At 43.0% G+C, this 72,089-nt stretch overlaps 1 protein-coding gene and 1 long non-coding RNA gene across 5 annotated transcripts in view; one reads left to right on the top strand and one right to left on the bottom strand.

Moving 5' to 3' along the window:
• Positions 1-7,286: 7,286 nt before the first annotated feature.
• LOC310876474 lies at positions 7,287-28,659 on the bottom strand. The gene is made up of 3 exons (XR_014570726.1): positions 28,606-28,659; positions 11,239-11,505; positions 7,287-9,301 (listed from the first exon to the last, which is right to left on the bottom strand). It is a non-coding gene; the product is annotated as an uncharacterized lncRNA (long non-coding RNA).
• A 9,235-nt stretch (positions 28,660-37,894) lies between these two features.
• Positions 37,895-72,089, top strand: part of kidins220b (kinase D-interacting substrate 220b) — a 123,231-nt gene continuing 89,036 nt past the window's right edge. For all 4 annotated transcript variants that reach the window (XM_083790008.1, XM_083790006.1, XM_083790009.1 and 1 more), the window contains exons 1-5: positions 37,895-38,055; positions 53,234-53,388; positions 55,127-55,225; positions 60,490-60,588; positions 71,499-71,597. In XM_083790008.1, coding sequence (XP_083646134.1) covers positions 53,257-53,388; positions 55,127-55,225; positions 60,490-60,588; positions 71,499-71,597 — 429 coding nt within the window. In that variant the 5' untranslated portion in view covers positions 37,895-38,055; positions 53,234-53,256. The remainder of the gene's footprint in view (positions 38,056-53,233; positions 53,389-55,126; positions 55,226-60,489; positions 60,589-71,498; positions 71,598-72,089) is intronic.

Consider the following 72,089-nt stretch of genomic DNA (forward strand, 5'->3'; position numbering starts at 1 on the left):
GTTGAAGTTGAACTTGAATCTGACACTGAAGTCACTGAAGACAGTGATGATTGGGAGGAGACCAGTGAAGACGATGATGACGAACAACGTGACAAGAGTTTCAGAGACTCAGGTTCCCTGAAGAAGCACCAGCGTGTCCACACTGGAGAAAAACCTTTCCACTGTAAACATTGTGACAGGAGTTTCAGTCAGTCTAGTGCCCTAAATACACACCTCCGTGTCCACATTAGGGAAACACCTTTCCAATGTAAACATTGTAACAAGAGTTTCAGTCAGTCAGGTAACCTGAAGAAGCACCTTTGTGTTCACACTGGAGAAAAACCTTTCCAATGTAAACATTGTGACAAGAGTTTTAGTCGGTTATCTTACCTGAAATCACACCTTTGTGTCCACACTGAAGAAACACCTTTCCAATGTAAACATTGTGACAAGAGTTTCATAGTTTCAAGTCATTTGAAGTCACACCTTCGTGTCCACACTGTAGAAAAATCTTTCCAATGTAAACATTGTGACAAGAGTTTCAGAGATTCATATCATTTGAAGTCACACCTTCATGTCCACACTGGAGAAAAACCTTTTCAATGTAAACATTGTGACAAGAGTTACAGATACTCCGGTGACCTGAAGAGACACCAGCGTGTCCACACTAAAATTCTCAACAGGCCTCGGGCCGACCCTAACTGGGTCGGCCCGAGGCTCGGCCCGATCATAACAATTACCATAATGTTAGGCCCGAAGCCCAATAAAGCCTGACTAAAAAAAATAAACGCTACTAAATGGCCGGTGCAGCGGCGCGCGCCGTGTCTGTGTGAGAGTGAGAACGGAGTTCAAAGAACAAACTATAGCCTACAACGTTTACAAACCATCCACGCACTGCTCACGGCGTGTCTTTCTTCATGTCATGTCTATGAATTGATTGCATTGGGCCTAAATGGAAGTAAGACCATAAGGACTTTTTTGTGCCTTTTGGAATAATTGTTTGACTGTACTCTGTTTTGAGGGGCGCTATAGCCCCTCCTATATTCAGCTATTACTGATTCTGACCGATTCCGGCATTATAGATTAAAAAATGCACTGTGCTGCTCTATTTGTAGATTCATCAAAAGCTTTTGACTGTCCATCATTCCCTTCTGTTGCAGAGATTACACAGTATTGGTTTTGACACAAATGTCTGCAGTTGATTCCAAAGCTACCTGTCTGAAAGACGTCAATGTGTGAAAATGGCAAATACCCAGTCTGAGTTATAAAGGATAAATACTGGGCCCAATCCTTTTTAGTATTTATATAAATAATAAAATCTCATCTTTAAGTAATTGTAGCTGTCATATATATGCAGATGACAGTGATTTATTGTACAGCAGACTATAAAAGTCGCAATAGAAAACCTACAACTTTATTTTAACGTCCTCCAGGATTTATTGGTCTCAGATTGATGTTGAACATCAGCAAAACAAAATTCATGTTGTTTTCCAGAGCCAAAGAAATCTCCTATAATGACATTCGCATATCTCCTATGAATGGAGCTGATATCGAAAGAGTCACAGAGTATAAATATATTGGTATTTGAAATATTGGTATTTGGATTGATGATACTTACTTTTAAACACCATGTAGAGGTCCTTGCTCGTAAATTGCGGCAGAAAATTGGCTTTTTGTATAGAAATAAAGCCAGCTTTCCCGTCATTAGCAGAAAGAGGGTAGTTGAGGCATTGTTCCTGTCTGTCTTGGATTATGGAGACATAATCTATGTAGACATGCAGCAGCATCTACTCTTAAATCCCTACACTCTGTTTACCACTCATTGTTTTGATTTATTACGGTTGATAGCTATGGGACTCACCATTGTATCTTATTTAACAAGGTTGGATGGTCCTCCCTAACAGAGAGACGATAACTACATTGGTACCTGTTTGTGTAGGTACCAAAAGTAACTCTGAACTTTAGCTTCTGTGGCCCCAAAACATGGAATGACCTGCAAACGTCTTTAACTTCATTGGTACCCTTGAGTCATTTTAAAACCTTTGTGAGCATACAAACCCCCACAATATGTAACTGTTATTAGATCGTTTTGAAACTTGTCTTAGCGTTTTATTTGTAAACCTATGTAATTCACATGTATACCCGTTTGTTTTTTCTTTCGCTGATCTTTGATGTATTGTGAGTGATGCTTTTTTTCTATGATATTGTATTACTCGACGACACTGAACATTAGTTTATTTACTCAGTGTAATTTTTGAAAATAAATCAAACTTGACTGATTACGGATTATGCTGCCTTCAAACATTAAAATTCACAGAACAAAACCGACAGAGCCATTGATTATTGCTTCATTCAAACACATTAATAGACAGTTGTAAATGATGAACTGTCGTCACTTTACTATAGGGCACTTAATAACATGTACTAAGGATTTATAGATATTTTAGGAATGTTTTACAAAGCTTATGTTAAACATGAACAAACACATTAACAGACAGTTGTAAATGATGAACTGTCGTCACTTTACTATAGGGCACTTAATAACATGTACTAAGGATTTATAGATATTTTAGGAATGTTTTACAAAGTATATGTTAAACATGAACAAACACATTTCCCAAATATACAAATAGCTTGTATATATTATATAACATCAGTTACAAATGATTTAATAATAATTTACAGATGTATTATACATGGCTTATTCATGAATAGTTTTACTACTTACTAATACCTTATACATTATTTGTAAATTTGTTATAAAGGTTTTAGTAATCATTTACAAATGTAAACAAACAGGTTGTTAATGATTTGTTAATAGTCTACAAACTGCTTATACATGTTTATAAATGCTTTATAATGGGGTCATTACAAATGATTTAATAATCATTTACAGATGTATATAAATGGCTTATTAATGAATAGTTTACTACTTACTAATACCTTATAAATGATTTGTAACCATAGTTATAACGGTTTTAGTAATCATTTACGAATGTCAACAAACGGGTTGTTAATAATTTGTTAATAGTCTACAAACTGCTTATAAACGTTTATAAATGCTTTATAACGGGTCATTATTGTAAAGTGCTACCAACCACTGCTCTACCAGCATGCTGTGAAAGGCCCTGATGACATCCAAGGGTTAAAGAATCACTGGGATTGAAAGCAGAAAGCCACAAGCGGAGTTAAGATATTCCATTTAATCTTTATTTGTTTAAAAACACAATCCATGCCACCTGTTACAACAGAAACGATGGCCAGATGCCAGAGATTAGGGACAAATGAAAGAATACGTGCACGTATATATATATATATATATATATATATATATTTTTTTTTAAATAACATAAAATGACGTCTTGACACAGGGGGTTTTACTGCTTAAAACTAGAGCTGGGACTCGATTAAAAAAAAAAATCTAATTAATCAGAGGCTTTGCGATTAATTAATCTAGATTAATCGCATTTTAATCGCATATCAATATTCAACCCGAGAACAGCGAGAAACCTTTTTTTTAAATGTTTTTTTGGTATGCCAGTGAATCAATGAATAGTGACTACAGGATGCCACTCATTTTCAACATTTTACTGTCATTAATATACCTGTTGTGGAAATAATAATAAAAGTCACCCCATTCTGTGTTGCCTAGAACTGGAGGTCTGAAAAAAAATTAGTAACAGTAACAAGTACATCTCAGTGACATCACAAAGCTGTACTTACTTCATATTGTTACTGTTTTTTGTCAGACCTCCAGTTCTAGGCAACACAAAATGGGGTGATTTTATTATTTCCAGTTTTCAGTACTATAGAAAAGCGCCCAGTGAGAAACGTTCCGCGGTGAAAAAAAAGATGCGATTAATTTATCTGTAGTTAATCGCGATTAATTTTTCTGTAGTTAATTAATCTAAATTAATCGCAATTAGTCCCGGCCCTACTTAAAACGTAACCAAACGTTCCTGGCACAGATTGGGTTTGGTTTTAAATGAGTTAGAATTACATACTTTTTTTGTTGTTCACATATTCCGTAAAAATAATAGATGCAGGAAGAAGATTAATCTTATGCCTGCCCCTATCTACCATTAATCAATATGCTAAATACAAAATAAAATGATCAAATAATTGATGCTCTGTCCAATTGACTACCCACCAACCAGTACATCACAATGATACAACCAATAAAAAGGACAGAATAATGAACACAAAAAAGAGAACAAAGGATACGAAATAAGAAAACGATATTAACATATTAAGATATTAATTCCCATTGAAATGAGGGGTCGCACACTGCCGCCACATTTCATTTTTCTTCCTTTTTGTAAATAAAGCCGTTTGTACTTGTTGGTGACATCATGTATTCACGTGTTAATGCTATAACGTGCTGTTGATTAATTGAATGCATAGGACGGCCAGGACAATTACTTTAACGCTGTTACTGTGTTTTAACTAAATATGTTTTAACTAATATAGTATTCAATCAATCGGTCGATCTCAGACAGTGACTTAGTGTTAGCCGTAGTGTGGGCTGCACATGTGATGGCAGAATGCACTGTTCAGGGCATGGTTGTCATTTTACCGAATTTAATATCCTTTGGTGTTACACTGTCACACTGTCATTAATGTTAATGTTAATTAAACGTAACGTGTGCAAACAATAAATACTGTCTAGTTATTCCTTTTCCTCCTGTTGGCTAGACGTAGACATGGCTGACTTTGTGTCCATGGAGAAGACACATCCCAACAAGATGGTGGAGTCATCTATTCTAATTCTAAACAGTAGGCGTGTAACGCTACATTATTTTTATTTATAATTTTTATCCCACGATTTTGTAACCCATTTTTCACCCCTGTGTCAATTATCTAATGTGATCCTGGGCTCTACACACCCTCCGCCAACCTAGTCCCCATATATGGGGGACATGGGGAGAGCAACGGACTTTAACTCATGCTTCCTTCATGCCTGAGTGTCCAAGTTGCTCCTTTACCCCTGTAACGCTACATTTCAACAGCGATAGGATACATATCATGATGCATGGTTGACGATACGATACGTGGATGAAATTGGTTCATTATCACGATACGATCATACGATTAAATTATTTAAAATTGATACAGTAGGCTAGCTATTTATGTGGATATGGATATAAATAAGTAAGCAGTGATTCTCTGGCAAATACATTTGAACACATATAGACAAACCCGTACCTTGACACAGAGAATACACACATTTATCGATAGACCAAGTGAAGCGATATTGAATGGAAAGGTAATTAAACCCCTCTTTTCCTTTGTTTTTCTTAAAATTGCTGAATACAATGCACAAGTGGACTTAGTATTGATTCAATCAATTATTACATCCTTAACTTTCCATGTGAACGTGCATTTATTGATCCATTTATATTGTCCAAACTATGCAAATCCTCTGCTTTAGAATCCATGACTTGCCACGATGCATGAGACTGACTCCAGTATTCAAATGCTATAAACTTCTAATACTTTGAAAGCCTGAATTGTGTCTATATAATTTAATTATGCAGATCTCTTGGACATTTGGAGGTCCACCGAGCTATTGATTGAACGTTTGCGGTGCTCCTTCAATGTTGGCCAGGAGTGTTTGATGAGTGCTGCCCTGCAGATTTCATCAAAAACTTTGTTTAGGGACACAAGTTTAGTGATAAAGGGTCAGGTACTGACAAAAATATGGCCCTATGACTTTGACTGAAAATTGGTTCAAACTGTACAAGTAAAAGCATTTACTGTACAAGAATTGGGATTTACACCTAAACGTTCTTTAAAGTTTTCTAAGCAAAGCCATTTATACCATAAAAAAAGAAAAAAGTGAAGGGCTAGTCCGCTGTATGCGTCGTCATGTGTGTTCCTAGAGTACTCATGTCAGCAAAGGCTGTTCCACAAACTGTACAAGAAAGGATATTTACGCCTGTATGAATCCGCATGTGTCTTTTTAGACTATGGTTTTGACTAAAACTTTGTTCACAAACTTTACAAGTAAAGGGTTTTTCCCCTGTATGAGTTCTCATGTGCGATTTTAGATGACTTGTGTTAAGACAGCCTTGCCCACAAACTGTACAAGAATAGGGCTTTTCACCAGTATGAGAGTGCATGTGTCTTTTTAGGGTACCCTTTACAGCAAAGCTTGTATCACACACTGTACAGGCAAAGGGCTTTTCCCCTGTATGAGTTATCATGTGTGATTTTAGACGACTTGTGTTAATACAGCCTTTCCCACAAACTGTACAAGAAAAGTGCTTTTCCCCTGTATGAGTTCTCGGCTTTTCCCCTGTATGAGTTCTCATGTGTGACTTTAGATGACTTGTGTTAAGACAGCCTTGCCCACAAACTGTACACAAACAGGGCTTTTCACCAGTATGAGACTTCATGTGTCTTTTTAGAGTACCCTTTACAGCAAAGCTTGTATCACACACTGTACAGGCAAAGGGCTTTTCCCCTGTATGAGTTCTCATGTGTGACTTTAGATGACTTGTGTTAAGACAGCCTTGCCCACAAACTGTACACGAACAGGGCTTTTCACCAGTATGAGACTTCATGTGTCTTTTTAGAGTACCCTTTACAGCAAAGCTTGTATCACACACTGTACAGGCAAAGGGCTTTTCCCCTGTATGAGTTCTCATGTGTGACTTACAGGCAAAGGGCTTTTCCCCTGTATGAGTTATCATGTGTGATTTTAGACGACTTGTGTTAATACAGCCTTTCCCACAAACTGTACAAGAAAAGTGCTTTTCCCCTGTATGAGTTCTCGGCTTTTCCCCTGTATGAGTTCTCATGTGTGACTTTAGATGACTTGTGTTAAGACAGCCTTGCCCACAAACTGTACACAAACAGGGCTTTTCACCAGTATGAGACTTCATGTGTCTTTTTAGAGTACCCTTTACAGCAAAGCTTGTATCACACACTGTACAGGCAAAGGGCTTTTCCCCTGTATGAGTTCTCATGTGTGACTTTAGATGACTTGTGTTAAGACAGCCTTGCCCACAAACTGTACACGAACAGGGCTTTTCACCAGTATGAGACTTCATGTGTCTTTTTAGAGTACCCTTTACAGCAAAGCTTGTATCACACACTGTACAGGCAAAGGGCTTTTCCCCTGTATGAGTTCTCATGTGTGACTTTAGATGACTTGTGTTAAGACAGCCTTGCCCACAAACTGTACACGAACAGGGCTTTTCACCAGTATGAGACTTCATGTGTCTTTTTAGAGTACCCTTTACAGCAAAGCTTGTATCACACACTGTACAGGCAAAGGGCTTTTCCCCTGTATGAGTTCTCATGTGTGACTTTAGATGACTTGTGTTAAGACAGCCTTGCCCACAAACTGTACACGAACAGGGCTTTTCACCAGTATGAGACGTCATGTGTCTTTTTAGAGTACCCTTTACAGCAAAGCTTGTATCACACACTGTACAGGCAAAGGGCTTTTCCCCTGTATGAGTTTTCATGTGTGTTTTTAGAACACTTGCGCTAATACAGCCTTGACCACAAACTGTACAAGAAAGGGGCTTTTCCCCTGTATGAATCATCATGTGTGTTCTTAGAACGCTTGCGGTAACAAGGCCTTTCCCACAAACTGTACAAGCAAAGGGCTTTTCCCCTGTATGAATCATCATGTGTGTTTTTAGAACGCTTGCGCTAACACAGCCTTTCCCACAAACTGTACAAGCAAAGGGCTTTTCACCAGTATGAGACTTCATGTGTGCTTTTAGACTACTCATTGAAACATGGCCTTTACCACAAACTATACAAGCATAGGGCTTTTCTCCTGTATGAGTCATCGTGTGTGTTTTTAAAGTACTGATTTCAGCAAAGCCTTTACTACAAACTGTACAAGAAAAGGGCTTTTCACCAGTATGACACTTCATGTGTGCTTTTAGATTACTCATTGAACCATGGCCTTTACCACAAACTATACAAGTATAGGGCTTTTCTCCTGTATGAGTCCTCATGTGTCTTTTTAGACCACTACTATGACTAAAACGTTGTTCGCAAACTTTACAACTAAAGGGTTTTTCCCCTGTATGTTTCCTCATGTGTGCTTTTAGCTCACTCGTGTGAAGACAGCCTTTCCCACAAACTGTACAAGAATAGGGCTTTTCACCTGTATGAGTCTTCAAGTGTGTTTTTAGAGTACCCTTTACAGCAAAGCATGTACCACACACTGTACAGGCAAAGGGCTTTTCCCCTGTATGGGTCCTCATGTGTGGTTTTAGTTTACCCATTTCAGAAAAGCCTTTACCACAAACTGCACAAGAAAACGGCTTTGCGCCTGTATGAGTCCTCATGTGTTTGTTTAGAGAACCTGATTCAGCAAAAGCTCTACTACAAACTGTACATGTAAATGGCCTTTCCCCTGTATGAATCATTGTGTGTCTCTTCAGCTGTTGCTTCATTTTAAACATTTGGCCACATTCTGTACAACTAAAACTTTTCTCCCCAGAGTGACTCATCATGTGATTCTTAAGGTTTCCCCTTTGCTTAAACATTTTGCCACACTCTGTACAAGCAAAGGGCTTTACCCCTGTGTGAATCATTGTGTGATTATGCAGATGTTCCTTTCTATTAAACTTTTTGCCACACTCTGTACAAGCAAAAGGCCTTTCCCCTGTGTGAATCAGTGTGTGATTTCGCAGATGTCCCTTTTGACTAAATATTTTGCCACACTCTGTACAAGTAAAACTTTTCTTCCCTGTGTGGCTCTTTGTGGAGAGAGTTTTGTTTGATGATGTCAGGTCCTGGGACAGCTCGTGGCTGCTCAAAGACAATCTTTGTTCTTTCACAATATGTGTCTTGTGTGCTTTCAGTGTGTTTAAAGCGGACCGATCATCCATGAACTCCTCCCAGTCCTCGCTATCTTCAGTGACGTCAGATTCATAACAGTGTGAAGAGAGGAGCTGGCCATACCTAGTTGGTTGTGATGTTCCACAATCCTCTACCTCAGCTTGTGTTTTCATGTGTTCGGTTGAGGTGCCGGCCACAGGCTCTGCCTCTGTGTTTTCATCATCATCTTCACTGTCCACTGCTAGTAACGTCATCGTTGACCCACCAGCGTCTTCTGGACTTGCAAGTAGGTCCTCTTGTTCCTCTTTAATCTGTGGACCTTGCGGTTCCTCCTGGACGAGGTGTGGAGGTGTGGGGCTCATCTCCTCATGTTCAGGGGAAACCTCCTCTTTAATCTGTGGAGGTTCCTCCTGGACCAGTTGTGGAGGTCCTGGTTCCTCCTGGAGCAGACTGGGGCTCCTCTCATCATGTTCAGGGAAAACCTCTACAAACACAGGCCGGTGCGGGACATCTAGGGAAACAATACAATGACAGTCCATTAAAGGTTTGAACTTTACATGTATTTGTTTCCTTAGTAATATGAAAAGCTGCTCACTTAATTTCCCCCGATAGCCCCTGGGGACAAAGAAAACTTAGGTTTCGTTTTTGGCTAGGTGGCCCAGCCGTCATCCAATCAGGATAGAGAGGGGCCTTCCGCCAATCATGATCAAGTGGGGGCGGGCCTTGGTGTGTGTGCTGTTGGCCTGTTGTGTGTCCCCCCACTGTAGTGCATGCATGTGCACATCTTGTTACCAGGGCGGACCAGGGTTTTTTCCAAATCACTGAATGCTCCTTTAATGTTTTGATGTTGATGAATATGGATCAGATAAGGTACACAGGCTGACACAGTTAGGACATGCTAACTGTGGTGACTCCATAGAAATGAGTAAACTGCTTAAGAGTTATTTACAGCCAGCCAGGCTTGTGAAAACAATGTCTCTGTTAGAAGCTGTCAAGACCCTAGGGGGTCGCAGGACACTTCTAATCTCAAACTCCAATCCAACAGCTGTGTGTGTTAAGAGAGTTCTCTGCTCTCTGCTCTAAATGAGCCTACAATGAATTTGTGATTAAATCAGTTAGACTTGTTAAGAATACATTCTACCTTTGTGACATTACATGTGTTAAATAAGGTTCTGCATACTTCACATATAGTATAGTATAGTATAAGATATTTAGTTAGTCCTATTGAAATAAACCGTATAGTTAAGTGTGCCACTGTGCCACATGAAGCTACATGCAAATGTGTCCCTCCTACTAAGGAACATCCTGTGAGTATAACGTTTTGATTGGTTCCCATAAAAGCGGAGGTGGCCTGTAGCTGTTTCCGGAGGAGGGTCTCGAAGTTAATATAATGTAATGTTTTGAGACCACTTGTGTTATGGTGTTCAGATAGATTGGCTACGATGTGACTCTTGACTGAGGGCACGGGCACCTTCAGCCTGTGCCTGCCTGCTGCCCTTAGAGTATGCTGCTGCCTTGTGTACTGAGTGAATCCTGTCAATAAACCTGATCGGATTCGTAAGACTGCAACCTGTTGCCTGCCTCCGTTTCTTCCCTCTCACTCCATCGCCGTTACAAGACATGGGTCATTTGACACAAAATATACATCAATGTTTAATTTCATATTTAGCGGAATTCTAAGCTCTTATCATCATACATCATCATGCATCATCTCATACTTGCCATTGGCCAATCAGAATACATGTTGCCTGTGATTGGTTAGCTGATTTGCTCGTTTACATATATGACGTACATGTTCCCTTCAATGTCAATGGCGTGTAATGTTTTGATGTTTAATTTACGTCATATCTAGCGGAATTCTGATGCAATTTCTCTGTTCATCGCCAATGGCAAAACTTGGGAGACAAATGTCATTCCGGACAATCACTTTTGGCGTCTTCACTTTTCTGCCCTCAATCTTATCCTCAATATGTACTTTGCTCAGCCAAGCAAATCATCAGCCAATGTATTGATATGAAAACCGATCGCATCACTCTAGTCTACAGCCTAGGAGCGCCTGTTGCGCAATCCTCGATGTTGCACAACAGTGGGAAGTCATCGAAAATGTTCCCCCCCCTGTTTAGCAGACAACAACGAAAATCTTGAAACGTTAATAACTCCCAATCTAAATCATCCTGTCCAATTCTAAGAAAAGATCCTGTGTTAGACGGGCCCCCGCTGTCCAGTCACGTTAGATTTAATCATGCCTCCCGTTGTTCGATCGCCGTTGGGTTTTGGCTAAATTTAGCTGCTCCAGCCACATCCGGTATAACTTCCGGTCGGTAAAAGTGCTCCGTTGCTATGATTTCATGGATTAAATAACCCCGGGCAATCGGAGTGTTAATGTGGGCTATCACCCCCAACAGAACAGAATAAAATAAAGGAAGGGAGAAGGAGCTTGAAACTTACTGAGATCCAGATTGTGGTCTTCAGGTTCTTGTATAAGGTGCTCTTCGGGTTCCTGTTTAAGGTGGTCTTCAGGTTCTTGGTCTTCAGGTTCCTGTATGAGGTGCTCTTCGGGTTCCTGTTTGAGGTGGTCTTCAGGTTCTTGGTCTTCAGGTTCCTGTATGAGGTGCTCTTCGGGTTCCTGTTTAAGGCGGTCGTCAGATTCCTGAATAGAAACAGTCGTGGCTGGAGAACTGGTCTTCACCTGCAGACTGGACTCCACACGCTGGTCTGGAATGAAGGCATACAATAGTAAGGACTTTAGTAATAAGTGACATGAATAAGGTCCATGATTTGACATGGTTTCAAGGTATCTAGGCTGTGCAACTTGTGCTTCATCGTAATATCTTGTGTACAGGTACACAAACATCCTTCAGACAATAGAGCAGTATAGGTAAAAAGAAGAAGACAACCCATGGCTGCCAACCCTCACGCATTGAGCGTGAGAGTCACACATTTCACGTCTTACACACGCACTCATACCACGCCCCCAATTTCTCATGCACCATGATGCATGGGGGGAAGTAAACAGCAAGCACACACAGCACACTGTCTGACTACAACATAGAGTGAGAAGAGTAGTAGCCTAGTAAACATTGCTTTGAAATATCTTTCATGGAAGAAAATAGAGAAAGAGATAGAGAGAGGTAGTCGGCAGAGAGAGAGGGGGGCGGGTGGGGGTGAGACTCGGGAGAGATAGAGAGAGGGGGACACAGAGAGACGGAGCAGTGAAGAGAGAGAGAGAGAGAGAGAGAGATCCAATGTTAGCCTATAGGAGTGCTGTCATGATTTATTATGTTTTTCTTTTTTTTGGACAAGGCATAATTTCTACAGCAGAGTAAACATGGGAAGAATTGTTATGTTATGTTTAATTTAAACAGCATTTCAAAACTCAACTAGCATTTGAATTTGTGCGTATTTGCACATTTCTTGGAATTGACATTACAAATGGACTGGATACATTTATAATCTGCTCAAGAGGCACTAATTGCAACTTTTTTCACTAATTTGGTTAAATGCTATTAATGCTAGTTTTTCAGTTGCTCCATTCAGTATTTCAATATTTGATATTCATTATATCTGCCCCGCCCCCTTCCTATACAAACCCATTGTAACTTCAAACTCCATGTAAATCATGATAGTCTCCTATCCTGTCCTCCTAATACGTGAGGAGCCGTTTACTGTTTTCATTTATTTTTAATATTTTTTGTTAAAGAATAAGGAGCAGGAGGAGGCCGGTGAAGCGAAATATCCCTTTAATAATCCCTGGGCAATATATGGAATAGGAGTTTTAAAAACGATTGTTCAACTGAGAGAGGCTGAGCAAGCTGTCATTCCTTCACATTCCTCATCACCATAGCATCTCAATCACCTCAAAGTTGGTCCTGTCAAACCCAGCGGTTATAAACCTTTTAGCTCGAGGCCCAAAACAGCTCGAGGCCCAAAACATAAGTTAAACGTTTGCCTGTGACCCAAACTGGTCAAAATAGCAGATCTACAAGCTCACAAATGCGTCGTGACGCACCTTCAGCAGGCAGGATCTGATCCGGACAGATCTGACCTGATTCTTCTCCTGCGATGGGGCCCACGCCAAAGTAACATTCCAAATGTCAGGATTCGCGTGTGTTCTTATCATAAAATATGTCAAATATCCATCCATGTTCATATCAATAAATACAATGCAATCTTTGGTGCGAAGTCTCTTTGAGTCTAACTACATTTGATATCAAAATATTGATGTTTATATGCTCAGAATAGCCGAGCTACGGGGCTCTCAGATATATGGCCGATTCCGATTATGCTACAGATTATATTGTGCACTACTTAAAAGCTGACCCGTCACTCAGTGTGAAGAACAGTAGCTTGAGAGAGCCAAACCCAGTGAAGAGATGGAGAAACTGTGATTCTGCGCTGAGGAGAATTCAGAAATAGTCTGTGCACGTGACTCTGGACCCTGATACATGAATCCTCATGCACCTGATAAATAACCCAAAGGATGAAAAAAAGTAAGACTAAGGGCCGATTCGGTTCGGCTCTGTAGAGCCTACAATGTGACGTCATTTGAGGTTCGGGGGGGCGGGTACCGTCCTAAAATCTCTGACGAGCCGAAATCATTTCGGCACTACAGCACCGAAACAGCGGTAAAATACGAGTATGAATCGGCCCCTACTAAAACTAATAATGAAAACTAAACTAAAACTAAGTGTTCGCTTCACGTTGTGTTTCCAGCTTGTAGATCTGTTACTTTTGATGCTGTTGTGTAACGCTGTGTGATCAAGTAGGGCATCAATTTAAGAAGAAAAAAAGCACTCTCTTGTGTCACGGTTGGCCATGCTGATTTTTCAGTACGGGCAAAGATGGTCTATGTATGAAGATGGGCGGGGTGCAGTACTTAGTTTAGACAGTATTTGGTTTAGACTAGTCATTGGTTAGACCAGTCATTAGTCCTACAACTACAACCTATCTCAAACCCTCGCCTAACCCTAAGCTCCCACAGGGCAGCACAACTAAACCTAAACTTAACCCATGTCTAGCCAATGACTAGTCTAAACTAAGTACAGTATGCACCCCGTTGGGCAAACTTCATTGGAGCCACTAGAGGCAAAATGGTACACAAAGCCTACACATGGTCTCCTAAATATAGCAGGCGTGGTTTGCTTCTCCCCGACCCCCCCCCCCCCCCCCCCCCTCTCCCAGGCTGACAACAACACTGACAACGTCATGTGGATGAACATTGAGAGCATATGGCAAATGTCATGATTCCCATTTCCCAAATCAGCCCGGGCCCCATTAACCAAGAAGTTATGGAAAAAAATATTATTAAGCATTGGAACACACATTTTATTGCACTTTGTGCCGATCAAATAATTTGAAAGAAGAAAATAAAGGCAGGATACAACACTATTTGTTTGGTTTTTCGTCTTACTAATTATTTGATCGGCCCAAAACAATGTAATTGTTGTCATGATTTGTCACGATCCGAGTTGGCTTTGTCCATGGCGTAACCATCTTTAAATAAATACTTTTTGAAAAGCCTATGGAGAAAATGAATGGAGAATAATTTCCTGGGCCACTCGTCGTTCTGAAAGGGGGCGGAACTGCGACGCTCTATAGAGGCGATCAGTTGTGATCATTCATTGCAGATTAACTGTATATGCATCACTGTATCAATGTTATTATATTCAAGAAAACTGGCAGAAAACTAAAATTGTGGGAAAAATAAATAAAAAAGTTACCTGAACTAAATTAAAAACTAATAATATAACAATATAAAATAATTAAAAACTAGAAAAAGTGCCCTTCTGGGCACAGGTCTCCACCAGGATAGGAATGTAGGACATTGCAGCTTGCCTTCATCTGATGGTTGGATAAAAGGGCAACAAAAGTAAACTAGGGAGTTGGCATACAAAGTTATCCACAGATCCGTGCAGTTAGAGGTAAAAACACTTTTCGGCCAGTTATAGCGCCACCTTGAGGCTGAGTTGAAATTGTTCATGTGGCATTTCGTCCTCGGCATAGTGGGAATGTGGGTGCACAATTTCACGGAAATCACGCGATCATGATTTGCAGCATTTTGTTTGAAACTGAGCACTCCTGTGAACTTTGGAAGCCAATCTTAACCAATCAGGATGGAGTCTGAGAAATCTGAAAGACCGGTTTCGTTGAATGGCTCTAGAGAGACTGTGTACCAATTTGCGTGATGTTTGGACAAAATCTGTAGGTGTACTGTGCAAAAACTTGTTTTGCACAAAGCGGCCTCCTGGTGGCGCTATAACAGGCCGTTCTGGAAAGTTTGGGGCAGAGGTTCATCGTTGGCATCCAGGGAGTGTGTGTGCAAAATTTGGCATCGACCGGGTTAACGGTGGCCGAGATTAGCTCACGGACACACACACACACACACACACACACACACACGGACGGACGGACACACACGGACGGACGGACAGAGTGCAAAACATACTCTCCCCCCATGCCTTCGGCCTGGTGGAGACAATAAAGTAAAAACTGTATTGTGATTACAAAACTAACTGAAACAAACCAACAGTAACCAAATATATATTTTTAAATTGTATCTTTTGTTGTATTTTCATTACACAATTGTAGAGATGCACAATAGTGCAATCATGTCTGATAAACCTAATTATTTGCAGGGTCATATCGGCCGATACCGATATATTACATTATACAAAATATTTAAATTGAACTCATTGTTGATTTTCTTTTTAGTTTACGTTTGGAATCATCCCCGGAGATGCTCCGTTAATGGCCAAGCAACATGCAGTGAACAGTGGTGGAAGAATGTTTTACTTAAGTAAAAGTATCAATACTGCAATTTAGAAATGCTACGTTACGAGTAAAAGTCCGGAATTCAAAATGTAGGCTACTTGAGTAAAAGTACAAAGGTATTGGCATCAAAATGTACTTAAAGTACCAAAAGTTAAAAAAAAAAATACTCATTATGCAGAATGTTGCATTGTGACACATTGTGAGCTTGTAGACCGGCTATTTTCAAATGGCCGAAATGTATAGGGTTGAAATGGTTACATGCTTTGTAATAATAATCCAAATCTACACAGTAACTAGTATGCCTAGTAAGTAATGGTTTTCAAATTAATGTAGTGGAAGTGGAGTAAAAGCACAATTGTAAGTGTCGGGGACACTTGCTGGTTTTAACTTCAATTAATTTGGTTTGAAGTTTATTTGTTTATTTACATTGCTTTGGGATATATTTATTTTGACACTTCTTGTACGTTTGGGTTACCTTTTATTTTGAAGTGCCCTGTCACCGCACAGGCACGCACCTAAAACCGCTCGCTTCACGCACCGCCCATTCATTCACACAGTCAGACAGTGACAGGAGAGAGAGACTACGGCGTGTGCGTATACGTAGCAACACTACGGTATGTTTGTTTGGTAACGCTTCTCACACTTTAATGCTGTAAATGTTGAACCTAGACATTTGTACCTTCAGTAGACTGAGCAGTTTATACTTTCCACAGTGCCCGCCTACTCAGTGTTGACATATAATGATGGGTGACGGTGTAGCCCAAACATTTAGAATCTCGTAGAGGGTTTTTTTTCGATTCTGACGAATCTCTCTACGAGAGTCTAAAACACAACCCCCCCCTTTACCGTCGAAAGTTGAACGTTTATGCCTCAAAATCACTCTTACCTTGTACAAATGCAAAATCTAAGCTGCTTTTAATGTTGCCCCACTTGTTTGTGAGGTGTACGGATTCAGATTAAACACGGAACATGCTTATTTTTCAATAAAAAAGCTATTTTAATCCACTCTGTTTCTGAATCCTCCATTGTAAATGCGGTAAACGGCGCAACAGAATATTGCCCGCGCCCCTAGCGGCCAGGGTTCTCTTGCGCATTTACAATGGAGAGAAAAGCAAGATGGCCGCCAGATTCCGAGACAGAGTGGATTAAAATAGCTTTTTTATTGAAAAATAAGCATGTTCCGTGTTTAATCTGAATCCGTACACCTCACAAACAAGTGGGGCAACATTAAAAGCAGCTTAGATTTTGCATTTGTACAAGGTAAGAGTGATTTTGAGGCACAAACGTTCAACTTTCGACGGTAAAGGGGGGGGTTGTGTTTTAGACTCTCGTAGAGAGATTCGTCAGAATCGAAAAAAACCCTCTACGAGATTCTAAATGTTTGGGCTAGGTGACGGTGTATGAAGGTTCCAGGTGGCGTCCAAAGTCCAAACAACTTGTTAGCCCCTCGATAGCCGGAGCAAGGTATATGATTGTTTGTTTTGGGTTTTCGTTTATTATTTACTTTGGGCTTAATTGCTTTTGTTTGTTTGTTTGGGTCTACGATGCTTTGTTTTGGTTCATTTTGCGTTATGCCTGTTTGGGTTTCTATGTTAAATGCCTTTGCTACTTACTGAATCACTGAATTATAATCGACTATAAAGTATTTTATTGTTGAATTGTACTAACGTGATTATTCAAATGCACTGCTTTTATTGTTGAATTAAACTATAAAATGTTTGAAATGTATTTTGTTATATTGGACAATAACGTACAACTATAACCATGAACTGAAAAGGTACAACTTTACTGTAAGCTTGGGTGTGGACCGGCAACCACATTACAAACCGGTGTTCGTGTGAAGAGCAGCATCAGGCAGCAGCAACAATAACCACACAGCCTTACGGCAGCAGCACTTTACGTTACTGTCGTAACCACATGACGTGAAGTGCCATACATAACATTCCCCCCCCCATAGTAAACCAGAAAACACAACCCCATCACCCAGCTATATACCAACACACTAATGCCTTATACACTCAGAAATCTGTAACATAGTCCTTGAGGTAATCTGGCCGAGCTCGGTTTCGAGCTGGCCGTGCCCCGGGCACCACCGGGTGGACAGCTGGCCGTGCTCTGGGCACCACCGGGTGGACATCAGGTGCCGGAGGATGCCCCGGGGGAAAGTCCATATCTCCTGCCACAAAGTCAAAGTCGGTGTTAGCCCACATACCTGCGGCCGCAAGCGGCATCATGGGCGCGGGAGCCTCTGGCTCCATAGCAGCAGGTGACGGCACTCGCCGAAGGCGACTGGCATGCCAGCGCGAGCCGTCGGACAGGCGGAAGGTGGCAGGCCCCAGCTGGTCGGTGACTTGCATAGGCGCGGACCAGAAGGACTGCAGCTTGTGGCCCCGGTGGGCGCGGCGGATGCGGACCCAGTCCAAGGCCGCGAAGGACGGGGCCTTCACTCTCCGTGTCTTGTCGAAGCCCTCCTTCATCCGACGTTGCTGGTTGCGGACTCTGTTGCGTCCTCGAGCCGGAGGAGACACCGGCCCAGAAGCCCTAAGTCGATGCAAAGGCAGCTGCAGCTCCCGTCCCAACATGAGGAATGCTGGGGAGCAACCGGTAGTGGAATGCTGCGATGCTCTGTAGTGCAGGAGCGTGCGGCGAAGAGCAGAGGGGAAGAGAGAAGGGGAAGCCATCGGCTAGGTGCCCTCTGACGCCATTCTTCAGAGTCTGGTTGAGTCTCTCCACCCCCCCGTTCGCCTCGGGGTGGTAGAATGCTGTACGGATGTGCTTAATGCCCCTGTCCCCCAGGAAGGCAGCAAACTCTGCAGAGATGAACTGAGGCCCATTGTCCGTTGTAAAGGGCGTAGGATGGCCCCACTGAGAGAAGAGCGAGTCCAGGAACTCGGTCACCACGCGGGTGGTCACCGTCCCAGTGGAGAACACCTCAGGCAACTTGGAATGAAGGTCGTACACCACCACCATAAAACGTTGGTGGTGGGGGACCGCATGGAGCTCCCCGCAGATGTCGAGCTGGAGGTGCTCCCAAGGCTTGGCTGGCCAGCGCAGCTGCTGCAGCGGGGCGGGCGGGCCGGTCTTGCCACTCAGAAGACAAGCTGTACAGTCCCTCACTAAAACCTCGATGTCCCTGTCAATGCCAGGCCACCATACCAGGTCCCGACAGCGCTGCTTCACACGTACGATGCCCAGATGACCCTCGTGGGCCATGGCCAGGACACATGCTCGCAGGCCGTCCTGTATCACAGTGCAGAGCCCACGGGACACGCAGACGTCGTTCCAGCAGGACAGCTCGTCCTTGACCCGGTGGAAGGGAACCAGCTCGTCTGACAGCTTCGCGGGCCACCCCGAGCGAAAAAAGGTATGCGGTGTTGGGAGAGCACCGGGTCCTGTTCAGAGGCTGTCTGGAGCTCTTGAAGCGACACCGTGGACTGGAGCGGAGAGTGGAGCATCTGGATGAGGCCCTGCTCAGCGGAGTCCGGACTAGGATCGGGCGAAGGGCCAGGGGTGGCCCGTGACAGCAGGTCTGCCACGACATTTTCTCGACCTGGAGTGAACTGCAGGGTGAAATTATACAGCTGGAGCCGCTCCGCCCAGCGATGGATCCTGAGTGGCCTATGTCCTGTGCCAGAAGTTGCGAGCAGAGCTGTGAGAGCCTGGTGATCCGCTATGTGAAGTGTCGGCCATACACATACATGTGCCAACGCTCGCTCGCCCAGATGCAAGCTAAGGCCTCCCGTTCCCCCACCGAGTACTTCTGCTCCGCCGAGCTGAGAGCCCGAGAGGCAAAGGCGATGGGCCGTTCAACGCCGTCGTGGACCTGCACAGCCCCCAGCGCCGTGTTGGAAACGTCACAGGTGAGCAGCGTGGGGCTTGCGAGGTCAAAGTGGGCGAGCACTGGGGGAGAGGTGAGCTGGACTTTGAGCAGCCGGACGGCGTCCGAGCAGGCGGGGGTCCAAGCAGAAAACACAAATAGTAGGCCGTCATTCCCAGGAACGAGGCTACTTGAGCTGGACAGGCAGGCTCAGGGAGGCGTAGCACAGCCTCCACATTAGACTGAAGTGGACGGAGGCCCTTGGCATTCAGAGGTTGCTGAGTTCCCCAGCCACCTCGTCACGCAGGACCAGAGGAACGCGACGTAGGGGTTGGATGACAGGGTGCACCTCAGTGTTCAGAAGGGGCTGGTGGTTGAAGGCAGTTAGGCAGCCCAGTCCCGTGAACAGTCCAGGCCATTGTTGAGGCCACAGAGAATCGACGTGGTGGATAGTAAGCCCGCTGTAATCCATGAGCACAAACCCTAGGTCAGTGAACAGGCCAGGCCCATGAGATTGGCGCCGTGGCTTGCGACTTGGAATGTGAATGAGTCCACAGTCTTAGTGCCATAACGCACCGTGGGGCTGAAGGTGCCCACGATATCAATCCTGGAATTACCGTAACCTTTCAGGGGTACTTTGGATGGTGCAGCCAGCTTGTGGTGTGGGAAAAAACTGTGTGACTGTGGCTGCATTCAAGAGGGAGGCGTTCGCCCCGGTGTCGAGCAATAACGGCAGGCACACGCCATCCAGCTCCACCGTACATACTTTAAATGGCCGGCGAGCAGTACTCACAGAGTGTATGGTGGTTGTAGGTGAAGGGTCAGCAGCTGAGAAAGTCTGCCGTGAGGTGGCGGCTGGAGTAGAACGGCAAACTTTAGAAAAGTGGTTTTGTTTCCCACAACGTTGACAACGCTGCCCACTGGCGGCACAATTCTTGGCTCTTGAATCATGCGATGACGAGCCGCAGTTACCGCAGCGCTGACCTGAGGGACGCTGTCGTCCCGCATAGTTTATGTGGGAAGCATCCTGGAGAGGGTCAGGGCTAGAAGAACGTGATGAAGACTCGACCTGCTGTGCTGTAAGTCCAGGCAGTGGAGATGAGGCACTAGCCAATTGTGTGGCAAAACCCGCAGCTGTCTCGATTTGAAAAGCTATTTCCACAGCCCTATTGAGCGTCAGATCATCTGGGGACATTATCAATTTCTCACGAACCTTTGGGTTATTTGTGTGCTCCGCCAGCTGGTCCCGGATCATTTCGTCTTGTAATCCGCCAAACTTGCATAGGTTGCATAGGCCAAGCCCCTCAGATCAGCCACATATTGGTGAGCCGTCTCACCCACACGTTGTCGGCTGGCGAAACAGAATCCTCCGGAGGATGACGCTTTGTGGTGCAGCGAAATGGTCGGACAGGAGTTTGACACAGTCTATATACTGTACCTTGCGGCAGTCCCGAGGGTGGCGAGGATCCGTTGTCCCTCTGCGCCAAGACAGTGAATCAAAATGGCTCTTAGTCGCGCGTCGCTCACGTCTGTTAGTCCCAAAGCCGCGATGTAGTTCTCAAACGAACCATGCCAGCGAGTCCAAGGTATAGGAGGCTCGGCTGGGAACGGCAAGAAAGCGGGAGGCGGTGAGAGCGTCAGCTCCATCCTCGTCGTCAATGTTATATTGGAGAATAACATACAACTATAACCATGAACTGAAAAGGTACAACTTTACTGTAAGCTTGGGTGTGGACCGGCAACCACATTACAAACCGGTGTTCGTGTGAAGAGCATTATCAGGCAGCAGCAACAATAACAACACAGCCTTACGGCAGCAGCACTTTACGTTACTGTCGTAACCACATGACGTGAAGTGCCATACATAACATATTTATTCTCAATCTTTCCATAGTTTTCACGGTGTGCTTCCAAAGGAAAATAAAAACACCCGTTGAGACCAATCCACTCTTATTCTTTCACATCGAGGGCAGCTACAGTGAAAACTTGACCTGAAGTAACTCAACGTCGACACCTTCATCTCAACTACAGCCACCCTGTGCTTCAAGCCACTGGCCCATTTCACAAGTTTGTCACACTCCTTTGACCTACATTTGCACTGTTGGACTGAAAGTCCTAAAAAGGACAATAAAGGGAAAATAACATTTAAAAAATTATAAAAACAAGAAAAAACAAAAACAAAACAAAGTGGGAATACTATGTGTCTTTCTAGGTGAAAGGTTTAAAGATCCTATTTCTGGCCCTAAGTTATTTTCTCAACTGAGTTTCTGCATGCACCGTTGATGCATTAAAGCAGTGTTTCTCAACCTATGTACCGCGGCACTTTACTGTGCCGTTTGATCTGTCCAGGTGTACCGCGAGATTTGTCCGAAAGTAACACTTTTGATAGCTTAAAAATCTCGGGGCACATCGGCGTTAACTAGCCCCATATGTGCCCTCTCCCTACGCTCATTCCGTAGCTCCGAGATGAGGTCACACACTGGGCCCCTCCCATCGCGTTTCAGAAACTGCGCAAGTTTCCGCAAGAAACGTTTCTTATCCTTACCACACCATTAATCAAAAACATGTAGGGCCCATGTAGGTTTACACTAATTCAAACTTAGGAGCGGCTCAGAAAATCCAACTCGCTATTTGAACTGAGCCTTTACGACCCGTCTTTTGTCAGTCGCTTCCATGTTTATCAAGGAAGTGTGCGTGTGCGCGTGCATGTCGAGTGAACTGAAGTTTTCGACCAGGGGAGGCGCCGGGGAGGCGCTAAAGCTTTTCAACTTCTGTCGTTTCTAGAAACGACAGAAACAGGAATGGTGGTGGTGTGTGCATGTACAGTACATTCACAAAGACACTGAATATGTTACTCGTACTGACATTGAAATTGTGTGGGTTGAATTAATTTTCAACCTGACCAACATGGTTTCTATGACATACTTGAGGGGTGCTTAGCTGGGGAGGAATGTGTAGAGAAAATCCTGATTGGCTACTATAATACAGACATGCAACATAAGGAAGCACCTGTGTTCAAGTCATTCAGTAGGTTCTGTGATCTGCATAGTGTAAGTCAGCTAATTACCCAACACACAAGCGTGCGTGATTCTACTCAAACTGTCATTGATCTCATTCTTACCTCGGACAAATCCAGAATCTCCAAGAAAGGTGTTATTGTATACGGGCTTAGTGATAATTTTATGATTTTCTGTACCCGCAAAAAACTAAAACAAAAGTCAGGCTGTCACAAAACAGTCATGTCTAGGGACCTCAAAACCTACTCTAGCGAGGCCTTTAACATTGAACTGGAGAGTATGGATTGGTCCGATGAGCTCAGGAGCACACTAGTCGAAGAAGCATGGCTTGGCTTCAAAACCAAATTTACAACAGTACTAAACACCATGGCTCCTCTGAGAACTCAACCATCAGGGTCAAAACCCGCTCGGAGCCATGGATGAATTCGGACATACTGACTGCAATGAAAGCCAGAGACAAAAAATGCTCTGAACTTCTTAAATGCAAGTCCAAGCTAGCCAAGCGCTTCGACAGTGATCTCCAAACCCAAATGGGCATCCTTAAAACCCAACGAAACAAGCTAAGAAACATTGTAACTGCATGACTAAATCAGCTAAAAGAGGAAAACAAAAACAACCCTTGTGAGCTCTGGAAGCTACTAAACAATCAACTAGGCTGCGGTCAGAAACTAAAAACCAGGTTTTCAAACATAAATCAAATCGAACGACACTCATCACTGACAAGCTTGATGTGCCCAACTTGAACATCTTCTTTACAAACATAGCAACAACTCTGGTTAACAAACTGCCCTCCCACTCTGGGCTCTTTGGTGTAGAGCACATTAAAACCTTCTACAGAAACCTAGGTGTTTGTAAAGACAAGGCCACTGGCCATGACAATATTCCCTCCAAATTTATCAGAGACTCAGCCATCTCTATAGCTCGGCATGGTCAAGCTGGACCTCCAAAAGGCTCTTGACATCGTGATCCACTCCATACTGGTTAACAAGCTAAAAGCATTTGGTTTTGATAGCACATCAGTGAGCTGGATGCAATCCTACCTGGAGGGGAGAGAATAGATGGTGGAGGTGAATGGAACACTGTCCCCCCCCCCCCCCCCCCCCCTCCCCGTGAGCTGTGGCGTTCCTCAAGGAAGCATACTAGGGCCTTTACTGTTCCTAATATATGTAAACGACATGACATCAGCTTGTGACTGCAACTTGTTCCTGTTCACAGATGACTCTGCACTGCTAGTCTCGGACAGGAACAAACTGCAGGTTGAAAAGACCCTCAGCTCTGAACTCGGTAGACTAAATTATTTTCGCTCCCATGCCACCAAAATGTGGAACACCCTACCAACAGTCATTAAGACATGCAAATCCCTTGACTCCTTCAAAACCGCTCTCAAAGGGCACCTACGGACGGCTGCAATTCGAAACTGGCCCCCGTAAAATCTGAATCCCCCCCCTTTTTTTCCCCCTCACTGTATAAGTTTATTTTATTTTTTTACCTCCTTTATGATTAAATCCTGTTCTGTTCTTTGACTATATTGAAGTGTCTATTTGTACGTCTCTAAATGTTTTGATGAATTGAACATGGTGGAACCCTCTTGTAAACAAGTGTAATGCTTAATTGGGTCGTCCACTCACAGTTAACAGTCTTTGTATTGAGTTTGTGCTTGAAATGTACTGTAATTCTGCAAACTGTTAATAAATATTTCAATCAATCAATCAATCAATCAATCACATAAGAGTCACAACAATATAGTCACCCAGAGACGACCTGCTTTACGGCAGATTTGTAACCATAGTGATGCCGGTCTCTTAAAGCAGGGATTCTCAACCATAGACTGTAAAAAATATGGACAAAGCGTTCCCCGGGTCTAACATGAACGTAAAATGAAGCCTGAAATCCCTTGCATTCTAATGCACTGTAAATCGCCATCTTTCTAGATCCGTTTTGGACCAGCTGGCCATTGGCTGGCTCCGTTTGGGTCCAGCTGGCCATTGGCTGCCCAGACAACGAGGCGGGACTTCCCCCCTTCTTCTCTGTTGGTTTTTATTTTGACTCGAGTGGGAGGAGAAGACTCTTGAGTGGGAGGGGAATCCCGATCATAGACGGTAACGGTAGCCACGCCCCTCAGAACATACGCGACTTTATGGTCATTATTTAATTAATGGGACCATCATTTTCCAAAAAGAATATTATGACATTAGAAATGAGACTTTAAACTAGTGACTGGAAGAAGAAAGTATTCATGACCTGCATGTTTATTAAGGTAATACAGTCTAGGTGAAGTTGGGCCAAAATACATGGGCCTCTATGGAGCTATGGGGCTTTTTGGGTCCAGTCCAACAGGCCATTATATCGTTAGCCTCATAGGATAAATGCCTAAGTCATTTTTTGGCGAAATTGAGATTTCTGCCTACAGGTGCTCTCCTGGGGCTGCTGCATCGTCCTGGATTAGCGCCTATGTCCTCAGCCAATCACAAAGCTCACTATCTTCAAAAATGATGATCTGCCTAAGTCACTTGTGTGATTTGAGCATTTTTACGTAGCCGCCTAACTCACTTTGTGTGACTTGGGCATTTTTACATTGCATACACAGCAAACAACAGTTACTCTAATAGACAACCAGGTGTTTAGTATGGAGTTAACATCACTCTAATAGACCCCCAGGTGTTTAGTATGGAGTTAACATTACTCTAATAGACCCCCAGGTGTTTAGTATGGAGTTAACATCACTCTAATAGACCCCCATGTGTTTAGTATGGAGTTAACATTACTCTAACAGACCCCCAGGTGTTTAGTATGGAGTTAACATCACTCTAATAGACCCCCAGGTGTTTAGTATGGAGTTAACATTACTCTAATAGACCCCCAGGTGTTTAGTATGGAGTTAACATGACTCTAATAGACCCCCAGGTGTTTAGTATGGAGTTAACATCACTCTAATAGACCCCCAGGTGTTTAGTATGGAGTTAACATTACTCTAATAGACCCCCAGGTGTTTAGTATGGAGTTAACATCACTCTAATAGACCCCCATGTGTTTAGTATGGAGTTAACATTACTCTAACAGACCCCCAGGTGTTTAGTATGGAGTTAACATCACTCTAATAGACCCCCAGGTGTTTAGTATGGAGTTAACATCACTCTAATAGACCCCCAGGTGTTTAGTATGGAGTTAACATTACTCTAACAGACCCCCAGGTGTTTAGTATGGAGTTAGCATCACTCTAATAGACCCCCAGGTGTTTAGTATGGAGTTAACATTACTCTAATAGACCCCCAGGTGTTTAGTATGGAGTTAACATCACTATAATAGACCCCCAGGTGTTTAGTATGGAGTTAACATTACTCTAACAGACCCCCAGGTGTTTAGTATGGAGTTAGCATCACTCTAATAGACCCCCAGGTGTTTAGTATGGAGTTAACATCACTCTAATAGACCCCCAGGTGTTTAGTATGGAGTTAACATTACTCTAATAGACCCCCAGGTGTTTAGTATGGAGTTAACATTACTCTAATAGACCCCCAGGTGTTTAGTATGGAGTTAACATCACTCTAATAGACCCCCAGGTGTTTAGTATGGAGTTAACATCACTCTAATAGACCCCCAGGTGTTCTGTATGGAGTTAACATTACTCTAACAGACCCCCAGGTGTTTAGTATGGAGTTAACATTACTCTAATTGACCCCCAGGTGTTTAGTATGGAGTTAACATTACTCTAATAGACCCCCAGGTGTTTAGTATGGAGTTAACATTACTCTAATAGACCCCCAGGTGTTTAGTATGGAGTTAACATCACTCTAATAGACCCCCATGTGTTTAGTATGGAGTTAACATTACTCTAATAGACCCCCAGGTGTTTAGTATGGAGTTAACATTACTCTAATAGACCCCCAGGTGTTTAGTATGGAGTTAACATCACTCTAATAGACCCCCAGGTGTTTAGTATGGAGTTAACATCACTCTAATAGACCCCCATGTGTTTAGTATGGAGTTAACATTACTCTAATAGACCCCCAGGTGTTTAGTATGGAGTTAACATTACTCTAATAGACCCCCAGGTGTTTAGTATGGAGTTAACATCACTCTAATAGACCCCCAGGTGTTTAGTATGGAGTTAACATTACTCTAACAGACCCCCAGGTGTTTAGTATGGAGTTAACATTACTCTAACAGACCCCCAGGTGTTTAGTATGGAGTTAACATTACTCTAATAGACCCCCAGGTGTTTAGTATGGAGTTAACATTACTCTAATAGACCCCCAGGTGTTTAGTATGGAGTTAACATCACTCTAATAGACCCCCAGGTGTTTAGTATGGAGTTAACATTACTCGAATAGACCCACAGGTGTTTAGTATGGAGTTAACATTACTCTAATATACCCCCAGGTGTTTAGTATGGAGTTAACATTACTCTAATAGACCCCCAGGTGTTCTGTATGGAGTTAACATTACTCTAATAGACCCCCAGGTGTTCTGTATGGAGTTAACATTACTCTAATAGACCCCCAGGTGTTTAGTATGGAGTTAACATTACTCTAATAGACCCCCAGGTGTTTAGTATGGAGTTAACATCACTCTAATAGACCCCCAGGTGTTTAGTATGGAGTTAACATTACTCTAATAGACCCCCAGGTGTTTAGTATGGAGTTAACATGACTCTAATAGACCCCCAGGTGTTTAGTATGGAGTTAACATCACTCTAATAGACCCCCAGGTGTTTAGTATGGAGTTAACATTACTCTAATATACCCCCAGGTGTTTAGTATGGAGTTAACATCACTCTAATAGACCCCCAGGTGTTTAGTATGGAGTTAACATTACTCGAATAGACCCACAGGTGTTTAGTATGGAGTTAACATTACTCTAATAGACCCCCAGGTGTTTAGTATGGAGTTAACATTACTCTAATAGACCCCCAGGTGTTTAGTATGGAGTTAACATTACTCTAATAGACCCCCAGGTGTTTAGTATGGAGTTAACATTACTCTAATAGACCCCCAGGTGTTTAGTATGGAGTTAACATCACTCTAATAGACCCCCAGGTGTTTAGTATGGAGTTAACATCACTCTAATAGACCCCCAGGTGTTTAGTATGGAGTTAACATTACTCTAATAGACCCCCAGGTGTTTAGTATGGAGTTAACATTACTCTAATAGACCCCCAGGTGTTTAGTATGGAGTTAACATTACTCTAATAGACCCCCAGGTGTTTAGTATGGAGTTAACATCACTCTAATAGACCCCCAGGTGTTTAGTATGGAGTTAACATTACTCTAATATACCCCCAGGTGTTTAGTATGGAGTTAACATCACTCTAATAGACCCCCAGGTGTTTAGTATGGAGTTAACATTACTCTAATAGACCCCCAGGTGTTTAGTATGGAGTTAACATTACTCTAATAGACCCCCAGGTGTTTAGTATGGAGTTAACATTACTCTAATAGACCCCCAGGTGTTTAGTATGGAGTTAACATTACTCTAATAGACCCCCAGGTGTTTAGTATGGAGTTAACATTACTCTAATAGACCCCCAGGTGTTTAGTATGGAGTTAACATCACTCTAATAGACCCCCAGGTGTTTAGTATGGAGTTAACATTACTCTAATAGACCCCCAGGTGTTTAGTATGGAGTTAACATCACTCTAATAGACCCCCAGGTGTTTAGTATGGAGTTAACATTACTCTAATAGACCCCCAGGTGTTTAGTATGGAGTTAACATCACTCTAATAGACCCCCAGGTGTTTAGTAGACATGTATTAAAAAATGCCTAAGTCACAGATTATTTTCTTGAAAATGGCCTAAGTCACTTTTTTTTGTTATGGAATGACTCTCATGTTTATCTTTTTGTAAAAAACATTTTGCTAACCCCTCAGGAAGCCATTCTAAAAATCTGCATTAAAAACTCTTACATACTTGCGAGAAAATGTGTTTTTTCTTATTATCCGAAAATCATAAAAAATGACTTAGGCATTTATCCTATGAGGCTAACGATATGAACTACCGATTTCAAATGAGGCTTCACGAAATATCTGGCTGACTGCCCCCCTGTTCTCAACCCGTGGGATGGGGGCCAAAAAAAAGTATTATTATTTTTTGCCAGGGGGTGCGATGCCCCCCCCCCCCCCCTGCACCCCCAATAACTCTGCCCATGGCGCCTATCTGCTATTTTCAAAACCTTTTGATACATAGACACCTTATAACAGACATGAGCCTACCTGCATTGTGTAGATCGGTGTCCATATCAAAGTAAATGTCCAGCATTTTGTTTTGTTTCTCCAGCAGACTTTCTACTTCCAGACTCCATTTGACACCTCCGATCATGAGACGATTTTCTTTTCATATAGATACTAGCGTTATGAGATATAATTATAGAGAACAACTCAGGTAATATTAGCAACTGGACTGCCGTACTGTAGTACTGTCTGTACTGTACACGTCTCACTTACTTCCTCATCTGCAAACCTGAAAGGTTACCTTTTAAACTAAAGCAACGTGTACATAGGCTACATGTCAGGATGTTGCCTTAGTGCCTGCCGCCCTCTGGTGGAAGAGGTGTGTAACTCACTATTTTCAAAACCTTTTGATACATACACCTTGTAACAGACATGAGCCTACCTGCATTGTGTAGATCGATGTCCATATCAAAGTCAATGTCCAGCAGTTTGTTTTGTTTCTCCAGCAGACTTTCTAGTGTCTCCATTTATCTCTGGAAGAGGTTGAACATGAAGCCTGCGGTTGAACTAAGGCGCTCCAACACAAACACTCTGACATCGAGCTTAAAACAACAAACATCAACACTTTGTTGTTTTTCTAAAACAAGCAATATCTCCTCTCCCACCGACGTTATGTGTTAATTCATCTTCAGCCGTACAGACTCCATTTGACATGTTACATTACCTCCGATCATGAGACGATTTTCTTTTCACATAGATACTAGAGTTATGAGATATAATTATAGAGAACAACTCAGGTAATATTAGCAACTGGACTGCAGTACTGTAGTACTGTCTGTACTGTACACGTCTCACTTACTTCCTCATGTGCAAACCTCAAAGGTTACCTTTTAAAGCAACGTGTACATGCATGTCAGGATGTTGCCTTAGTGCCTGCCGCCCTCTGGTGGAAGAGGTGTGTAACTGACTAACTGACTTGATTGATTGATTTAAATATTTATTAACAGTTTGCAGAATTACAGTACATTTCAAGCACAAACTCAATACAAAGACTGTTAACTGTGAGTGGACGACCCACACTTGTTTACAACAGGGTCCACCATGTTCAATTCATCAAAACATTTAGAGACGTACAAATAGACACTTCTATATAGTTAAAGAACAGAACAGGAATTCATCATAAAGGAAGCAAAAAAGGGAAAAGAAACATATACAGTGAGGGGAAAAAGGGGGGGGGGGGGATTCAGATTTTACAGGGGCCAGTTTCGAATTGCAGCCGTCCGTAGGTGCCCTTTGAGAGCGGTTTTGAAGGAGTCAAGGGATCCACATGTTAATGACTGTTGGTAGGGCGTTCCACATTTTGGTGGCATAGTAGCGAAAATAATTTAGTCCCTTGTTTGTGCCGAATCTGGGTTGTACATGGTTTGTTGCACTCCCTCTGGTGTTGTGGGTGTGTACTTCGTTTACATTAAGGAAGTATTTAGACAGGTACATGGGTATCTTGGTGGTGTATCGAATCTTGTGGACCAGACCCATTGCAAGATGCTGTACTCTGTCGTCGACCCTAAGCCATCCCAGCCTGTCAAAGTGGGCAGGGGTGAGGTGGGTTCGGGGGGTGAGGCCAAGTAGGAGCCTGACCAGTTTGTTTTGGGAAATCTGGAGCCTTGTTTTAAGGGCCTTTGAGGTGCTGTGGTACCAAGAGGTGCATGTATAGTCAAAGAAACCTTGTACGAGGGCTCCTGTTAAGGTCTTCAAGGTGTTTTTGTTGACCAGTGAGGAGTTCCTGTAAAGGAATCTTGTGACGTTTTTGATTAAGGAAAGATTGGCCTCCAGGATGGAACCTATAGGTAATTTCATCTTTTCGTGTGATAATATTGTCACCCACTCTAACCAAGAAGCCTTGCTGAGATTCCATCTGCCTTGCTGAGATTAACTAAGTGTGTGTGTGTGTGTGTGTGTGTGTGTGTGTGTGTGTGTGTGTGTGTGTGTGTGTGTGTGTGTGTGTGTGTGTGTGTGTGTGTGTGTGTGTGTGTGTGTGTGTGTGTGTGTGTGTGTGTGTGTGTGTGTGCGTAATGCATCTATGTAAAGTGCTTTGGATAAAAGCGCTATATAAACGCACCATTTACCATTATGACAGCTGTAACAGTATGACACTGTAAAAACCGGTCGGAACCCTTTACTTGTGTTGTGCCTTATAGTTCAGTATAGTTTTCAACCTTTTTCCATATCAAGGTTTATTTTATTCGGCATTTGAGCCACGAACCACGTAGCCAGCTACCATTTGATGGCATACGTATAGACATACGAAGAAACCACCTAACTCCACAATGTAATTGTAAAACAAAGTGGTATTGTGACTTTATATATTGTCAATATGCTTGCATGTGAGCGTGAGAGGTTGTGGGGTTAGCTGCTTTAGCAGACAGTTTGAGGGTCCAATGGAGTTGAGGGTAACGGTCGCCCCTTTTCCATCTCGCCCCACTACTCTACCTAGCTGTAAATAACAAACATAAATTTATGTTGGTGATTATATAAAAGGTATTATATTAATTTAGAATTGTTCACTCTGTATATCCATGGGCATAATAGCATCATGATGCCATTACAAAACATGGGCTACAAATGGAAGACATGTGTTTAATAAAACGAAATAAACTGCTAGAACAGGGGTCCTCAACTAGAAATGATGAAGGTCCACAAAAATTTTTTTGAATAAGACAGAGGTCCGGTCCCATGCGCGGCGTCCATCGGAGAGCGGGGCTCTATGCCCGTTTAGTATGGTCAAGCCAAGCTTATACAAATCAGATCCCCTTCCACCCAACTAATAATGGGGTGCAGAGTGCAGGCCCGGAGTGGAACTCCAAATCAGGCCGGGAGTTATACGCCCTGGCAGGCCACACTGTGCGCGCGTAGCGCGCGCCAGAATTTTGGGGGCCCTTGGGGGACATTTTGGGGGCCTTTGCAGCAATTTCACATGAGAAATGTACCATCTGATGTTATTTATATTATTAACTTTAACTTTTTTTTTTTTTTGGGTGGTCCGCAAAGAGGTGGTCCGCGGTCCGGTCGCGGACCGCGGTCCGCCAGTTGAATACCCCTGTGCTAGAAGGTCCTAAATCAACTTAATTAAGCAGTCACCATCTCTGTCTCATGTTATTCTTCCTTGATTTTACAGAGTATAGAGATCGACTACTATACAATCCAATAAATCTGTATACACGATAATTTCAGATTTCAGGGAGGGAGGGAAATTAACAGTTAAAATTAACACTTATCGCGGGGGGTGAGTTGGTAAAGTGGCGAGTCATTTGGTATTTGAGTTAAGAGGTTTTGTCCAAAGCGCTTTTTACTATAGGCTACTTTCCATTGGTACTATATGATTTATGCAAAAAATAATAATCTAAAACCTAAAAAATGGAGTTAGGTGGTTTCCTCCCGACAGCAACGAATACATGCTGTATAGAGCGTCGCAGTCCCGCCCCCTTTCATGACGACGCCCAGGAAATGAATCCCAATGCATTTTCTCCATAGACATTTCAAAACGTATTTATTTAAAGACCTTTTAAGCGTCGTACAAATCATGACAATACACACAATATTTTGGACCAAACAAATAATTACAAAGAAGAAAAACAACAAAAAAGGGTTGTAACCTGCCGTTTTGTTTTACTTTTTAATTCTTTGTTTGGCTCGAAAAATGGTGTTTGTTGTCATGATTTGTCACGACAAGAGTTGGCTTTGTCCGCGGCATAAACGTCTTTAAATAAATACTTTCTGAAAAGTCTATGAGGAAAGTGAACGGGGATTTATTTTCCGGGTCTCTCGAGGGGGCGGGACTGCGACGCTCTATTGATGTCATGTTAGTAGCCTACCATAGGTCCTATCGTACCAACATCAATACAGCCTGTATTCTCTCCTATATGGCATAGGAGAGATAACAGGCAAAGGTTGATCAAAATAACAACTCTCCTAGCTATACACTCTGTGTAGACTTTTGTGAATTTAAGATAATAATTTAAATCAGAACAGATTTCTGTTACTAGGCCTAATACATAATGCTGTATCACAGTATCGGCGCCTTATCCTGGTTAATTGCCTGTGTCAGTTGGCTCATGCGTGTGGAGATGGAAAGTAAAAGCCACTTTTCTGCGCGAAGTGAGCCCTCGCCGCAAAGTGCACGCGCCTTGTGCACGTGCATTTTGCGGTGCACGCCCCCGCGCGCACACCCCCTACTATACGTTCAGCACCTCCTATTGTAAATATCTTTCCACGGCCCTGGATGTTTAACAATAATGTGACTCCTGAGAGCGTAAAATTAAACCAATTTTGGACCTGTAAGCTGGGGACCACCTGGAACCTCCTCAATTGACCACTGGTGGTCCCTGGACCACAGGTTGAAAACCATTGCCATGTATAGTTTTACCACCCAGCCACAGATCAGGGGTCAGTCTTTAACTCTTTATACACTGAACCTTTGAGCCGTCATAAAATTATGATTACTCACACATCACATGCAGCGCTTGCTTGAATTCTTCCTGTTTGTACGAACCCACTGAAGACCTGATTAATAGGGCATTATGATCATTTTGTGGTTTGTGGTTACTACTTACTTTTTTATCGGCTATTTTAAGCCTAGAATCAAGCCACCCGCAGGATCCTGCATGGTGAATGACCATAAAACCTTGGAATCTGTGAAAAATATAATAATAATAATAATAATCATTATTATTAGGGGTTAAGCGCCAAGGGGCCAGCTAGGCACTCCAATGTTGAAGCGCTGGGCCCTAGTGGTAAGAGGAAGGACTGCAGGCGGACCCGTGGATTCATGACGAGGAAACCCCTGCAGCTGGGCTTTAACATTGAGCGCTCGGTTGCACTTCCGCATTGGACCTCCAAAATTTGGTGGTCCAATTCCGTCTTACACAAACATTAAATTCCCATTGACGAGGAATGGAGAATGTACGTCATATGTGGACGAGCAAATCGAGCAAATGTTAATGTTATGTCATTCATGATGATGTACGATGATAAGAGCCCCACTCACTTCACACGACTGTGATCTTTGAGGGGCGCTAGCAGCTTTTGTCCTCACACGTCTCAATATGTGCCACAATGAAAGGAGAGATTAGGCCAAATGTCCGGCAAATATGACGGAAATTTACCCAACCAATAATCACATAAATTCAACTATTATTATTATTATTCTTTTTTTTCTCTTTTATTTTATTTTCTTTGTTTCTTCATTGTTGTTTTTATGTAAGTAACTGTCTTGTATGTAAGTCTGCTTGGCCAATAAGGGACCACTGCATGCATACCTTATGTAGCAATGTCAAATTTCCGCTAACATAAATGTATGTACGGTGACAATAGCGGCCCTCATTTGTGATTCTTAAATATTGCAATAAAGTCAGGGGCAAAATCCAACAAGGTCATCCATGGCAAAATGAGCAATATAGCAACTTGTTGTGTCTATCAGTTTATCACAGACCTGAGCAGGGACGTGCACACATAGACATCAAAGGGGGCTTCAGCCCGTGCCTTTTCACCCGTCTCTAAAACAACTGCCCTCTCCAGACCACAAATGCAGCATTTACTGCATACATGTTGAAATAAATGCAAAATGCCACTCCTCTCCTTTCCATGCCATGCCGGAAGGCAGCATTCAGGAGAATTGCCTTTTCTCCTGAACGTGAACTCTAGTATTCTGCGCTGAACACATTTGTTTAGAAATCCATGTCGTTATACACCTGCATCTCCAAAAGCTAAAGAGTGCTGGGTTGCGCCCTGAAAATAGCAGATCTACAAGCTCACAACACGTCGCGCTGCGACGTTGTTAGCTTGTAGGTCTGCTATTTTCAGACCCATATGCCCATATGTAGGCGTAATGGAGTTGTGGTCCAGGCCCACGCCCCTCAGTTTAAGTGTTATGCATATATTGTTTTATTTGATATATATATATATATATTGTGTGCCCCCTCGACACTTTCAACTGGCCCTAGGCCCTTCCCGGATGATTCCCTAATTCAAGTTACATTTTAGCCATGACCTTCGACCTGCTCGTCACCTCACTGAGTGTCCCTGTCCTTATTTCTTTGATTAACAGGAGAGATGATCAGAGGGGCAAAGTTTGTACCATTTAGGTTCGTAGTTGGATTGAAGTATGGGTAGAGTATCTCGGTGAAGGTGCAGCCAGCGAAAGAGTACAGGTGAACTCTGGCCTCCACATCATAAAAGGAGATCAGACCCTCCTCATAATCCACAAACACTCCCACTATCTGGAGCTCCTCTCTTACAGGGAGGATGACATCAGGGCCAGGACCAACAAGAGCCCTGTACTCATTTCCATTCCTCAACCATATAGACCAGTAACCATGGTTGGGACTCAGTATGATCTGCCCCTTCCTGTTGATGGACTCTCTGGCCACTCCCACATCCCAGTCAGTCTTCCCTCCAACTTGAACCTCATAGTAGAACCTTCCTGAGGAGAAGCTTTGTTTTCCTAAAACAGAGACACAATATAAGAATCTCTCTTTGTTGTCTGGCAGATTCTTCACTATGTTTCCATGACTCACCTGTTTTCCATCCTCAGACAGGATGAGTTCGCAGTGTGCTGTATCAGGATCCAGAGTTACATCCACTGCATATTTCTGTATCCTCCTAAGCGCAGCATCACACAGCTTATTCATCTCTTGACTGAATGTCTTCTCCAGCTGAGCCAAAGCTGTCCTCACAGTCCCCACATATGAAGACGGCTGGACATTGACCTTTGTCCAGTCCTTGGTGGGTGGAGGGGTGGCGTTGATGGATGTGAAGTTCTGGAGGAGGCGGGCGTGGTCTTCAGTGTGTGAGAGCTGTTTCAGCTCAGAGATTCTCATCTCCAACACAGTGATTTCCTGTTTCAGATCTTTGACGAAGCCTTCAGCCTGTTTCTCTGTTGTGTTCTGCTTCTGTTCAATCACACCAATGAGCTCAGCCTGACTTCTCTGAATACAGCTGAGCAGGGCAGTGAAGAACTGGACACTGTTTGCTACCTCTGCGTCTGCATCCTTCTTGCTGAGCTTTACTGAGTGTTTGACCTCCTTGATCTTCACTCGTCTGTCCTGGATCATCCGTTGGATTTCAGCCTCAGTCCTTCTGTCATATTCTCCATTGGCAGATGCCATTTCTATACGCACTGATGATGACTGGAAATATATGAACAAAACACAAACAAAACTAGCAGGTTACTGAATTCCCATGTGACGTCTAAAGCCACTCACAGTGTGGGAATCATCTTTTAAATAGAGCTCCTCAAATATCCACGTCATGTAGGACGTCGGTTTTGCCCAAATATGGAGTGCCACATGGAAACAGGCCTGGTCACCGGAGATTGCAAAGGGTTAGTTGATAGGAGTATAATACATTATAAATGCGGGAGTGGGGGTATTATATATAATATAATACCTATACAAACAGGCCTGCTGCGTGACGTCATCATAAGATGTTTCTAATCAGATAGCAGCATTACTTTGTGCATGTCATAAGGTCTTTAACCCATTTAGACCTGCGTCAAAATTTTAAAAACAAATCTAAATCCTGACAGTTTTCTGAAAAACCTATGTTTCTATATCTGTGGTTCTCAAACTTTTTCATGTCAAGGACCCCCATGCAGAATTATATGTAGGCCTATTTGGCCTCTAACCCCCATCTGAAAATATGTTGTTCTATGGACCCCCCCCCCAGAAGCAAAGATTTTAAAACATTGTAACAATATATCTGTAACAATATATATTTAAAGATTTCAGGCACATTTTCACGATTTTTCAAAAATAGCAGATCTACAAGCTCATAGTGCGGCTCATAGCTCTTGTAGATCTGCTATTTTCCAATAGCTAAAGCATAACATAGGCCTAATGCTTAAAACACCAAAAGGGGGTCCCGTACAGAACATTACCCCAGGTGGTGAACCGGAAGTTAGCAAGCGGCGACCTGTCTTTTTGAGTGGCGGAAGACCCTCCTATGCCCAGCTTTGTCTGTTTGTGTGGACACAAACACAGCGTGGTTTGATTGGCTAAGCAAAGTACATATTGAGGATATTAAGTGATTGGTGATGATTTGATTGGCCTAGCACGGAATGTGATGTTGTATGATGATGATGTATGTATGAGCATAAGAGAGCCCCTCACTTCACAGGAGTGTGATTTTTTATTACTAGTAATTTCAGTCATCAATGTTTAGCTGGGTGCAGTACTTAGTTTAGTCATTGGTTAGACCAGTTATTAGTCCTATACAACTACAACCTATCTCAAACCCTCACCCTAAACCTATTAACCTCCCACGGGGCAGCACACCTGTTACTAACAGTGGAGTATCATGAAACTATATATATGTAAACTATACATAACTATACTATAGTATATATTATACATCTGTACTATAAAGTGCTATGACTACATAAAATGCAAATCTCCAGTCCACCTACGCCATATGTCAACAACACAGGAGGTTCGATATAGCCTGGCTAATAAGACAGACTAATATCACACAACACTGTCCGGCTTTTCTTTTTTTTTGCCAACGGCTGATTAGGTGTGCCTTATTAGCCTGGCTAGGTTCGATAGGGCCCGGGTAGAATCTAATTAAAACCCACATGGGCAAGTCCATTTGTGATGATTTAATTGGCTGGGCATGCGCACGGAATGTGATGATGATGTATGATAATATAAGAGTGCCCCTCACTTTACACATGATTTTTATTTATTAGGCTATAGGCCTACTTGTGTCGACTAATTTCAGTCATCAATGTTTTTTTCATAGCTCATTGTGTATATTCGTATATTGTATTTTTCCTTTTTGGGAAACGTATTATTATTGTATTATTATTATTATTATTATTATTGTTGTTATTATTTAGTAATGAACTCTGTCTGTCTGTCTGTCTGTCTGTCTGTCTGTCTGTCTGTCAGAGAGAGAGAGAGAGAGAGCCTAATAATCATGTATGAATGAATTAACCATAGTAAAGGCTCTTAGAGCACTTGAAAAAGCGCTATAAAATGCAATTCGTTCTGTTTTGAATTCTCTCTCTCTCTCTCTCTCTCTCTCTCTCTCTCTCTCTCTCTCTCTCTCTCTCTCTCTCTCTCTCTCTCTCTCTCTCTCTCTCTCTCCCCCCCCCTCCCTCCACCCCTCTCTCGCCGGCATTCCCTTCCCTTCCCTTCCCTGACGTCACCGCTGGGTGGGCGGGGCGTGGCGTTGTTGACAGACGGCACGGAGGAGGATGGAAGAAAGAAAAGCCTCTCTCTCTCTATCTCTCCCACTCACTCACTCACTCAGTCGCCGCTGCCTGTGTGTTTTTCCCACTGGTACCAAAATGGCTGGTGGTGGTCGTAGCGTTCATTGTCTAGGATGGTTAGCACTGTAGATCCATCTACACAATCTACTAGGAATACACACTATATCTCATCACTGTATTCGGACCGTTAGGTTTAAGCCTAACATCTCGATTCTCCTTAAAAGGTAAACAAAATATATATGCATGTGCATGTTTTTATGCTGCAGCATCATCATCATCATCATCATCATCTATCGGCGTTTGATTGACACTTGTGTGATCGACCGATATCGCATGGATGCATTGGATGGATCGCCAGTCGATATCGCTGCGACGCTGCGTGTGTGTGTGTGTGTGTTTGTTGACGGTTGCACATTGTCAGAATTATATTAGGCTATGTTGTTTGTTTTGTATCAGATTGCTCAAATGACCGTGGTGGTGGATCCGTCCTCCTGCAGTGTGTGTGTGTGTGTGTGTGTGTGTGTGTGTGTGTGTGTGTGACTGGACTGCAGATTGACGCTCAGTCAGAAGGTTGTCTGTCTGTCTGTCTGTCTGTCTGTCTAGTCTGTTACTGGCGACATTGTAGCGACATTGAAACAACACATTGCCAATATAACAGCGACATTTTGGCGACATTGTAGCTTAATGATAACACCTGACAAACATATTGTAGCGACACTGTTGGTTTTTTAAACAGCCTGATCTAAATAAACTCACTTTACTTGCTATTTGATATAATAATTACATTTTAACTCTCAGATCCACGTACACCCCTGCAAGGGTCCACTTGGTTCCATTTGTATTTTGTACACTCTCAGAGTTGCACGCCCCTGCAAGGGGTCCATTTGGTTCCATTTGTACAATCAGAGTTACACACCCCTGTAAAGGGTAATGTGTGCACTCTACAGTCACCGGCAAAAGGGTCCATTTGGTTCCTAAACTCCAATTTATTTAGCTGGGGACCCCCTGGAACCCCCCCCAAGAACCCGTAGTATGGACCAGGGCCCCACATTGAGAACCGTATGGCCCACCTGACCTAATACAGTATCTAGGCTATAGTATATTTGTGTAAAATTGTGCTTTTAAACACTATTGTTTTAACTATAGTGGCCTTTCGGTCACTTTAGGTCAAATATATTTTTTGTTTTTTACACAAACGTCGTGGACGTGACCTAAATTACGGTATTACACAGACTTCCGTCTAAATTGCAGCTTCCCTGCGTCTTATAATTGAAGACTCAGTCAACAGGCTGTTATCATTGGTGGGAGAAAGAAAAGTATTCAGATTATTTTTACTTATAGTAAAAGGGCCTATCGAGACATGAGACCAGATTCTCCGGATGTCTTCTGAATCATGACAGTTTTCTGGGGGAAAAAAACATATGTTTCTATGTCAGTGGTTCTCAGACTATTTCATGAATAAATAATATATGTCATTGACCGCCGGCCCCCCATCTGAAAATATGTCGTTCTAGCCAAGGACCTCCACAGAAGCAAATATATGAGTTAAAAATGTTTCCTGTGAAACAATATATAATCAAAAATTTAGCACAGGTTTTCACGATATTTATATTTAAAGTAGACCTATAACGTATCAAAAATGGAACTCCTCGAAGTATCCCCTGGAGTAAATGTACTTACTTTCCACTACTGGGTGTCTGATGTTATATATATAGTAACGTCAGCGTGCGTTGTTGTACACAGTGATAGTTAGAAAGTCTGGCCTTTTCTGTTACGTGTGTGCAGAGCACCTCATCCACATCCCTTCATACAGTGGCGTGCACAGACATTTAGAGGGGCAGGTGCTCAAGTGAAAAAAGGGTAGCCTGGTTAATAAACCAGTCCGAATCAGCCGTTGGCAAAAAAAGAATTGCCTGCCGGCGGATTACGGTCTGGAGAGGCTCAATTGTACGCCTATTTCCTACACCAGAGAAATGGGGCGGCCAATCGGGACACGGTATGCAATATGGGCGGGCTTTGGTACAGTGACTTTCAATGCTTGAGACCTTTGACTGACAGTAGCTCTGACCAATTGCGTCAAAGAGAAAATGTTTCAACCCGCCCCCCTGGAAATGAAATCCAAGCTGAGCCAGACTAATATCCCGCGGTCCGTGCGATATTAGTCTGGTTTATTAACCAGGCTAAAAAAGGGCACCTTGTGCAGTTCCTTTTTTGGGCGGGAACCCATTTTGGTGCTTTAGCTATTGAAAAATAGCAGATCTACAAGCTCATAGCGCGCCAACGAGTGGCGCGCTACGAGCTTGTAGGTCTGCTATTTATTTTACCTCTGAGAGGTTCCTGCAGGAACAACATATATTCAGATGGGGGTCGTGGGCCAATTACATATTATTACATTATTACAATTACATTTTTGGGGTCCTTGACATGAAATATTATTCACCACTGATACTTCTGTATCAGTGGTGAATAATATTTCATGAAATTCAGAAAACTGTCCAGGTTGATCAGTTCTGTCGGACTTGTCCGCGGGGTGACTGTGTTGTGGGGGGCGAGCTTTCCAGTATTCGTCCATTGACATCATAATAATGTGCTTTGAAGTCTGAATGATGTGCCCTGGCAGGCTGGCTTGTGTAGTGCATTGTGCTCATTATCCATAATTCATAACAGCTGGTGGTTGGTTCATCATCATACACAGCTGTTGTGATTGGACGGCTCTGTTGCAGAGCAGTCCTGCGGCAGTCCTAGTCCACCTCATGCAGGCTTTAGTTTACAGTATCAAAGAGCATATTGTGTTTTATGACTGGCGTACACTAAGCGATATTGGTTAATTATTAAAGGGTTTATAGTTCAGATCTTTATGGACTTAAAGCTGTAGGAAGTAGCAGTTTTCGTTCCACTTTGACCCCTCTGTCACACATAGGGCTTTCACTTCTAGTGATTTTTACGAGTTGACTAGTTGCCTAGTTTACTAGTCGACTAGTTGTTTAACTAGGCCTACCTATTATGTAAAATAATCACACCTGTGTGAAGTGAGGGGCGCTCTTCTCATCTTACAACAATGTAATGATGTAGATTCTGCTAAACAAAACAAACATTGATTTATCTTCATTGTCAATGGCGTTCTTAACCCATTTAGACCTGAGGACGATTCTACAAATGTCTTCTAAATCCTGACAGTTTTCTGAAAAACTGTTTTTCTATGTCAGTGGTTCTCAAACTATTTCATGTCAAGGAAAATGTTCGCTCTGAAAGAATATATTCAAACAGTTGGGCCACATTTTCATTATTTTTCAAAAATAGCAGACCTACAAGCTCATAGCGCGGCACTCTGTGCCGCACTATGAGCTTGTAGATCTGCTATTTTTCAACAGCTAAAGTACAACATAATAATAAGGGGGCCCGCCCAAAATGGGTTAAAACAAACATTGAACTAAAAACAAACATTAAACCTGTATATAGGAGGGGCCCCTCAAAAATAAAGTAAAGAATTGCATATCATTTTTGGGGTCCTTGACATGAAAAGGGTTGAGCACCGCTGATAATAGAAACATAGGTATTTCAGAAAACTGTCAGGATTTAGAAGACATTTTCTAAATTTCGGATTCACGTCTAAATGGGTTAAGTACATGTACTTAGTTACTTCACACCACTGAATGTAACACTGGGGTGTGTTCTTGTTGTGATGAGTTGGCTCGCCCGGCCTCCATGTTGTCTTTGTTGCTAGTTGCAACATGCAGCGTCTGGTTGCGGTATATGTGTGTGACTGTGATCATCATATTATGATACATCTCTATATCAGTGGTTTTCAACCCTTTTCATATCAAGGCCCATTTTTTTGAGTGGTGCAACCACTCCCTTCCGGAGCTATGCGTGTGGGTGGGTGGGTGCCTGGGTCTGAGCACGAAAACAGCATGGTTGTTTTTCACCACCTGTGCGCAACCTAACACACGCACATATTAACTTAACTGTATGCATATATGATGATTCCGCCAGTACAGTACAGTGACTGTGACAGTACAGCACAGCACAGCACAGCACAGTACAGTACAGTACAGTACAGTACAGTACAGTACAGTACAGTACAGTACAGTACAGTACAGTACAGTACAGTACAGTACAGTACAGTACAGTAGAGCAAAGTTTCCCAACCACCGGCCGGTCCGCGGGAAATGTGCCACTGGTACACGAGAAGGGAATCCCAAGTTTTCCCGTTGTATCAAATCCATTTGAAAACACGACAAATGTGTGGGGGGGGGGGGGATGACGACGACTGCTTGCCGATTTTCCAAACAGCGGATGAAAGGTTGACTCCGTTCGAATGTAAATACCAAGGATTCGTCAGCGGACGTGTCACTGACGAATCCTTGGTAATCCATGGCTTCGAGTCAGTGTTAATAGTCCGGGAGCTAGACCCAGCCCTCATAGCAATTTTTGCTACCTTTTTTTCACTATTATTTCCTGTTAGCATATACCATGGGCCATCTCAAAATGAAGGGACCACTCCCAACTCGGGGCCGTTTGGTTTCAGGGGCCCAAAAACCCCTTTTTTGGTATATGTCTCTGGCGAAATTGTGTAAAGGCAAATAAAAAATCACTAAAATTACATAAATACACAAGAAGTGTGAAATTTGGCATGGAGTATCCTGACACATAGGGGTAAGTATCAGAATAGGATTTTGGGGCTATCTACCATTGTATTCTTAAATATGACCTACATCATCCTCAGAAACACAAAAATATACACTGTCCGCTTAACAAATAACAACAAAGATGGTTATTTTCCAGCACATTAGGGTGAATATAACTGCCTCACTTGTATATAGAAAACTTCCCATATCCTTAAGCTTCAATTTAAGCCCAAGATGACCTCTCTATCTTGAAGATTACTCTTTCTGTGGCCAAAATGCTGCACTATACCTCAAATCGGAGACATTTTCATTATCAGTCACTATAGCCTTCCAGAGTCCTAGAATGTAACGATAGGTTCACATGTTCTGCAACTACTGCTGTCTGAAGTTAGAAACATGAATACTACAGCAGGAACACAAATGCCTTTTATTATATTTATATTTATTTATTATATTATATGCACATAATAGCTTGTTTTAGTACATAGCCTATCAATAGTCACCCAAATCAATGTGCACCCAAATGTAACAGTGACCGAGTTAAAGACAAAGGGAGACACAACATAAAAATACTGTATGACAAGGGGGCATCAGATTCCTTGTTTTTCTTTTTCTTTCTTTTTTTCATAATTTATCAAAGAAATCAAAGAAAACAACAAAAACAACCACAACAAAATAATTGTTATACCACTGCATATTTTAAACCTTAAATTCACAACCCTTCCATATTGACAACTACTTTAGGTTTATTCATCATCAGATTCATCTTCCTCCTCCTCTTCATCATCAGAATCATTCATATGTGTATGAATTTCTTCTAGGTCATCCTCGTCTGTCCCCTCTTCAGACAACACATCAATGAGGGCTTTGGGGATGACGTCACCTTCAAACCATAGAGGCTCTAGTTTGCCATTTTCTGAGTTCAGATGAAACCCATGGTCAAGAGGTGATGGAATTTCTGGGTTATTCTCATGAGCCCTCTTCCAGATGCATACCTGCATTTGACATGCTGCAAGAGGACCCTCTTGCATGGTGGAAAAGTTGAAAGGTCAAGGGAGAGACCTGGTCGAAGCTCGAGGCTTGAGCCACACATTTTCTTCACCTTGATCTCTCTTGCCTCATCCACACGCTTCACTCGAGGACCAAAGCTATAGAGGCGACAGGTGAACTTTTCAACACCAGTTAGCACAAGCCCATCAAGTTCCCAAGAGTTCCCCACTGCGGCAAAGATCTGAATGAACTTAGAATGCTGATTCAGAAGCTTGATGGGTCGCACCTTTCCTTTGCCTTTGAATGCAGAGGTGCAGTCAGCACCAGTGAAGGCATGCAAGGCCAGCAAAGCTGAAATATGCTCTTGTGAATAATCTTCAGCCAGCTGGTTGATGTTAATCAGCTTATCTCCCATGTCAAATATGACATCAACTGTGAAGGATTTGGCATAATAGAGGAGAATGAAGAAAATGTCAGAGTCTCTGGCTCTGACTCGGACAGTTTTGATGTGAGGCATTGTGTTTTGGATGTGATTGATGTAGATGATCACCCTCACATCAGTTTCTTCATGTGTTGAATTCAGATCAGGTAGAAGTGCTTTGGAAATCACTCCAGCTTGAGCTTCTATCCTGAAAGCTTGACCAGCCTCAATGAAGATGATGGGCCTTCGGAGTATCTCTTCCATCATATCTGGAGAGCTCCAGTGCTCGAGAATTAGATGTATGAGTGACTTCTTGTTGTCATCATTTGTGAGGAAACCTTTCCAATCTGCAGGTCGGCGAACATTCAGACCATTAACTATGTACCGCTCACCACAACCTCTGCGATCCCTCTAAGCTGATTTTGAGAAAGTGGAGCTCCCTTCTCCTGGTCAATGTGGTCTCATTGTAGATGGTAATGCCACATTCTATATGAGCAATGTGCCCCAGACAATGAAGACTATATCAGAGAGCATCTTCAAAAGTCAACCTACTGCTGCAGAAACAGTATTCAGTACTGACACTTATGTTGACCGACTTCATTCACCAAAATCAGCTGAGAGGGATCGCAGAGGTTGTGGTGAGCGGTACATAGTTAATGGTCTGAATGTTCGCCGACCTGCAGATTGGAAAGGTTTCCTCACAAATGATGACAACAAGAAGTCACTCATACATCTAATTCTCGAGCACTGGAGCTCTCCAGATATGACGGAAGAGATACTCCGAAGGCCCATCATCTTCATTGAGGCTGGTCAAGCTTTCAGGATAGAAGCTCAAGCTGGAGTGATTTCCAAAGCACTTCTACCTGATCTGAATTCAACACATGAAGAAACTGATGTGAGGGTGATCATCTACATCAATCACATCCAAAGCACAATGCCTCACATCAAAACTGTCCGAGTCAGAGCCAGAGACTCTGACATTTTCTTCATTCTCCTCTATTATGCCAAATCCTTCACAGTTGATGTCATATTTGACATGGGAGATAAGCTGATTAACATCAACCAGCTGGCTGAAGATTATTCACAAGAACATATTTCAGCTTTGCTGGCCTTGCATGCCTTCACTGGTGCTGACTGCACCTCTGCATTCAAAGGCAAAGGAAAGGTGCGACCCATCAAGCTTCTGAATCAGCATTCTAAGTTCATTCAGATCTTTGCCGCAGTGGGGAACTCTTGGGAACTTGATGGGCTTGTGCTAACTGGTGTTGAAGAGTTCACCTGTCGCCTCTATAGCTTTGGTCCTCGAGTGAAGCGTGTGGATGAGGCAAGAGAGATCAAGGTGAAGAAAATGTGTGGCTCAAGCCTCGAGCTTCGACCAGGTCTCTCCCTTGACCTTTCAACTTTTCCACCATGCAAGAGGGTCCTCTTGCAGCATGTCAAAAGAGTTAACTTCCAGGTATGCATCTGGAAGAGGGCTCATGAGAATAACCCAGAAATTCCATCACCTCTTGACCATGGGTTTCATCTGAACTCAGAAAATGGCAAACTAGAGCCTCTATGGTTTGAAGGTGACGTCACCCCCAAAGCCCTCATTGATGTGTTGTCTGAAGAGGGGACAGACGAGGATGACCTAGAAGAAATTCATACACATATGAATGATTCTGATGATGAAGAGGAGGAGGAAGATGAATCTGATGATGAATAAACCTAAAGTAGTTATGGAAGGGTTGTGAATTTAAGGTTTAAAATATGCAGTGGTATAACAATTATTTTGTTGTGGTTGTTTTTGTTGTTTTCTTTGATTTCTTTGATAAATTATGAAAAAAAGAAAGAAAAAGAAAAACAAGGAATCTGATGCCCCCTTGTCATACAGTATTTTTATGTTGTGTCTCCCTTTGTCTTTAACTCGGTCACTGTTACATTTGGGTGCACATTGATTTGGGTGACTATTGATAGGCTATGTACTGAAACAAGCTATTATGTGCATATAATGTAATAAATAAATATAAATATAATAAAAGGCATTTGTGTTCCTGCTGTAGTATTCATGTTTCTAACTTCAGACAGCAGTAGTTGCAGAACATGTGAACCTATTGTTACATTCTAGGACTCTGGAAGGCTATAGTGACTGATAATGAAAATGTCTCCGATTTGAGGTATAGTGCAGCATTTTGGCCACAGAAAGAGTAATCTTCAAGATAGAGAGGTCATCTTGGGCTTAAATTGAAGCTTAAGGATATGGGAAGTTTTCTATATACAAGTGAGGCAGTTATATTCACCCTAATGTGCTGGAAAATAACCATCTTTGTTGTTATTTGTTAAGCGGACAGTGTATATTTTTGTGTTTCTGAGGATGATGTAGGTCATATTTAAGAATACAATGGTAGATAGCCCCAAAATCCTATTCTGATACTTACCCCTATGTGTCAGGATACTCCATGCCAAATTTCACACTTCCATGTGTATTTATGTAATTTTAGTGATTTTTTATTTGCCTTTACACAATTTCGCCAGAGACATATACCAAAAAAGGGGTTTTTGGGCCCCTGAAACCAAACGGCCCCGAGTTGGGAGTGGTCCCTTCATTTTGAGATGGCCCATGGTATATGCTAACAGGAAATAATAGTGAAAAAAAGGTAGCAAAAATTGCTATGAGGGCTGGGTCTAGCTCCCGGACTATAATTACTTCCGTGTGTTGCATAGCATAACAGTGACATCACTGTCCAATCCTTGGTATCTTTACCGTGTGCTCAGCGGGTAGCAGCAGCGGATCATCAAGAATATAGGCTGCAGCCTATATTTATTACGATCGCGCTAATGAAACAAAACACCACACGGTGACGGTACAGGATTATTATTTCATGTCAAAACATTCAAGTATCAGAAGATGATGTTGCCCAGGTAAAGTAATGGGTCACACTGCATGTTTAACTCTTCCACATGTCCAAAAGCATTTCTGAAAAAGTATATTATATATATATATTTTTTTTAACATACTATCATTGCCGATATAACGCCATTTAGGTCAATGATATAACATTATGTTGTGATATGATAATAATATATCAGTGGGTAGCCTATTTAACCCATTTTGGGCGGGAACCCCTTTTGGTGTTAGCATTATGCTATGCTTTAGCTATTGAAAAATAGCAGATCTACAAGCTCCCCCCCCTAGGCCGGTCCGCGAAAATTTTATGAACTGTCAGCCGGTCCGTGACAATGCAAAGGTTGGGAACCCCTGCAGTAGAGGGTGCAGTAGAGGGACCTCCACACGGTAACTCTGTCATTTCTCAACCATTTTGGACGCGGGGCGGCTCGCCGGAACCTGGCCGGCACCCTGGGTGCGTTCCTGTGGGTCTGGAATCCCCCCCCCCCCACACACACACAGAGTTGCACCACTCACTTCACACGGGTGTGATTTTTCTATTCTGCATTCGAGCCACAGAACCACCATTGATGACATTTAGCCTCACGGACCCAAAACAAAATAATATTTCGTTGGGTAGCCAATTGTTTTTTCACCACCCTTTTTACACATTCTCTGCCGTCGTGTCCTACTGACTCACCTGCCAGTGAGGAGCCTCCGTCGGGGCGACGTCGTAGAGCCTAAAGGTGCAAAATTCAGACTTGCATAATTAAATATTCGCCTCGGTTCGTCCCGTTTGTGCTGCGCCAGGTCGCGCCGATCCCGTTTGCAACGCGCTCGCGCAACTTTTATTCGTCCTGCTCCTCCCGCCCAACACTCCCCACTGACAGGTGCCCCCAATCATGCAATCATACATGCAATCATGACAACATATCACCCTCCCCGCCGGGCCTCCCTCTCCTCAACAGAGACGCAATTCATAGCTATACTAGCAATAATGACAATAGTATAGCATTGTAGCTAGGGATGCACGATTAATCGGTAGCATGATCGGAATTTGGCCATATCGGCCTTAAAAATGCCACAACGGTCTCAAAATAATACTGATTATGTAATCGGTTTTCACCAGCAAAAAAATAAATCTACATTTGATTTGTGTACTCATGTCATTCAGTCATGCAGCTGTGAAAACAGATGATTTGTGTACTCATGTCATTCAGTAGTCATGCAGTTGTGAAAACAGACAAGAGTATATGCTATTTATTGATTGATTTAATACTTTATTAACAGGCTTTGGGACAAGTCCCTATAGGGCCCAGGCTGGTTTCCATTGTGGTCCTCTGTATAATATCGGAATCGGTCAGAATCGGTATCGGCACTAGATATGACCCTGAAAATACTCTGAGATCGGATATCGGTCAAATCATTTCATAATTGTGCACTCCTAATTGTAGCATATTGTTCCATGGAAACGATACAGTGGTGTTCAACCAGTGGTCCTTGAGGGGGGTTCCAGTCTTCCAGATAGAGTGTTGCTAACCAAATGGACCCCTATCTTTTTTTTTTTTTTTTAAGATATATTTTTGCGGCTTACGCCTTTTATTGATTTTTGAAGGGACAGACAGTAGGCTGACAGGAAACGGGAGAGAGATGGGGGGATGACATGCAGTAAAGGCCGTGTCGGGTCCGGGAGTCGAACCCGCGGCACACTGCGACTGGATTACCAGTCCGGTGCCCAGACCGTTACGCTACGGCCTGGGCCTGGACCCCTATCTTTAACTGAACTATAAGATATCGTTAAACATCGGCATTACTTTAAAGTCCACACACAACTATAGAGAATGTAGAAGAGTTGCTGTTTTTGATCAACATTTGCCTGTTATCTTTCCTATGATATAACACATCAATAGGCTACACAGCATGGAATTGTGCTCAAAATCGTATCCAACGACAACAAATACTCTAAATCCAGGCTCTCATCAGAGGCTACACGTCATCCAGACGGTGGTCTGTGGCTTAAAGTCAGAATAAATAATGGGCCTTGATATGAAAAGGTTGAAAACCCGCTGATATACAAGTAACCATAAGCTGTGTTCCTTTGGTGAAATGAGTAAGACTATAGTCCTAGTGTGTATTTGGGTTATGACTGGGATGTGACGTGTGTTATATGGACATATATGGCAAGTCAAACAATAACACAAATATAGCCTTCCGCCAGGCGTGCGAGGCTATATGACACAGACAGACAGACAGACAGACAGAGTGGCCACACATACTGTATACAGTGTTGAGAATGACACGTCCCTTTCGCAGTGATTCACTCATCGTTTGTCACTTCAGAAATAAAAGCTATTACGGGCTATATCTGGTGGGTGACATGTCCTGAGGGAGGGAGGGATGGAGGCAGGCGGGCGGGCGGGCGGGCGGGCGGGCGGGCAGGCAGGCAAGCAGGCAACGTGCATGCTTTACTGATTTTTCTTTGGCGGCCGTCTCCGAGTTATCACACACGCACACACACACACACGCACACACACACACATTCATTCAAAAATAGCAGATCTACAACCTCACACCGTGTCACTTCATGCCACGCTGCAAGCTTGTAGATCTGCTATTTTGGAAGAAAAGTTATCATGACATTTTATGCAAATCTTACAATATTTCTGAAGCAAACACGTTTTTTGAGATTGGGTGGTGGTGGGGGGGGGGGGGGGGGGGGGGGATTGTCTCTATCGCCAAATAATACATAATCATTTTGGGGGGTGTCAAATACAGAACATTCTGGGGGTCCTTGACATGATAAAGGTTGAGATTGAACCAGTGACATAGAAACACAGGGTTTTTTCTGAAAACTGTCAGGATTTAGAAGACATTTGTAGAATCTTAGAGGTCTTACTATAGGGTTAAAGCTGCTGCAACAGTATTCTTAGTGTCTATATGGCTCCGTGCCATGTGATACGAAGGAGCAAAACAATGTTGTGGCAAAGCTTAATTTAGCCGTTGGATTCCTATAGCCTCTGGAATTATATATGTATTCATAGTATTCATAGCAGCAATGCAGTTGGGCCAGAGATACTGTACTGTACTGTACTGTACTGTACTGTACTGTACTGTACTGTACTGTACTGTACTGTACTGTACTGTACTGTACTGTACTGTACTGTACTGTACTGTACTGTACTGCATGTGGCCAACAGCATTCATTTATGCTCTGTCGCAGCACGTCAGCGTGCCAAAAATAGCGGACCAACAATGCGTTGCATCTGCGACACGTTGAGAACTCGTAGGCCTGCCATGAATTGGGCTTCAAATAGACTGTGGTTGTACTGGTCAGCTCCCAGTACAACAGTATCAGACTGTGGTTGTACTGGTCAGCTCCCAGTACAACAGTATCAGACTGTGGTTGTACTGGTCAGCTCCCAGTACAACAGTATCAGACTGTGGTTGTACTGGTCAGCTCCCAGTACAACAGTATCAGACTGTGGTTGTACTGGTCAGCTCCCAGTACAACAGTATCAGACTGTGGTTGTACTGGTCAGCTCCCAGTACAACAGTATCAGACTGTGGTTGTACCGGTCAGCTCCCAGTACAACAGTATCAGACTGTGATTGTACTGGTCAGCTCCCATTACAACAGTATCAGACTGTGGTTGTACTGGTCAGCTCCCATTACAACAGTATCAGACTGTGATTGTACTGGTCAGCTCCCATTAAAACAGTATCAGACTGTGGTTGTACTGGTCAGCTCCCATTACAACAGTATCAGACTGTGGTTGTACTGGTCAGCTCCCAGTGACCGACAGTATCAGACTGTGATTGTACTGGTCAGCTCCCAGTGACCGACAGTATCAGACTGTGGTTGTACTGGTCAGCTCCCAGTACAACAGTATCAGACTGTGGTTGTACTGGTCAGCTCCCATTACAACAGTATCAGACTGTGGTTGTACTGGTCAGCTCCCATTACAACAGTATCAGACTGTGGTTGTACTGGTCAGCTCCCAGTACAACAGTATCAGACTGTGCTTTTACTGGTCAGCTCCCATTACAACAGTATCAGACTGTGCTTTTACTGGTCAGCTCACATTACAACAGTATCAGACTGTGGTTGTACTGGTCAGCTCCCATTACAACAGTATCAGACTGTGGTTGTACTGGTCAGCTCCCATTACAACAGTATCAGACTGTGGTTGTACTGGTCAGCTCCCATTACAACAGTATCAGACTGTGGTTGTACTGGTCAGCTCCCATTACAACAGTATCAGACTGTGCTTTTACTGGTCAGCTCCCAGTACAACATTATCAGACTGTGGTTGTACTGGTCAGCTCCCATTACAACAGTATCAGACTGTGCTTTTACTGGTCAGCTCCCATTACAACAGTATCAGACTGTGGTTGTACTGGTCAGCTCCCATTACAACAGTATCAGACTGTGCTTTTACTGGTCAGCTCCCATTGCAACAGTATCAGACTGTGGTTGTACTGGTCAGCTCCCATTACAACAGTATCAGACTGTGGTTGTACTGGTCAGCTCCCATTACAACAGTATCAGACTGTGCTTTTACTGGTCAGCTCCCAGTACAACATTATCAGACTGTGGTTGTACTGGTCAGCTCCCATTGCAACAGTATCAGACTGTGGTTGTACTGGTCAGCTCCCATTACAACAGTATCAGACTGTGGTTGTACTGGTCAGCTCCCAGTACAACAGTATCAGACTGTGGTTGTACTGCTCAGCTCCCATTACAACAGTATCAAACTGTGGTTGTACTGGTCAGCTCCCAGTGACCGGCAGCAATAGAGTGCATTGTACAGTACTCCGCCACTACAAGGGGGGATGTTGTTGTTGTGAGTGGGTGCGGAATGAATACTCAATCACCCACAATGCCTCAGAAGTAGCTCTCTCAGCTTGTTGCTATGGAGACAGCCTCCCACGAACTGCAGCAGGGCTGAATGGAGGCCTTGTTGACCTTTTTTACTGCCCATGAAGAATTGTATTTTTTTGTAAAATGACAAAGATATGTGCTAACCTTTTCTGGTTAGAGGACTACGAAAATCTGGAATTTTATTTTAGGAAAGGTATTTTTGCTTTAGCCGACTTTTTATGCAAAGCGTGGGAAAAAAGGCAGAATGTTTTGTTTGTGTAAAAAGAAAAAAGAAAAAGAAAAACTGTTTCTTGTACACAATGCAATATTGAAGCAATGATTTGTATGGTGTGTCATATAAGTGCATGTGGGCTGGGCGCCTTGGGTGCATGACACAAAAATAAAGAATACAGTACATCTATCTATTATTACATTTAGTATTAGGGATGTCCCGATCAGGTTTATTTGCGCCATGATCAGATTCCGATCATTAGAAGAGGACGTGATCAGACCTGATTTCCGATCGCGGGATTGCATCGGGACAACCCTAATTTATATTGAGTGTGAATGGATGGATGAATGAATGGATGGATTGATGGATGGATGGATTGATGGATGAATGGATGGATGGATGGCTGGATGGATGAATGAATGGATGGATGGATGGATGGATGGATGGATGGATGGATGAACGGAGGGGCGGCAGTGGCTCAGAGGTATAACAGCCGGATGTGGATCCCAGTTCGATCCCTGTGGGCTCCCCCAGGGTTGGTGTCAAAGTGTCTTTGAGTAAGACTCTGAACCCATAATTGCTCCCGATGTGCAGGTTGGTCCCTTGCATGGTTTCCTCCGCCATCGGTGTGTGTGTGTGTGTGTGTGTGTGTGTGTGTGTGTGTGTGTGTGTGTGTGTGTGTGTGTGTGTGTGTGTGTGTGTGTGTGTGTGTGTGTGTGTGTGTGTGTGTGTGTGTGTGTGTGTGTGTGTGTGTGTGTGTGTGTGTGTGTGTGTGTGTGTGTGTGTGCACGCGTGCGTTTGAATGCGTGTGTATGTGATTGTGTGTGTCTTGGCCCGTAGCACTTGCGCCCTATAGCCCCGACCACCTTACAGGCCTGCAAAGGCTTATGTAACTTTTATGTAGACATAGCACCATTTATAGCATTGTATACCCATACCTAACTTGAGTAAACTAAAGACCTGGAGGCGTGATCAATGCTCTTTGGCCACTCAGAATAGCCAAATGGCATTGATCACGCCTCCAGGTCTTTAGTTTACTCAAGTTAGGGAATAAGACCTGGTACTTAAGACAAGCAAAATACAGCCCATATGTTTCTATGTCGGTGGTGCTCAAACTATTTCATGTCAAGGAGCCCCAGAATTACGTATATGTATTTGCCCGCCGACCCCCATCTGGAAATATGTAGTTCCAGGACCCCCCCACTGCCGGAAGCAAAGATTTACAACACATTTTCACGATTTTTCAAGAAAATAGCGGATCTATTAATTTATTGATCTATTCTTCAACAGTTAAAGTACAACATAATGCTTCAAAACACCAAAAGGGGTTCCCGACCCAGAATGGATTAAGAGCGTCTGCTTAAAAAAGCCTAAATGCCAAAATTGTAAACTGTGTGTGTTACAGGTAGTGGTCACTGAGCGGTCATCATGGACACCACCACCTCCATCAAGATGACCACGCTGGCCATCCAGAATCTCTTCTCCTACGTGGAGGAGGAGAACCTGTCGGCCATGAAGGCTCACCTGGACCGCTTCAAGGACGTGGACGGACGCAGCGACGTGAGTCATGCACGCACGCGCGCACACGCCTGCACACACACGCCACGCACAAGGGTACACCCAGACGTACGCGGCAGTGGGGGGGGGGGGGCACTATATTCCCACACTCACTCCAGAGGGCCACTATATTCCCACACTCACTCCAGAGGGCCACTATATTCCCACACTCACTCCAGAGGGCCACTATATTCCCACACTCACTCCAGAGGGCCACTATATTTCCACACTCACTCCAGAGGGCCACTATAGTCCCACACTCACTCCAGAGGGCCACTATATTCCCACACTCACTCCAGAGGGCCACTATATTCCCACACTCACTCCAGAGGGCCACTATATTCCCACACTCACTCCAGAGGGCCACTATATTCCCACACTCACTCCAGAGGGCCACTATATTTCCACACTCACTCCAGAGGGCCACTATAGTCCCACACTCACTCCAGAGGGCCACTATAGTTCCACACTCAGGGCTACTATAGTTCCACACTCGCTCCAGAGGGCCACTATATTCCCACACTCGCTCCAGAGGGCCACTATAGTTCCACACTCGCTCCAGAGGGCCACTATATTTCCACACTCAGTTTTTTCAACAATTCTTCTACATTTTCTAGTTGTGTAAATTAAGTAGGCCTAATGCAGATGTTTAATAATTATTTAACTCTTGATAGTGTATTGTATACCCTCAAGAGTTAAAGATCTCTATGAGGGTTCATTTGGTTACCAACTCTCCATCATTTAGCTGGGGACCGCCTGGAACCCCTTCAAGGACCACGGGCGGTCCCCGGACCTGACATACACACCTTTTGTATCAAAACAAATGTTTAGCATGTGTGGAAACCTGGATCTGATATAATAACGCATTAAGAGCTGAGCTCGATTCTACAAAATGTCTTCTTAAATCCTATAACAGTTTTCAGGTTTCTATGTCCGACTGTCCGTATAGTTCTATTTTCTTCATGCCAGGGACTCCCAAAATTGTGTTTAGCCGTAGCCGCTGACCCCCATCTCAAAATATGTTGTTCTCAGGGACTCCCAGAAGCAAAGATAGGAATTAAAAATGATTGCTGTGAAAGAATATAATATATATTCAAAGATTTGCATGCCTTTTCACGACTTAACAAGAAAAAAAAGCAGATCTACAAGCTTGTAGCGCGGCACTCGGTGTCACGCTATGAGCTTGTAGATCTATGCTATGTTCCAACAGCTAAAGTTTAAAAATAATGGTTACAAGTTGTTAAAAGCGAAGGTGGCACAGATGCGTCCCTGGGCTTGGCGGGAACCCCTTTTGGTGTTTTAAGTATTATGTTATACTTTAGCTATTGAAAATATCAGATCTACAAGCTCTACAAGCTACGAGCTTGTAGATCTGTTATTTCTGATAAATCGTGAAAATATGGCGCAAAGCTTTGAACGTTTTTAACTCAAATATTTGCTTCTGGAGGGGGGTCCCTGGAACAACATATTTTCAGATGGGGGTTGGCGGCCCAATTACATAATAAAATCTTGGGGGTCCTTGACATGAACATGTTTGAGAATACGACTTAGACATAGAAACATGGGTGTGTATTTATTTGTGTGTGTGTGTGTGTGTGTGTGTGTGTGTGTGTGTGTGTGTGTGTGTGTGTGTGTGTGTGTGTGTGTGTGTGTGTGTGTGTGTGTGTGTGTGTGTGTGTGTGTGTGTGTGTGTGTGTGTGTGTGTGTGTGTGTGTGTGTGTGTTTGTGTGTGTGTGTGCAGAACGGACAGACTCCGCTGATGTTGGCGTCGGAGCAGGGCAGTCTGGACATTGTTCAGGAGCTGATCAGGAGAGGAGCCGACGTCAACCTGGATGATGTGGTGAGAGATACTCTCTCTCTCTCTCTCTCTCTCTCTCTCTCTCTCTCTCTCCCCCCGGGTTCAGTTGCCATAGGCTACGGTTTCTAGGATACTGGGTGGAATTAATCATCTTTTCCCATACACAGAACCAGCGACTTGTGTCTGGTTCCCGTGGCAACCGGTGACTCTCCCTCTCATCACCTTTCCATCTCTCTGTAAATGGACAATGATCGATCAATCAATCAATCAATCAATCAATCAATCAATCAATCAATCCACAATGACAAGTGATACATATCAAATTGTGGAATATATGAAGTGTATTCTCTCTCTCTCTCTCTCAATATCAATATCAATCGATCAATGTATGTGGGGAGAAATGTCCTTCAATACGAGCTGAGAAATACTGTACTGTACTGCAGAGTGGAAACCCAGCCAATAGACCTGAGGACGATTCTACAAATGCCTTCTAAATCCTGACAGTTTTCTGATGTTTCAAAAATAGCAGACCTACAAGCACGGCACTCGGTGCCGGCACCTTGTAGCTTGTAGGTCTGCTATTTCTCAACAGCTAAAGCATAACATAATGCTATAAACAACAAAAGGGGTTCCCGCCCTGAATTGGTTAAAGACAACGGACAAAGCCAACAGCCGAGTTGACAAATCATGACAATATACAAAAGAATGTTGGTCCGAACAAATAATAAGAAAGAAGAAAAAGAAACACAGTTTTTCCTTCTTTCTAATTATTTTGTTCGGCCCAAAAATATATATTTATTGTCATGATTTGTCAACTCGGCTGTTGTCTTTGTCCGATTCTTAAATGTCTATAAATAAATATTTGCTGCTCATAGACTTTTCAGAAAGTATTTATTTAAAGACGTTTACGCCGCGGACAAAGCCAACTCTTGTCGTGACATGACAACAAACACAATTTTTCGGGCTGAACAAATAATTAGAAAGAAGAAGAAAACGGAAGGTTACACTTTTTTGTTGTTTTTCTTCTTTGTAATTATTTGTTTGGTCCAACATATTGTGTGTGTTGTCATGATTTGTCACGACAAGAGTTGGCTTTGTACGACGCTTATAAGGTCTTTAAATAAATACGTTTTGAAATGTCTATGGAAAAAATGCATTGGGAACTATTTCCTGGGCCTGGCGTCGTCATGAAAGGGGGCGGGACTGTGACGCTCTATTATGACCAGCATTGTTACTTTTCAGGATTCAAATGAAGAAAAAAAACAACAAAAAAGCTAAATTATACGATCTACAATCGGCAAATTTTTGTGTGTCACTTCAGTATGACAAAGTATTATAAGGCATTCCTAAATAACAAAAAAGTAAATAATGTAAGACAATACTAAAGGTTTCTGCTCGACAGCAACGATATGACTATATGGAAGCAGTGTGGCCCATAGGAGCCTGTCTCCTGTTTCTGTGTCCGTAAAAGTTCTGTCCTGTATACTATTATGCTCACTGAGTCTGAACGAAAATACATTGCATGGATGCAACTGGGAAGTATCCTCAGTGATGTATCCCAAAGTCATCGGGGTTTCGAGGTCTCGCGAACATCATACCCCTCACTCAGGTGACCCAGCCGTGGTGAACAAGTCCCGACAGACCCACTAGGGAAAGACCAGGGCCGCACAATCCGTTGGAACCACTGCAGAACTACTATGCCGGGACTGAGAGGTACAATTATGGAGGGACTAGGCTCTGTGGGTTGCCTCCTGTCCGGGCCCCTCCTACGTCTCACCAGGTCCACTCCTGCTCTCACCAGGAGTACAGCGAGGACCTGTGCGTTGCACCAGACTCCCAGCACCAGACACTTCATTCAGGAGTGGTGGATTCTTGAGCCGGAATGGTTCTGCAGGCAACGGTAGCACTGCAGGCTCCATTTAAGGTTTTTGGGCTTCCTCCTCACGGAGGACTCAGGCTGGGGCGCTAGCCCATACTGCTCCTGGGGTGCCGTCTACATTCCGGCTGTCACCCGTCTCTCCGGTGGTCACCAGACTATACCTGGTTGTCACATATAGTCTATTCCTGAGTCACTATAAATATATTTTAATCCGTGGTCCCCTGTGCCCCCCCACAAAATGACCGGAACTACTTAATATTTCACCAAAACACGGGACTCGGGCAATCAATTAATACAGTTGCAACAACTATATTAATGGAAAGTATTTCATACAGCTTAAGTTCAAATCTGAACTATCCCTTTAATGACTCATTGTATTTTATGTGATGTTGACGTTTGCATAACTATACATTTTTGGAAAGGGTATTGTGTAAGGAATCAGAAAATCAATGTTCCCATTTGCCCAGATGTCTGTGGGGCCATATTGGAATTTACAAAATGGCCACCGTAAAATGTACGTTTTGTAATAAATAAATAAATAAGCTAGAACATTGATTTTAATTGCTAAACCTACATTTTCAGCATCAAGGAATCCAATGTTGGTAGTTACGAAGCTACAAAAAAAAAATCAACATTAACCCTTAGATGCATGACTGGGTCCAAAATGACCTGGTGTGGTTAGTCAGCTTCACTATGTAATTTTGTTGGATTTATTTTTTTAAGATTTGCATAACTATAAATTTTTGGAAAGGGTAGGAATCATTTACATTTTCCCAGAAGTCTGTAAAAATGTATGTTTTGTAATATCTTGGCTTCTAAATAAGTTGGAACATTGATTGTAATGGCTAAACCTATATTTTCAGGGTCAAGGAATCCAATGGTCCAAGTTACTATTTCATTTTTTGTATCATCCCACTGAAATACATAATCCACCATATGGGTAAAAAACAGCACAGCACAGCCCAGGCAGTCAGTCAGATACTTTCTGGTCAACATCATGTGTAATCATAGCCATAATCTATCATAATGATAGGCATCATCATAATCATCATCATCAGCTTGGGAATCGTCATCGCATGACACATGTCAGTATAGGACTATAGGGTAAGTAAGACCTTACCGTTGCAGGAACATCTGCCTGAAGAACAGTCAGATTTACACTTGCATTGGACGATCTCAAGGCCTTTGGGGCTGTGAAGACCTCTGTGGTCGTTGGTTTCAGCATGCCATCAAGTGTTTGAAGGACCCATTTCCCAGCGGATCCAGCTGTCGATCCTGCGGAGCAATGGCTGCTTGTGCCCATGCCCTTATTTGGACATGGACTCTCAACATGTGCTGCTTCAGAGCTCCAGGTGTGGCCCCAGTGAATGCAAGGCTGGCAAAGCCTTTTCTCTTTCTTTACCTAGAGCTCGCCACAGTGGTTCAATCTGCACAACACCAGGCAGAGGCCATAGAAATGGACGTGTTCTTCAGCAAGAGGTCTTAGTTTGCTGTGACTAGTACTAAAACGTCCGTATCTGGGGAGGTAAATACCAACTGTGCATCAGGTGGGTTTAGCTGTGAAGCTTCTTTGTGTTTTTTCCCCCTCAAAGACCAGGTCTTTGTATCCAGAAGCAGACGATCAGCTTGGATCCTAACCTCCCACGGGGCAGCACACCTAAACCTAAAATGCGGTTGTCTTAACGCACCCCTCACCAACCTTATGTCTAACCAATGAATAGTCTAAACTAAGTATGCACCCCCTGTTGTACTCTAGAGTTCTGGTTTATTTTTATGTTGCCATCAGCCTTGCAAACGGGTCCTTGGTCTCCTTCAGATCTCTAACTCTAGTCACAGCAAACGATGACCTCTTGCTGAAGAACACGTCCATTTCTATGGCCTCTGGTGCCGTGCAGATTGAACCACTGTGGCGAGCTCTAGGTAAAGAAAGAGCAAAGGCTGGGCCCAGCCTTTGTCCCCAATATATAGGCAAGGCAACCTGGCTGCAGGTTGCCTTGCCTAGTCCTTTGTATGTGCAGCTTACTCAGCCAAGGGTATCAACATCAAGACAATCCCTGAACTGCGATGGCATCTGTTCTGCAAACATAGAGCAGAAAGTGACAAGCTCCCTCCAACACCTGGAGCTCTGAAGTCCATGTCCAAACAAGGGCATGAGCACAAGCAGCCATTTCTCTGCAGGATCGACAGCTGGATCCCCTGCAAAATGGGTACTTAAAACACTTGGATGGCATGCTGAAACCAACGACCACAGAGGTCCTCACAGCCCAAAGGCCATTCTTGAGATGTCGTCTCAACCATTACTCAATGGCTCTGGTCTCTGACCCCGCGGTGGATATTTTGACATTCAGTTTTTTTTTGTCTTTGGAATGTTGCCACTACTGTTGGAGCAGCCATACACTAAACAGGTTCATCTCGATGTTCTGGGCATCTTTGTAATGTTAGTGTTAGTAAAAAGCAGGTAAAAGTAACGTTTGAGGCAGACTAACATCAGTCACTATACCCTTCACTGTAGTAGAAGCGGTGCGCCTGGTGAGGGTTTAAACCCCGCAGCTATGTCGAGTCCGCCTACAGGAAATACGTAAGCTGCGACCATGAGACCCGTTTCTGAATTTGCCTATACTGACATGTGTCAGTGCAGCAGCCAGTGTCAGAACGATGCACAGAAGTGATGATGATGATGATTATGATGATGATGCATAGAGGCTGTTTATGATTACACGTCATGATGTTTAAGATGGTTACATAAACATCCAAAGTTGACAATAAAAGAGATGTTCTCTCTGGGGTGCCCACTGGCCAAGTGGTCCAGGCGCATGGCACATATAGGTTTGGCCTGACAGCATGTCGCACGTTTGAGTCCCATTCATGACGACCTTTGCTGTGTGTCTCTCCCCTTCTCTCTCTCCCTCTTTCCTGTCTATCTTCACTTGATACTATCAATAAAGGCAGAAAACTTGAACAATGCTCCATCTTATTTAGAAGATAACAACAACAAAATATAACATATATTATACGGCTGTCATTTTGTAAATTCCAATATGGCCGCCATATACACATCTGGGCAAATGCAAACATTGATTTTTTGATTCCTCAGACAATACCCTTTCCAAAAAATGTATCTATATGCAAATTAAAAACAAAAAAAACAATCACCAATTACATTTATTTTTTCTGATTCCTTACATAATACCCATTCCAAAAATGTGTAGTTATGCAAAAAAATCAGACAACACTTTAAATCAAAGCATAAGGGACCTGACTACTATAGTGTGTATTGTATCTTCGGTAGGCGTACTGCTTTGGCAATATAGGTTTCTCATCTGTTATGTCAATAATGCTCTCTCTCTCTCACTCTCTCTCTCTCTCTCTCTCTCTCTCTCTCTCTCTCTCTCTCTCTGTGTGTCTCTATGTCTGTCTCTCTCTCCAGGACTGTTGGTCAGCTCTGATCTCAGCAGCCAAGGAGGGTCATGTGGAGGTGGTCAAGGAGCTGCTGGAGAGCAGTGCTTACATAGAGCACAGAGACATGGTGAACACACGCACACGCACACACGCACACACCCCTTATAACCTCGGGTCACCAGACTTTCCACCTCGGAGGAAAGCCTGGTCTTTGTTCGTAAATCCGGTCTAGACCGTTTTAAACCAGTTTAGACTGGATGATGATGAATGCAAAATAAAAACCTTGGAATCACTTTGTTTTGGTTCCCCACCTGTTTGTTTTTAGTCTTGTCAGTCATTACAAGGTTTGAATGAAAGATGGATATACCAAACAGACTATAGCCTACCAAGAAGTAGGCCTACTTTAAAAAAATAAAATAATACGTTTTCTAAATCATGAGAATTTTCTGAAAACCTCGTGTTTCTGTACCAGTGGTTCTCAGTATTATGTCAAGGACCCCAAAAATGACATGTAATTGGCCACCGACCCCATCTGAAAATAAGTAGTTCCAGGGACCCCCCCAGAAGAAAAGATTTGAGTTATAAACATTCACTCTGAAATAATTTATATTCCAAATTTGTCCTACGGAAACATTAATAATGTCATAACCGAGTGCACCGCTCCACAGGCTGGGAGCGTCGATTGAGCAACATTCTATGTCATTTCCGGGTTGGGACGTCATCCAAAGTGGTCCCCCTCCATTTTAACCCATTTTGACCTGAGATCAGATTAAAAAAATGTCTTCTTTCTTTTCAAGATCTTTTTATTGAAGTTTTTTCTTTTTTTACAAACAAACCCAGGGGCAAGCATTAGACAGAGACATATATCATATATCATATATCAAATATGAAATAAAAATAAAAAATAAAGCTCGATCCCCTATCCCACCCACCCCCCACCCACAATCCCAAGGATAGTTGGAAAATACATATATTGGAAAATACATATATATATATCTATATACGAAATACATGCATACATAGTTAATGTAATGTAAATAAAAATAATAAAGCAGATTTTACTAGCAGAGCAGAATTTGTTTCAGTTGTGGTTGGCGTGGCCGAGGCACGGCACGGCACACTATACCGTTTGTGTGTTGTGGTAAAATGTCATAAACGGAGCCCAGGTTTTGTAAAACTTTTTTTCAGAGCCGGCAATTGAAAACCTTAACATCTCCAACTCGAGACAGGACATTATATCACGAAGCCACTGACAGAGCACGGGCGGGGCAGCATCCTTCCATTTGAACAGAATGGCACGCCTAGCGAGCAATAAGGCAAAGTCGACCATACGACACTCTATGCGTGTTAGAGGAAGGTCATCCCTTCCAGCAGTGCCAAGGAGAGCCATTAAGGGATCTGGGTCTAGATTTTGGTGTAAAATGTTGGACAGAGTCTTGAACACATTGCCCCAAAATGGTTGTAATTTTGGACACATCCAATACTGATGGAACAGAGTTGCATCTCCGCTCTTGCACTTGTCACAGGTAGGACTTACGTCAGGATAAATACTAGCCAGTTTAGCCTTAGACATATGAGCTCTATGGACTATTTTAAACTGCACTAAGCAATGTCTTGCACAGAGAGAGGACCTGTGTATAGAAGAGAAAACAGAATCCCATACTTCCTCAGACAGTGTGAGCCCCAGATCATGTTCCCAGTCAGCCTTTATTTTATCTAAGGGTGCTGGCCTCGAATTTGAAATGGTATCATATAATATTGAAATGGTGCCCTTAGTCATTGGGTCCAAAGACAGAAATTCATCAATAGGGTTAGGATTAGGCTTATTAGGGAAGCCAGGTAATATAGAGCTCACATAATGCCGGACCTGCAGAAATCTGTAGAAGTGTGGTCTAGGTAGACTATATTTCGTTGAAATTTGATCAAAGGATGCAAACCTCTCTCCCACAAACAGGTCTCTAAACCATTTGATGCCCTTTCCATGCCAACTCTGAAAGGTCACGTCTTGCATTGATGGAACAAAAAGGTGGTTGGAAGCCACAGGACTGATCAGGGAGAGGTCTCTATAATTATAAGTTTTCCTGAACTGGGCCCACACTCTCAGCGTATGACGCACCACCGGGTTAGTTATTGAATCAGGCAGGGGGCGGCCAAGCGGTGAGCTAAGAATAGCTGGAAGTGATAGATTCCTACACGATTTAAGCTCCAGAGATGTCCATTCTGGGCAATTGGGATTAAGGTAGAAATGATTCCAAAAGGCAAGACACCGGATGTTAGCAGCCCAATAGTAGTGACGAAAATCAGGGAGCCCCATGCCTCCATCCCTCTTTACCCTTTTAAGTAACATTCTGCTCACACGCGGCCTCTTATTCTGCCAAATATATGATGAAATTGTTGAGTCTAAAGAGGAAAAGAACGACTTTGGAATGAACACAGGGACACATTGAAAGAGGTATGTGAATTTGGGAAGCACATTCATTTTGATTGAATTTATGCGGCCAGCTAGGGACATTGTAAGAGGCGACCACTGCTGTAATGACTCCTTAACTCTATTTACAAGAGAGACAAAGTTTTTTGGGAAAAGATCCTTAAATTTACGCGTAACCGATACGCCTAAGTAGGTAAATTGACTCTTCTCAACCTTAAAGGGTATGTGACTATAGTCTAGTTCAGATGCAGCTTCATTGGCTGGAAATATTATGCTTTTACTTAAGTTTATTTTGTAGCCAGAGATACGACCAAATTGATCAAGTGATGATATAGCTGCTGGCAAGGAGGTTGATGGGTCGGAGACAAACAGCAGCAGGTCGTCTGCATACAAGGACACTTTATGCTCTTTTTCGCCTCTCTGAATGCCCACAATGTCGGCATTTTGGCGCAAAGAGATCGCAAGAGGCTCGATTGCCAGATCAAAGAGGAACGGACTCAGCGGGCAACCCTGGCGGGTCCCACGGCCCAAGGCGAGAGGCTGAGAGAACACGCCATTGGTCTGCACAGCCGTGGTGGGAGACGCGTAGAGCAGCCTAATCCAAGCTATAAACTTTGGTCCAAAACCGAATTTTTCTAGAACTGCAAACAAGTACCCAAACTCAACACGGTCAAATGCTTTTTCTGCGTCCAGCGACGCGACGCACTCGGGCACCTCTCCAGATGGCAGATACAGTATATTAAAAAGTCGCCTGACATTAAAGAAGGAGTAGCGATTCTTAATGAAACCAGTCTGATCCTCAGAAATTACTTGGGGGAGAACTTCTTCTAGTCTGCTTGCTATGACTTTTGCTAGAATCTTAGCGTCTAAATTCAACAGCGAAATTGGTCTATATGAGGCACAGTCTATGGGGTCTTTCCCCTTTTTGGCTATGAGTGTTATACAGGCCTCACTTAAGGTGGGAGGGAGTGCGCCCTGCTCAAGGGACTCAGCAAAGACGGCCGCTAGTTGTGGAGAGAGGTGCGCAGAGAACTTCTTAAAGAATTCAGCCGGGAACCCATCAGGTCCCGGTGACTTCCCGGATTGCATTGATGATATGGCTATGGCAATTTCTGCTTGAGCTATGGGTGTTTCCAATTTTTCCACCAAAGCCGGGAGGACAGTTGGAATAGGCAGCGGGTCTAAGAAGGTATTAATTGCCATGTCGTCAACGGCCTGGGATGAATATAAATTAGAGTAGAAATCTTTAAATGCGTTGTTAATTTGAACTGGGTCAGTAGCGATTTCTCCATTTGCAGTCCGAATTGACGTTATAATTTGTTTGGTTCTCCGCGCTTTAAGTTGGTCAGCCAGCAATTTGCCCGTCTTTTCACCATGTTCGTAGAAAGTGCTTTTACTCTTCAATAGGAGGCCTTGTGCTTGATGGGTGGTGAGAATATCGAACCTTGTTTTTAGCTCCAGTCGTCTATTGTAAAGTTCTGGAGTTTGTTGCAATGCGTACTGTCTATCAATGTCTGAGATTCTAGCAGAGAGATCTAAACGTTTCTTTACCGATTGTGCTTTATTTCTAGCCGAAAAAGATATAATCTGACCTCTCAAGTAAGCCTTCAATGCATCCCAGACTATGAGACTGGACATCTGAGGAGTATTGTTGGTTTCGAGAAAAAAGGTTATTTCTTGCTCTATATACTTTACAAAGTCGTCATCTGAGAGTAGCGTAGAATTGAAACGCCAGCGCCTTGTAGGACGTGGCACGCCCGGGAGAGATAATGCCATTACGAGAGGTGCATGGTCCGAAATGACAATACTTTGATATGCGCAGGAGCGGACTTGGGGTATTAATCTCTTGTCCATCAATAGATAGTCAATTCTAGAGTATAAATGGTGTACATGGCTAAAGAAGGAGTACTTTCTGTCGTTAGGGTTGAGTTCCCTCCATACGTCTGAGACCCCACACTCCGAGAGGAAGGATTTAATATATGTGACAGATTTACTCACTGCAATTGGTCTGGTAGAAGAGCGGTCCAGAACACGGTCCAAACATCGGTTGAGGTCCGAGCCAAGTATCAAGTAATGCGAGTCCAAATCAGAGAGGTGAGAGAACAAGCGAACAAAGAATCCGACATCCTCCACATTCGGGGCGTACACACTGGCTAGAATGACATTTGTATTAAATAGTTTGCCCGAGACAATAACATATCTCCCATTTTTGTCAGCTGTAACTTTAGTTGATTCAAAAAGCACGTCTTTAGATATAAGGATAGATACTCCCCTTGCCTTAGCCTCGAAATTAGAATGGAAATGCTGCCCCGCCCAGCACTTTAAAAGTCTGGAGCTGTCAGATGAGCGAAGGTGAGTCTCCTGCAGGAACGCAATATCTGGATTGAATTGTTTAAGATGAGAGAAAACCTTTTTCCTTTTAACCGGATGATTCAGCCCTTTAACATTCCAGGTCACCACGTTAAGTTGTCTAGTCATTATTTAAGTAAAGTGTATGGTGGAAACGAGAAGTGGCGCACCTGCTCGGCCACACCAACCACAGTAACGACATTGAATAATCTGCTTGTATGTCAGAATTGGGGAAAGAAAACAAAAAAACAACCATCCTATCCCTTCCCCCCCCCCCACCCCACCCCCCAGACCCTTCCGAATAAAGAATAAAATTGAGAGAAAGAAAAACTGTTAGACGGAAAGGCCATAGCCTAGATAGCGACTGTACTAGACAGTCGCAAGCTCTACTAATTCTGTGAGACCTAACCATTACTTCACTCCCACTCAGAGCTGTACTCCCATAAGTATAAGTGCCTCTAAAAATGAGGAGAAAGAAATAAAAAATTATAAATATAAATTATAACTACCCCGAGTAATTGTACATACATCTGCCCATTCATGGTTTGATAAATGATGAGGTAGGTAAATGTGTGTGCTCCCATATACACTCAAACATACATGCACGCACGTACAAATTGGTCAGTAGTTGGTTAAATTATAATGTTTAAGTAAAATTATAATAAAACGATATATATATATATATATACACACACACACACACAAAAAAAAAAAATATATATATATATATACATACATATATATATAAACATATATATACATATACACATACACACACATACACATATATACATACACACGTAAACCAGAAATGACTTAATAGACCAATATAACCATCAGTGAAGTGAGTTATTATCATCATCATAGCAGTAATATTGAATATTGAAAGTAAAAGTGTTCAGTAATTGTAACAGAAAAATAATAGTATTAACCATAATAATAAAATATATATACACACGTGCATACGTATCCGCCCGCACGCACGCACACACAGACGGACACACACAGTCATACACACACACTCAATCAACCCAAGATGTAAACAGTTAAGTAGGCATCAGATATAATGAGAAAAGAAAAAAGAAGAAAAAAAAAGATGGGGTTGGGGAAAAATGGGGGGGGGGGGGGGGGGGGGTTGGCCTTCAGTCCAAAAGATAATGAATTACCACAATAATAATGTAATATCCAATGTATGTTTTGCAAAGTTCAGTTGTCAATGACTGAGACATAGCTCTGTGTGTTGCATTGCATCCACAACAGCTAAGAAGAAAACACCCTGAGTCAGCCCTACTCGGATAGAGGCCCCCAGACCAGAGAGGGCGCAATTGTGATCCATAGATATTTGTGCAATGTAGTACCGCCTCCCGGTCGAGAGGAGTCAGCATAGGACCTTAGAGTATATTTGTGCAATGTAGTACCGCCTCCCGGTCGAGAAGAGTCAGCATAGGACCTTAGAGTATATTTGTGCAATGTAGTAACGCCTCCCGGTCGAGAGGAGTCAGCATAGGACCTTAGAGTATACTCTAAGCATAGGACCGCCGGCGCCAGGCTGAGTCAGTTCAAAGTTCAGGGTTCACGCAAAATGGCGGCCAATAACAACAATTTAGCAACTTTAGCTAACTTTAGCTTTGTATGTTCCAAACTAAATACTAACACCACACAGAGCCAAATACAACACGACAGTCAACTCGACCATGACAAACAGATAACAGTAATTGCAGAAGCATTCGATCACTCCGTGATGCAATATATTGTCCATCGCCAGATAAGAAAATAATAAATCAATAAAGAATAATCAGGACGTCTAATACGACGGCATTAAATGATCGTGGGGCCTTAGAAATCAGCCGTGATAAAAATGTCAAAAAATGTCTTCTACATCCTGACAGTTTTCTGAAAAAGCTATGTTTCTATGTCAGTCGTTCTTCGACAAGCTTGTAGATCTGCTATTTTTCAATAGCTAAAACATAACATAATGCTAACACCAAAAGGGGTTCCCGCCCAAAATTGGTTAATGGATGGGATGAAAAATCTTAAGACTATGGGGCATGTACTTTTAAATAACCATAACTTGCTCAATTTTCAACCGATTTTCAAACGGTTTGGTTTGTTATAAACATGAGAGACGTCCGCATACATACATATAAAAAAATAAAAATAAAAAATAATTAAGCAGATTCGCATCCTGAATCATAGCCACTTTGACAACGTTTGTAATAATCCAACCCGTTTGTAAATCCGTCAAGATCTGAGCGAGTTACGACAGTTTTAGTTTGAGCTGCCATTGAACATACTGTACTGTAGTCCCCAAGCAAGATGGCCGCCGGGTGAACTACGTCAGAGGCTGCGTCCAAATTCATTCCCTATGCCCCATATAGTGCACTACTTTGGGGTTCCGCCATTTTGTTATAGTGTCCGAATATGTAGTGAGCATTTTTGCACCCTAACGTAGTGGACTGAAGTATCCCACAATGCACCGGGAATTGTAGGGAGCACCCGATGGTCACTACAAAAACGCAGCGAAGCAAATCTGCCCCATAATGCATTGCGCAAGCTCGCTCTTGAGCGCACATGCACGCGTTTGCGCACGTGCACAAATGTACTTTTTAAACTTTCGTTTTCCCCTCTCTTTTCTTTCCTGGCGGATCTCGAAGCTACAGATCTCGAGACAAATGATCTGTGCATTTATTTGAAATTGTTTTATTTTATTTATAATAAGTCTAGGCTATTACTAATCTGATTCATTGTCACCCAGGCCCAATGGAAAGGAAAGGAAAGGTACTATGCTTACCCAGGCCAGCGCATGACGTTAGGAGAGGAATCAGTTGCTTGCTTGCTGTAGAATATATTTGTGAGATTCTTTATCACAAACGTAGGCTAAATACATGCATGTGAGACACATATTAATTGTGTCCGAACATATGTTTTATTAATATTCATTAATTCCTGCCATGAAAAAATATGCTATCTAACATTATTTCATTGAATTGCAATAAATACATTAAAACTTCATTATGTAGGCAGTCATTTATTGGACTGCTGTTTCTGTTAACACCAAACGTATTGTGAGCAGAGCTTGTAGATCGGCTACTTTTGGTAATTCTTTACCAAAAGTACCCGATACAAGCTCACAACACGGACGTCGCGTTGCTTACAGATCGGCTATTTTTGCCGTATCCCCCCACCCCAGGATTAGCGGGGGTTCATGTGGTTAATATCAATCATGCTGCTGATATTTTCATATTGTCAAGGTGGGTGCACTGTTTTCATATTGCTGGATAATGGATATAATATTAATTTATTGATAATAATCATAGGCCTATGTTATTTTAAAATAACGTTTTTATCATAGACATATATAGGCCTAAATGCCTGCAGACATATTTCCATTAACCTATTTTTTTCTTTATTACATTCATGAATTTAAAAATAATTTTACAAACTGTCCTTGCAGGGAGGTGACAGCCTGCAGTCACTTATTTGATACAGTCTGTTCCTAGCGAAAATTCAGCAGCAGCGTTTTGACTGGTTTCTTGTAGTCAGTTGATTCTTCATATCCAAATGAGTGAAACGGCCGGGATGATTTGTTTATTTTTCAAACAGTTCTTTATGAGGCGATCTGAAAAAACCTAATGGGGATTTCATGCAAGTAGAACCCGCAGACCTATAGCGCCCTCTACCGATATTGACGTCAGAGTCGGTGCTCCCCAAACAGGGAGTATTGTCCGAAATCATCACTATAGAGTCCACTAGATAGAGTCTGGATCCCCGTATGGGGAGTAGGGAGAAGGGAACAACCCTAGCAATTCGGATACAGCCAGAGACTCCGCTTTGAGCCATCTAGACTTTATCTATGGTTTTGGCTACATCTTCTAGCTACTTCTAGCTACTTCCAAGATGGTGATGAAGCAACCTTGAAATAAGCTCTGAAGCTGCAAATCGCTGTGTGCATTTATTGAATGGTTCCAAATACCATACAATGTTGTGGTATGCCTCCTGGCACCTTGCCACGCACATTCCGGGAGCACGCGCTCCCGCTGCAAACTATTGGCCGTAGACCAAATATATAACAAAATATTAATCAATAAAAATACTAAAAACTTGTTAAAGAACATTTCTGCTCAAATCCAGTGTGCCTGTTAGATCAGGGGTGGGCAACTTTGACGATGGCGAGGACCAAATATATTTCCACACTCACTCCAGAGGGGCCACAGTGCATATTACTGTGCATATTACAAAAATAGCCGATCTACAAGCTCAAAATGTGTCGCAATGCGAGTGGGTCTGGAACTACATATTTTGAGATGGGGGTCCGTGGCCCAATTAATAGAGATAATTCTGGGAGTCCTTGGTTGACCACCACTTGACAATTGACATAGAAACATGTTTCTTTTTCAGAAAAAACTTTTTTTTAGAAGCCCATTGCCCTCCCCTGGGTTAGATCATTCCTCCACTCTGCATGCTGCTTATTATTGGCGCGCATGCAGCTCCGCCTCCACATTGTCACGCTGGTATATAATGATCTGATCCTGGGTCGTCACGCAACCCTCATGATCAGCAGCACTGATCACGGGTCTGCTCTGCTGCTGCATGCGCGTGTGCGTGCGTGCGCGCGTGCGTGCGTGCTGCTATTACTATACGTACATATTACTATACTTGTGAGGTCGCTGATAGGTTTAACCAGTGGTGTCATGGTGTTTTTATTTTTACTAGCATGCATGTGCACATCACGGCATGCACACAGAACAGCTGAAATAGCCTACGCCTATTGTTAAATAGCGTATGAGAGTTTTAGACACAAACACAAAAGTAGACTTAATATAGTCAGACCAACATCTTTACTGCACACTAGCGAAACGCGCCAGTAAACCTAGACCACTGGGTACTTGGTGCGTCTTGGAAAGTCTGGTGACGCGAGGTTGATTAGGTGCGTCTTCTCTTGAATCTAGGGGGACGCATTCTAGCGCGCGCACATGCATCGTCCCTGCGGGTGCACGTCAAAGAATTACTGGTACCACGGCGTGGTACTGCGTTCTACGGGCATGACACCACTGGGTTTAACCCATTCAGACGTACTGATTCTACAAAATGTCTTCTAAATCCTGACTGTTTAAAAAAAAAAACCTATGTTGCTGTGTCAGTAGTTTTTGTCCAAACATCACTCAAATTGGTACACAGTCTCTCTAGAGCCATTCAACGAAATTGTGCTTTCAGATTTTTCAGACTCCATCCTGATTGGCTAATATTGGGCTTCCAAAGTTCGCAGGAGTGATCAGTTTCAAAGAAAATGCCGCAAATCATAAACACATCGTGTGCTTTCCGTGAAATTGGGCACGCACATTCCCACTAGGCCGAGGAAGAAATGCCACTTGAACATTTTCAAATGGTGCTACTAATGGTGTCAAGTCGTGACACATACACACACACGCACACACACACACACACACACACCCTCACACACACACACACACACACACACACACACACACACACACACACACACACACACACACACACACACACACACACGCACACACACACACACACACACACACACACACACACACACACATACACACACACACACACACACACACACACAAAACACATTTTGCCAAACATCCTATCCTCCTGGTGGAGACCTGTGCCCAGAAGGGCTTTTTCTAGTTTATAGACATGTAGAAGGTATAGGTTTAGGGATTAGAGACAGAGTTTATGCATGCTTTACACTTAGTCACACGCTGGTTTTGTGCACAGGAAAACTGATCTACAAGTCCACAATGCGTTGTACCACTATTACAGAGTGAGTTTGTCTCAGCTATCTTACGGCTTTTGGTTTACAGTTAAAGGGGTTTATGGTTAAAGTGCCCAGGGCTAAATGTATAAAAAAAAGGTATTCATAAAATCCTAAAATGTTGACGTCCTCACAAACCTTCTCTGTGTGTGTGTGTGTGTGTGTGTGTGTGTGTGTGTGTGTGTGTGTGTGTGTGTGTGTGTGTGTGTGTGTGTGTGTGTGTGTGTGTGTCTGACTGTGTGTGTGTGTATGTGTGTGTGTGTGTGTGTGTGTCTGTCTGACTGTGTGTGTGTGTGTGTGTGTGTGTGTGTGTGTGTGTGTCTGACTGTGTGTGTGTGTGTGTGTGTGTGTGTGTGTGTCTGACTGTGTGTGTGTGTGTGTGTCTGACTGTGTGTGTGTGTGTGTGTGTGTGTGTGTGTGTGTGTGTGTGTGTGTGTGTGTGTGTGTGTGTGCGTGCGTATATCAGGGGGGTTGGACAGCTCTGATGTGGACGGCGTACAAAGGTCGCCTGGAGGTCACCCGGGTGCTGCTGGAGAGTGGGGCCAATCCCAACACGACTGGACAGGTAGGGGGCGGAGCTACAAACCACCCATACTTACGTTTTGTTACACCATCACTAAAATCAATTACTTCCATGAGAGAGGGAGAGGTGGTGGAGTTAGTTGCTTTAGCAGACATTTTGAGATGGAGTTAAGAGGTTTTGTCCAAAACACTTTTTAATACTTTCCATTGGTTCAATATTTTCGAAACAACACACAGACATAAAGGGTGTTCAATAGCACTGATTTTTGGCCAAAAAAAAATCAAAAACCTCAAAAATGGAGTTATGAGGTTTCCTCCCGACAGCAAGGAATTATATATAGATTTCATGGGGGTGCATATTAGTTTTAAAATATTCATAAAAAAAGATAAATGAAGTTGGGAAGTTGGGAACTCCTTTGGTCCACCCATTCCTAAGACATGTGAGAATGGTCCTGTGAAAAAATAAATAAAACAGTCCATTGCGTATTGGGATTTCTTTCCTGTAACACACTATCATTATTATAACTATAATTGA

The sequence above is a fragment of the Protomyctophum parallelum genome (assembly GCF_964188405.1).
Source record: "Protomyctophum parallelum genome assembly, chromosome: 19".
Classification (NCBI taxonomy): domain Eukaryota; kingdom Metazoa; phylum Chordata; class Actinopteri; order Myctophiformes; family Myctophidae; genus Protomyctophum; species Protomyctophum parallelum.